Source organism: Lactuca sativa, chromosome 8 (genome assembly GCF_002870075.4).
Source record: "Lactuca sativa cultivar Salinas chromosome 8, Lsat_Salinas_v11, whole genome shotgun sequence".
NCBI lineage: Eukaryota > Viridiplantae > Streptophyta > Magnoliopsida > Asterales > Asteraceae > Lactuca > Lactuca sativa.
The window spans coordinates 339,373,138-339,445,226 of record NC_056630.2 but is presented as its reverse complement, the minus strand read 5'-3'; the positions used below and the strand labels follow the sequence as shown (position 1 = coordinate 339,445,226).

Sequence of the window (72,089 nt, the reverse complement as noted above, 5' to 3'; positions counted from 1 at the left end):
CTTTTTGTCCTAAACCCTAGCCCTAGAGTGTATTATGCTTCGATCTCCTTAGATTCACGTAAAGTTTGCCACTTTACATGATGGATGGCTTGTATAAGAGTAGATCTGTGGATTGGAGATCCTGCATGGCTTGGAAATCATTTGTATGGGTTAAGAGCTAGTGGTACTCGGCGAGTCACATGGGTGTACTCAGCGAGTTGCATGAAGATAGGCAGCAACTCGACGAGTTGGAAGAACAACTCGGCGAGTTGGTTGAAGATAGCCTTGGACTCGGCGAGTCTATTCTTGGACTCGGCGAGTCTATTCTTGGACTCGGCGATTCTGGTCGTGAGGTCCTAACCTTTCCTGGTTGAGCTGTGAATCGGTGAGTCAAGGGATGACTCAGTGAGTTGAGTGCGATTAGACTCAGAGTTGTGGGACTCGGCAAGTCTTGGGGCGACTCGGCGAGTTGAGTCGTGTTATGGGAGTTTCAGAGCATAGGGACTCGACGAGTCAGCGAGGTGACTCGGCGAGTAGGGATAGTCTTGTGTTGACCATTTGTCTTCCAGGGGTATTTTGGTATTTATTGAGTTCAATGTTTTGGTTATTGATCAGTGGTGAAGTTCGTGTCAGAGGTTAGAGCAGCGTGATGTTATCTCTTCAGTCGGCAGTTGCGAGGTGAGTTATCTTCACTATATCGACAGTGTCTAAGGCACCAAGGCCGGCCCTTTATCGGATTGTAATCCGGGTATCGTTGTTATGTTATTGCTTTGCTATGTTTTCATCCTGGTAGTTAGGATGGTATATGCTAGTGACCGGTTAGGTCGGTATCCTGGTTAGAATGATGTTATGTTATGTGATCTGCTAGATCGGTTGATTGGTGATTAATTTGTAACATCCTGAGTTTAGGAGTGAAAGTTCAGGGTTCAAAGTGAAAATGTGGTTGGTCAACTCGGCGAGTCCATGGGTAGACTCGACGAGTAGGGTCGCGATTATGGTCGCGTGTTAAGTGGCCAACTCGGCGAGTCGGTGGCTAGACTCGGCGAGTTGGTGCTGTATGGAGAAAACCCTAATCCCGAGGGTTGAGACCTATATAAGGATCATAATACCCTCTCCCTAGCCTCTTTGCTCTCCCTTGAAGTCCAGAAACCCTAATATTCGTTTGTGAGAGAATTAGAGAGCATTTGGATCTTGAAGGAGTGTTTGTTGAGGAGATCTTTGAAGATTAAGAGGCTTGGAGCAAGGGGCTTTACAAGGTTTTGGCTTATTCTTCTGTTGGAGTCTTCTTTTGAGGTAATGATTCATTGCTTGAGCTGTTATCCATCTAGATCTATCATTTGTGGGATTTTTGGGAGTATATCTAGTGCTATCTTGAGTTTGGAGGTTGGATCTGAGGTTGCTACCTCAGATCTAGAGTAGTGATGATCCAAAAGAGCATAAAGTTCCTGTCTTTGAATTGTTGGTGAAGCCTTCTTGTCCCAAGCCCTAGCTCAAGAGTGTTTTATGCTTAGATCTCTTTGGATTCATGTAAAGTTTGCAACTTTACGTGAGGAATGGCTTGTATAAGAGTAGATATGTGGATTGGAGACCCTGCATGGCTTGGAAAGCCTCTGTATGGGTTCAGAGCTAGTGGTACTCGGTGAGTCACATGGGTGCACTCGGCGAGTTGCATGAAGATAGGCAGAAACTCGACGAGTTGGAAGAACAATGTCACACCCCCGAACCAGACGGCGGAAACGTCCGGGGGCTGTCGTGACTCAATTGAATACCATAACATTGAATATATATGAAACAAACAACATTCGTCACCATTCATCAACATAATACAACCAGTAGTGTTTACATGTCATACATTGTTTTAACATTACATTTCCAAAAATTAATATTGTTTGGTTCATTCAAAAATAAACTGCAACCGTCACTGAGCATGATTTCCCTTGATTCACTGGTTTCCTGAGAATACAAGTATTTTGAAAAACGTCAACATATGAAATGTTGGTGAGTTCATAAGTAGTGTTTGAAATCGAATGTTTATATTGTTTGAAAAACCACCAGAAAATCCGATATTTTCTGAAAAGAAAAGCTTTCAAAAACGTTTGTGAAGATCCATAGGTATGCTTGTTTGTTTCTATACTTGCAAAATAAGTTGTTCATTTAAGATGTATGCGTTTAAAATCTGTATGTGATAAAAACCCTAGGGAAACCCGATGTTCCCCTAGTTCTTTTGAAATCCATTGAGTTGCGTTGAAACCATTACAAAAATAGTAGTATCGGTCCCAAGCGACGTTGGAAGGTTCTCGAGCATTGATTATTTACTACAAACCCGCATTACACAAATGCCCGGTTTATAGATATACCAACGATTCCCGAAGGCGTCGTCAGTACTAATCACGTTATCCAATCGCCCGGACTATGAGTGGTCCCACATCCGAAGAGAAAGAGGTCACGAAGACCCCGGTAACTCTATTAACCGGCTGGGGAAAAATGTGTGCGAGGGGTCCCCGACCCGCCTCGTAAAATGTGTAGACTTTTCTAGCAATACCATGGCCCTTGGGGTCCAATGGTACAAGCCATTGAAAGTCACCCTACGTTGTGCCAAGTCGGTAAAACTCAACACTTCGTAGTAAAAAAAATGTCTTCGGGCCTTAAGATCAGGTCATTGGGCTAGCTAGGCCCAGCAAACAAGATTTTACACTTTTGGGGCCCGAAGATGGTGCGTAGACGTCTGTGCACACTCGTGTGTATATGTATTACCAATCGTTATTTGTATGTATCAAAGAGTTAGTAGTTGTAGATTTCCATTGGCTCGAGACCGAGCCAATTCGTTTAGCAACGACTTGTGGTATTGTAATGAGTTGTATTTCGTTGGTAGTCGAGGTATTGTTATTTGAACAAATTGTACATAGTGTATCAGCCTTGAAATATTTTTGTTTTCAGCCCCTCATTATTTGTAAAATTTACATTTTCAACCCTTTTATTTGAATATTTCCCGGTTTGGTCCTTAAACTATTTTTCTTGACATTTTAACACCAAAAATTATTGAAATTGATATTTTCCAGCATATTTTTCAAAGAAAACAGTTTAAGTCCCTGAAAATGTAGTTTTTCTCGGTTTTAGCCCATCTTTTCGCAATTTTGACAATTTTGGCCCAAAATGGAAAATTTTTGCACTTTGGTCCTTTTTAAATTTAAAAAGCATTTTAAACCTTTGAAAAGGGTTTGGGACACTTATAGTCCACTGTTTTACAGAATTTCACAGATTTGGCCCTTCAAAACAGAAAAGTTCGCATAATGGGCCTTATTGGGCCGAAATTTACATTTTTAGCCCAATAGGCTTCAAATTTATGTTTTTAATCCTCTAAATGAATAAAATTCCAGAAATAGCTTTATTGAAACTGTTTTGTCACATTTCAACCATCAGAATCTGTAAAATGTCATTTTGGGCCCTTAATTTTGTATTTTTCACATTTTTGGCCCCAAAATGTGTGTTTTTAGCTTAAAGGAAATTGTTGCTAACCACTTAGCTATTTTTCTGGTATCACTTATTATGTAGGAACATATTTGAAGCTAATATCATAAAACATGAGTTATATCTCGGTTTTGATGAGTTTTAAGGCTAGATCCAACAAAAAAACACATATAAGCATACATATAAGCATGGAAATCATACAAGGCATACAAATACATATAGATCTACACTTTCACTTGTATTCCCCCCCTACAAAAACTCTTAAAAACAGAAAATAGGGGTATGAATCTCACCTTAGGGGGTAGTTTCGGTTCTTGAAGGAAATATGGAAGAAATGAAGTGATTTTTGGCCTTTGCACTCCTTGATGAACTTTTCGAGATTATGGGGGTTTCTAGAGTGCAAGATCACGGTTTTTACATGGATTAGGAAGAGATTTTGATAACAAAAGAATTTAAACCATGGATCTATGAATAATCTTACCTTAGATGATGAATTTTGTGGAAGAACCTTCTTGAATGCTTCCAAATTTTCGAGATTTTGGAGAGGGGAGGGAAGGAGAGTTCTTTGAGTGTTCTAGAGAAAATTGAGATATTTGGTGTGTGTGATGATGCTTGGCCGAGAGCAAGAAGGGAGGAGAGAAAGAAATGACTCTTGAAGTGATACTTGCATGGGTGTATGTGATTTGTGCCTAGAAATCCATTAGGTAATAGTGAGGTGGCAACCAAAGTCAACCTCCCCTTGGATTTGGGCCTTGGGCCGAGAATATGAAGGGGAAAGAGGAAAAATTTGGGCTTTTGCCCCCAAGCCCAACATTAGAGGTAATTAGGGTGTGTTTTGAGTCTAAGGAGTGTGGTAGGATTTTTATGTTTTTCTTGAACTAGTTTTAGGTTATTCATGTATCAAGGCTTTTAATTTATTTAATTCTAGGCCCAACATGACCTAAAATGTTAAAATAAATAAGTGTGGGTCCAATTAGAGCCCAATTAGGGTTCTAAGCCCATAATAGTCTAATTGGAAGCTTATTGGCCCATTTGGATCCAATAAGGAAGTTCTAGCCTAAATTAGACTTAATAAGAACTTCTAGGGTCTCCAATTGTTTGATGACTATTTGTACTCCTAGTATGTTGTATTTGGTTAAAGTTTTTGATTCACATTAACTTGAATGTGTAGATTACATAGCTTAAAATTTACAGTTGTGACATCATCCCCCCGTTAGAGGGAATTTCGTCCCGAAATTCTGTTTGAAAGCTAGATTTGAGAAAACTAGAATAGGTGAGGGTACTTCTGCTTCATTTGGTCTTCGCGTTCCCACGTGAATTCTGGCCCACGCTTTGCGTTCCACCGTACCTTCACGATCGGGATGCGACTCTGCTTAGTACGCTTCACCTCCCTGTCCATGATTTCGATTGGTTCTTCGACGAACAGGAGATTCTCATTGATTTCGATTTCGTCAAGAGGAATGATAAGAGTTTCATCTGATAGGCACTTTTTCAGGTTAGAAACATGAAACACGGGGTGTACACCGTTTAGCTCCGGGGGTAGTTGTAGTCTGTAGGCTACCGGACCTATTCGGGCGACGATTTCGAAAGGTCCAATGTACCGTGGGTTTAGCTTTCCTCGTTTTCCGAAACGTATAACCCCTTTCCAGGGTGAGACCTTCAACAATACTCGATCACCGACCTGGAACTCTAAGGGCTTTCGCCGTTTATCAGCGTAGCTCTTCTGCCGGTCACGCGATGCCTGTAATCGAGCTTTGATCTGGACAATCTTTTCTGTGGTCTCGCGAATGATTTCCGGTCCTGTCATTGTCCTATCCGACGTATGTGTTCCTGCTAGCTGGGTGTCACCTACTTCAGCCCAACATAACGGTGATCTACATTTACGCCCGTACAGTGCTTCGAAAGGGGCCACCTTAATGCTCGAATGATAACTATTGTTATATGAAAACTCGATCAACGGTAGGTGGGTATCCCAAGACTTTCCGAAGTCTATCACACATGCACGAAGCATGTCTTCAAGCGTCTGAATGGTTCGTTCGCTTTGACCGTCCGTTTGTGGGTGATACGCGGTGCTCATATCAAGATGAGTTCCCATGGCCTTGTGGAGCGACTGCCAAAAGCGTGACGTGAACCTACTGTCCCTATCCGAGATGATGGATTTTGGCACTCCATGAAGTCTTACAATCTCTCGTAGGTATAAACGCGTCAGCCTCTCCATCTTGTAGGACTCTTTGATTGGCAGGAAATGGGCAGATTTCGTCAGTCGGTCGATTATTACCCATATGGTGTCCAATCCGTCCGATGTCTTGGGCAGCTTGGTCACGAAGTCCATAGAAATCCCCTCCCATTTCCACTCAGGGATTGCCGGTTGCTGTAGCAATCCGGAAGGTTTCTGGTATTCTACTTTCACTTTGGCACACGTAAGGCACTTACTAACATAAGTTGCGATTTCCGCCTTCATGTTAGGCCACCAATAGTGCTGCTTAATGTCCAAATACATCTTGTCCGAACCAGGATGAATGGAGTATCGTGTCTTGTGGGCTTCCTTCATGACGGTCTCTCTGAATCCTCCGATTTTTGGAACCCAAATACGGTTCATGAAGTAGTATACCCCATTCTCTTTGACTTCCAGGTTCTTCTCCATTCCGCGTAATGCCTCGCTAGTTTTGTTTTCTGTTTTCATAGCCTCTGCCTGGGCTGATGCAATTTGAGTGGTCAAATGAGACTGAATGGTTATCGAGTGCGCTTTCGTACGGCGGTTTGAGTATTCCTTTCGACTTAATGCGTCAGCTACCACGTTGGCCTTGCCTGGGTGGTACTTGATCTCGCATTCGTAGTCGTTTAACAATTCCACCCATCTTCGTTGTCTCATATTCAGCTCCTTCTGATTCAAGATGTGCTGGAGGCTCTTGTGGTCCGTAAAGATGGTGCACTTTGTACCGTACAGGTAGTGCCTCCAAATTTTTAGGGCGAAGACCACAGCTCCCAGTTCTAGGTCATGGGTTGTGTAATTTACTTCGTGCGCCTTTAGTTGACGGGACGCATACGCTATCACTCTTCCACGTTGCATGAGAACGCAACCTAAGCCTTGATTTGACGCGTCACAGTAAACTACAAAATCTTCCGTTCCTTCAGGTAGAGATAGTACAGGAGCGCTGCAAAGGGCTTGCTTCAAGGTTCGAAACGCAATCTCTTGTTGGTCTGTCCACTTGAACGGCACACTCTTTTGCGTAAGCAAGGTAAGTGGCTTGGCGATTTTTGAGAAGTTTTGGATGAATCTTCTATAGTAGCCTGCTAGGCCTAAGAACTGACGAATTTCTGTGGGAGTAGTCGGAGTTGTCCATCCTCCCACAGCTTTGACCTTAGAGGGATCCACGTGAATTCCATCTTGGCTAACTACGTGGCCTAAGAAATTCACACTCCGAAGCCAGAACTCGCACTTGGAGAGTTTGGCGTAAAGCTTTTCCGATCGCAGCGTTTCTAGGACTTGTCGGAGATGTTGGCCATGCTCCTCTTTGCTTCGAGAATAGACGAGGATGTCATCGATAAACACAATGACGAAGTTGTCCAAGAACGGTCGGCAGATTCGGTTCATCAGGTCCATAAATGCGGCAGGTGCATTTGTTAGACCGAAGGGCATTACGACGAATTCATAATGTCCATAGCGGGTTCGAAAAGCGGTTTTTGGAATATCCTCTTCTCGGACTTTGAGTTGATGGTATCCGGACCGTAGATCTATTTTAGAAAAATAGCTAGCTCCTTGGAGCTGGTCGAATAAATCATCGATTCGCGGGAGTGGGTAGCGGTTTTTGACAGTGAGTTTATTCAACTCTCTGTAATCGATGCACATTCTGAAGGATCCGTCCTTCTTTTTGACAAAGAGCACCGGAGCTCCCCATGGCGAGTAACTAGGTCGGATAAATCCCTTGTCCAGAAGCTCACTGAGTTGGCTGGATAATTCCTGCATTTCAGCAGGTGCCAACCGATATGGTGATTTAGCGAGAGGAGTTGCTCCTGGAACGAGGTCGATTCGGAATTCAACCTGTCTCTCTGGGGGTACTCCTGGAAGATCTTCGGGAAACACGTCCGGAAATTCACACGCTACCGGAATGTCTTGGATGTTAGCTTCTTCTTTGGTCTTGTCCACTATGTGGGCCAAGAATGCCAAATTGTTCTTTCGCAAGTGCTTTTGTGCTTTGATGCACGAGATAAGGCGGAGATTCGTACTGGGTTTGTCTCCGTAAATTACTAGGGTTTCGTGATTTGGGAGACGAAGGCGAACGGCCTTCTCGTGGCACAAAATCTCAGCATGGTGGGGGCTTAATCAATCCATGCCGATAATCACATCGAAACTCCTAATTGATACTGGCATTAGATCTATTCGAAAGACGTGCTGGTTAAGGGTTAAGGTACATCCGATGTAAATTTCCCTAGTGGATTCGGTTTTCCCATTGGCCATTTCCACCGTATAGGTTTCATTTAGCTTTTGGGGTTGATGTTTTAATAGATGTTTAAACTTCTCGCTTACGAAACTTCGCTCCGCTCCGGTATCAAATAAGATGCATGCATAAGTGTGGTTTAGGAGAAACGTACCGGTCACAACTGCGGGATCTTGGACTGCATCACTCTGACCCATAGTCAGCATTCTTCCTGTTCCTCTGTTTCCGGAGTTGTTGTTGTTGTTAGGGCAATCTCGACGGAAATGTCCCGTCCTTCCACACCCGAAACAGGTGTGGCTAGGCCCTGTGTTGTTGCCGCCGGCATTGGTGTTGTTGGTGTTGCGGTGATTGTTGTTGTTGTTCTGGTTGTTTCCCTGACTCTGGTTCTGAGAAGGATAAGTCCTGCAGAACTTTGCAGTGTGTCCCCTTCGGTTGCAACTGGTGCAATGGAACTCCCTACACTCTCCTTGGTGATGGAAACCGCACTTGTTGCATTTGGGATGAGTGCCGGAATAGGGTCTTGAAGTATTTGAAGTAGCTGAGGCTGGAGCATGTGATGTGACTGGTACCGGCGCAGTGACAGCGTGAACTGCCACCGTTTGCTGCTTTTTAGAGGTCTCGGGACCTTGACGCCCCTTCCTCTTGTTGTTCCATCCCTTCTTACCATCGCTCTCCTTCTTCTTCTCAGTCTCTACCGGTTTCTCGCCCTTTTTGTGGTTATGATCATAGAGCCTCTTTGCCAATCTCTTCGCGCTGTCAAACGTTTCAGGGTTAGCAGCTATCACGTTCCCTTGAATGGGGGGTGTCAATCCCCAAATGAATCGTTCAATCTTCTTCCCCTCTGATGTGATCATACCCGGGCACAACAGAGATAGTTCGCTGAATCTTGATATGTAAGCATCGATGTTCCCATTCTGCACCGTGAGATTCCATAGTTCCTGCTCCATCTTCTGTATTTCACCTCGGGGGCAGTACTCAGCCGTCAACATCTCTTTCATCTCTGCCCAGGGAATAGAGTTGGCGACAGGAAGTGTCATAGCTTCCACATGACCATTCCACCAAGTGAGCGCTTGGTCCACAAAAGTGCAGGCCGCGAACTTCACTTTCATCTGCTCGGGGCACTCGCATATCTCGAATACCGACTCTACTTTCTCGATCCATCGCTTTAGGGCGATCACTCCTCCGGTACCGTTGAAAGTTCGGGGTTTAGCGTTCGCAAAATCCTTGTAGGTGCACGTTTTAGTGAGTCCTTGGTTCGTCCCGTTGTTCGAACTTCCGGATCCTTGCCCGTTACCTCCTCCGTTGTTCCCTCGGTGAAGTTGTGCCATAGCTGCCGTGACCGCAGCAGACACGGCTGCCTGGAAAGCAGTGGAGTCGACTTCCGGCGGGGTTGGTTCGGGATTTCCGCGAGTAGCTGGGCGAGGCATCTTTCTGTCATGAAACGGAAAGATGTTGAGTGTACGTGGTTTTGGTGAGGTTATGATCCTACTAACTAGGTGTAGGGTACGAACCTAAGCATTACTATCATCAAGCATATAATCATAACAACTCAACACATAACAACTGAGAATATCATAGCAAACACACAAAAGTTCATTAATATTATCCGTGTTTAGTACCAGAAAATTTGCTCGTAGGAGCATACATAAGTAATACTAATCCGACAGCATAACGGCTCCATGAGTAGTGTAGTCACTTAAACATAGAGCCGGAGTACATAACATAGTTACTAATATTCTACTACGATAGGTCTATCCCTAACCGCGATGAGCTGCGTCAGGAGGTGGTGCCGAAGTCATATGCCAAAATGTTGCGCCAGTAGCTGCGCCATCTCTGCCATGTCTCCTATAACTTCATCCCTCTCGTGCTCTGCTCTCACTGCCCGAGCTTCCATAGCATACAGCTGTTGTCGCAGTGCGGCGATCTCAGCTTCGAGGGAACGGTTCTCCCTCGGGGGGTTCACTGGTGGAGCGGGGTGATCTGGTTGGGCCTCGTCCTCGCATGGCGGGATGGGGTCCTGGCCCCCGACCTGACCCTCCTCGTCGTCATCGTCGACCTCTCCAAATTCGTAGTCAGTGTCTATATATTCGTCGGGTTCGACGTCGTGTGCTTCTCCCGGATGCTCTTCCGGCTCATCCACCAGCATCCCGTGAGCTACTAAGGCCTGATGAAACTGGATGCCCTGCTGCTCCTCCTCGGGCTCCTCCTCCTCCTCTAGCCACCCGTTGTTTCCCTGATTAGGGAAGTAGGGGTCTCCAGGGTGATGAAAACCAGCCATGCTGTCTGCGCGAGTACGTAATTATGCTACATTATTCCTAGGGTACTATGACTATTACACAGACTGAGCAGATATTCTCTTTTTGGGTGATATAGGGTACAATTTTTAGGTTCCCTGGCTATTCCGATCTCATCAAGACATGTGTTAGTTTTACCTTGGAGAGAATGTAGTTGATCAGGCTACATTCGCCCCTTGGCATCACTAAGAACAGTCCCGAGTTGACCGAGATACCAGCATTATGGTGTTTGATTCAGCGTTAGGTCCTTACTCCTAATGCAGGCAAGTGTGTTTTATTTATTTGTTTTGTTCAGAGTTATGTTAGTCCCTCTTTTTGGTTTATAGTTGCATATCAATGTATGGCTCGACATGCTAGTTCACTATAAACAAAGCTCTGATACCAACCTGTCACACCCCCGAACCAGACGGCGGAAACGTCCGGGGGCTGTCGTGACTCAATTGAATACCATAACATTGAATATATATGAAACAAACAACATTCGTCACCATTCATCAACATAATACAACCAGTAGTGTTTACATGTCATACATTGTTTTAACATTACATTTCCAAAAATTAATATTGTTTGGTTCATTCAAAAATAAACTGCAACCGTCACTGAGCATGATTTCCCTTGATTCACTGGTTTCCTGAGAATACAAGTATTTTGAAAAACGTCAACATATGAAATGTTGGTGAGTTCATAAGTAGTGTTTGAAATCGAATGTTTATATTGTTTGAAAAACCACCAGAAAATCCGATATTTTCTGAAAAGAAAAGCTTTCAAAAACGTTTGTGAAGATCCATAGGTATGCTTGTTTGTTTCTATACTTGCAAAATAAGTTGTTCATTTAAGATGTATGCGTTTAAAATCTGTATGTGATAAAAACCCTAGGGAAACCCGATGTTCCCCTAGTTCTTTTGAAATCCATTGAGTTGCGTTGAAACCATTACAAAAATAGTAGTATCGGTCCCAAGCGACGTTGGAAGGTTCTCGAGCATTGATTATTTACTACAAACCCGCATTACACAAATGCCCGGTTTATAGATATACCAACGATTCCCGAAGGCGTCGTCAGTACTAATCACGTTATCCAATCGCCCGGACTATGAGTGGTCCCACATCCGAAGAGAAAGAGGTCACGAAGACCCCGGTAACTCTATTAACCGGCTGGGGAAAAATGTGTGCGAGGGGTCCCCGACCCGCCTCGTAAAATGTGTAGACTTTTCTAGCAATACCATGGCCCTTGGGGTCCAATGGTACAAGCCATTGAAAGTCACCCTACGTTGTGCCAAGTCGGTAAAACTCAACACTTCGTAGTAAAAAAAATGTCTTCGGGCCTTAAGATCAGGTCATTGGGCTAGCTAGGCCCAGCAAACAAGATTTTACACTTTTGGGGCCCGAAGATGGTGCGTAGACGTCTGTGCACACTCGTGTGTATATGTATTACCAATCGTTATTTGTATGTATCAAAGAGTTAGTAGTTGTAGATTTCCATTGGCTCGAGACCGAGCCAATTCGTTTAGCAACGACTTGTGGTATTGTAATGAGTTGTATTTCGTTGGTAGTCGAGGTATTGTTATTTGAACAAATTGTACATAGTGTATCAGCCTTGAAATATTTTTGTTTTCAGCCCCTCATTATTTGTAAAATTTACATTTTCAACCCTTTTATTTGAATATTTCCCGGTTTGGTCCTTAAACTATTTTTCTTGACATTTTAACACCAAAAATTATTGAAATTGATATTTTCCAGCATATTTTTCAAAGAAAACAGTTTAAGTCCCTGAAAATGTAGTTTTTCTCGGTTTTAGCCCATCTTTTCGCAATTTTGACAATTTTGGCCCAAAATGGAAAATTTTTGCACTTTGGTCCTTTTTAAATTTAAAAAGCATTTTAAACCTTTGAAAAGGGTTTGGGACACTTATAGTCCACTGTTTTACAGAATTTCACAGATTTGGCCCTTCAAAACAGAAAAGTTCGCATAATGGGCCTTATTGGGCCGAAATTTACATTTTTAGCCCAATAGGCTTCAAATTTATGTTTTTAATCCTCTAAATGAATAAAATTCCAGAAATAGCTTTATTGAAACTGTTTTGTCACATTTCAACCATCAGAATCTGTAAAATGTCATTTTGGGCCCTTAATTTTGTATTTTTCACATTTTTGGCCCCAAAATGTGTGTTTTTAGCTTAAAGGAAATTGTTGCTAACCACTTAGCTATTTTTCTGGTATCACTTATTATGTAGGAACATATTTGAAGCTAATATCATAAAACATGAGTTATATCTCGGTTTTGATGAGTTTTAAGGCTAGATCCAACAAAAAACACATATAAGCATACATATAAGCATGGAAATCATACAAGGCATACAAATACATATAGATCTACACTTTCACTTGTATTCCCCCCCCACAAAAACTCTTAAAAACAGAAAATAGGGGTATGAATCTCACCTTAGGGGGTAGTTTCGGTTCTTGAAGGAAATATGGAAGAAATGAAGTGATTTTTGGCCTTTGCACTCCTTGATGAACTTTTCGAGATTATGGGGGTTTCTAGAGTGCAAGATCACGGTTTTTACATGGATTAGGAAGAGATTTTGATAACAAAAGAATTTAAACCATGGATCTATGAATAATCTTACCTTAGATGATGAATTTTGTGGAAGAACCTTCTTGAATGCTTCCAAATTTTCGAGATTTTGGAGAGGGGAGGGAAGGAGAGTTCTTTGAGTGTTCTAGAGAAAATTGAGATATTTGGTGTGTGTGATGATGCTTGGCCGAGAGCAAGAAGGGAGGAGAGAAAGAAATGACTCTTGAAGTGATACTTGCATGGGTGTATGTGATTTGTGCCTAGAAATCCATTAGGTAATAGTGAGGTGGCAACCAAAGTCAACCTCCCCTTGGATTTGGGCCTTGGGCCGAGAATATGAAGGAGAAAGAGGAAAAATTTGGGCTTTTGCCCCCAAGCCCAACATTAGAGGTAATTAGGGTGTGTTTTGAGTCTAAGGAGTGTGGTAGGATTTTTATGTTTTTCTTGAACTAGTTTTAGGTTATTCATGTATCAAGGCTTTTAATTTATTTAATTCTAGGCCCAACATGACCTAAAATGTTAAAATAAATAAGTGTGGGTCCAATTAGAGCCCAATTAGGGTTCTAAGCCCATAATAGTCTAATTGGAAGCTTATTGGCCCATTTGGATCCAATAAGGAAGTTCTAGCCTAAATTAGACTTAATAAGAACTTCTAGGGTCTCCAATTGTTTGATGACTATTTGTACTCCTAGTATGTTGTATTTGGTTAAAGTTTTTGATTCACATTAACTTGAATGTGTAGATTACATAGCTTAAAATTTACAGTTGTGACAAACAACTCGGCGAGTTGGTTGAAGATAGCCTTGGACTCGGCGAGTCTGGTCGTGAGGTCCTAACCTTTCCTGGTTAAGCTGTGAATCGGTGAGTCAAGGGATAACTCAGTGAGTTGAGTGCGATTAGACTCAGAGTTGTGGGACTCGGCGAGTCTTAGGGCGACTCGGCGAGTTCAGTCGTGCTATGGGAGTTTCAGAGCATAGGGACTCGACGAGTCAGCGGGGTGACTCGGCAAGTAGAGATAGTCTTGGGTTGACCAGTTGTCTTCCAGGGGTGTTTTGGTATTTATTGAGTTCAGTGTTTTGGTTATTGATCAATGGTGAAGTTCGTGTTAGAGGTTGGAGCAGCATGATCTTATCTTTTCAGTCAGCAGTTGCGAGGTGAGTTATCCTCACTATATCAACAGGGTCTAAGGCACCAAGGCCGGCCCTTTATCGGATTGTAATCCGGTATCGTTGTTATGTTATCGCTTTGCTATGTTTGCATCCTGGTAGTTAGGATGGTATATGTTAGAGACATGGTTAAGGTCGGTATCCTAGTATATAGGATGATGCTATGCTAGTGACCGATTAGGTCGGTATCCTGGTTAGGATGATGTTATGTTATGTGATATGCTAGATCGATTTGATTGGATGCGTATTGTTGTATGATTGTATGTTTATGTGCACATGGTTGACGGATTGGGCTAGGGTTGAGGCGGGTCCTGCTTTGTGTTGTAGGCCAACATACCCAGGGCGGACCGGTTATCCCGAAGGCCCAGCGAGCCGTCCGGATAGGCTGTAGGCACCATGAGGGCGGACTAGACGTACCGAGGCTCGGAGAGTGGACCAGGCCAACTGAAGGCCCGATGCGGGCGGACCAATCATACTGTAGACTCAGAGAGTGGACCAGGTAGGTTGAAGGCCCGGTGCGGGCAGACCAACCACACTGCAGACTCGATGTATATGGCTAGACTCGGAGGGTGGACTAGGTAGACTGAAGGCTCGGTACGGAGGACCAGTCACACAGTAGACCCGAAGTGCATGGTTTTTCTGTGTTTTGTCATGATACGGCATGTTATGTGTATGATTTTTGTGGTTGGTATTTGGGGGGTATCTCAGTAAGCTTTCGGGCTTACAGTTGTGGTTTAAATGTTTCAGGTACTTCAGGAGACCGTGGCAAGGCAAAGGCATGATCGTACCGCTCCTCATGTTTATGTTTTATGATATGGTTATGGGAAGACTCTGATAATAATTGTATTGAAACCCGTTTTGTAATAACTTAACGAAACTGGGTTGTTTTTGAATAGTTTAAATTGGCTTGAAATTTTTGGATGTTACAAGTTGGTATCAGAGCCTTGGTTTGAGTGAATTGGAGGAACATTCTTGTGAATCCAGTCTCAAATCAAGGAGATTTTTCAAAAGAGAATTTAAAATGGTTTTCAAAATGAGTAAAGGAGGACATGGAGGTACGATCAGCCGGAGCCAGTAAGTTACCCCAAAATTACCACACAAGTTATTTGTTTATGAGGTATGATAGAACAACATGCTAGTACTAGGCTAGGGATCTTCAGGAATTGCATGATAGAGTTGCTTGATTACGATGCCTGCTAGCCTAGGGTTTCTTTATGTATGAGATTTCCAGTGTTCCTCTAGGAGTGAGGGTTGAGTGCTTGTTATTCCAGTTCTTCACTAGGGTGTTGTGGTGATACTTGATATAAATATGGGTAGGTGTGGAAGGTAGTATGGGCTCGTACTACTGACAGCACAGGACCCATACGCGTATCAAGGAAGTCACAACCCCTAGGGCTCGGTTGAGAATCGGTTCTTGGGTTAGTGAGAAGCGTCTGATGTTTTGCGGTATTTTCAGTATGGTGGTTACGAGGCATGTTGGGAACGGATCCGGATCAGGATCGGGAGCAGGAGAGGGCGGCCAGGGTGAGTCAGTACCGCCCGAGGTTATCGGTCAAATGAGCACAGACGAGTTGGATGCTAGGATTCGTGAGATCCTGCATGATGAGGTTGCTGCTATGTTCTAGGCCGAGTTGCCGAAACTGTTTGGGTTGATCAAGACCGCCATGGTCGAGTATTTCGATGAGCGTTATGCAGCTCTTACAAAGACGGTTGCCGCGGCGGCTACGGCGGCTGTAGCAGCGGTAGGGGGAGGAGCCAGTAGAGGTTTTTAGTATCGGGAATTCGATAATACGAAGCACCCTACCTTCGATGGATTTCAGGACCCGATTGTTGCTATGAGATGGTTATCATACGTGGAGGGGTGTTTCTTCACGTGTTCATGCCCTGCTGGTCAGAAAGTGAGGTGTGCTCTGAACCTGTTGAGGCTCGGGACGAAATATTGGTGGAGATTGACCACGGGGTCATATTCGGATGCGCAGAGGGCTGCGGTTTCTTGGGATCAGTTCCGGGAGATGTTTAGCACCCGTTATGTTCCACGGGTTGAGAGGGAGAGGTTGGCTCAGGAGTTCTTGGAACTAAAGCAGGATTCAGAGTCGGTGACGGAGATCACCAGGATGTTCACGGAGAGGGCAATGTTTTGCCCTGAGTTTGCTTCAAAGCAGGCTCAGATGTCCTGATATCTTGGTATGCTCAAGAGGGATATCAGGAAGTTCGTGTCTACGCAGAGGTGCGAGACCTTACTAGAGTTGCAGGAGGCCACTCGACGGCATGAGTTGGAGATTGAGTTGCAGTTGCGAGAGCAGAGGCAGGCCCCGGTGCAGTCGCAGCCGACACCAAAACGATCCAAGATCGTTGATTCTAGGGATGGAGATCAGAGCAGCCGCACTTGTGGGAAGTGTGGGAAGGGTCACATCGGAGTTCGTAGGTCTGGTGGTGCGTGCCGCAAGTGTGGGAGAGAGGGGAACTAAGCGAAGGATTGCCGTCAGTCAGCCCCAGTGCAGGATATGAAGATTTGTTATCAGTGCCATCAGGTTGGTCACATGAGGGCCAACTGTCCACAACTTGCTTCAGGACCGGTGCAGTCTCCAGCACCGGCCACTTTGAGGATTACGGGTGGCAGTCAGGGTGGAGCAGAGCCCCCGAGGGGTCAGGGTCGTGCTTTACAGCTTACAGCAGAAGAGGTCAGGGCAGTGTCGGATGCAGCTGCGGGTATGTTTCCTTCTTGATATTTTGTTATCTTGTGATTATTATGGAGTATTGTTTATCTGCTAGTCTCGTTGTGTGATTTTTGGTATTGTATTTGTTCGTTCCTTGAGAGTTATGGTATGGTTAAGGGTTTTGGTATTGGGAGTTTCATTGGTTATCATCCATAGGGATTATTAGTGGGAAATCAGGCTTTTGGTCTGAATTTCGGGTAGCATCTGCAGTCTGAGGAGTGGTTAGCTGAAGGTCGGGATTCTTTTAGGTCCGAGATGATCAGTGTTGATATGTGGTTTGTGAAGGTTACTCGTTCTAGTGGGAATCAGTTCGCGTGTAAGGGTATGTGTGGTGAAGGGTTGTTAAGGGAGGTCGGTTATGGCAACCGGTGGTTGATAGTTAGTGCTCTAAGTGGGGAGAATTGGAAAATTCTCCAGAAGATCGATAAGCATGAGCGGTTGATTAGCTGTTTGGGATTCAGCAGCGGTTCTGTCAGCCAAGAGCGTAGGTTGGTATGAGCAAGTGACAGGAAAACGGGGCGGGATATAAACCAAGGGTTTCGTAAAAAGGGCGATTCATTGTGGAAGGCCTAGGATCAGGCCAGGATTGAGTATGTAGGAAGGAGTTAGAGTTCGGAACCCCTAGAGGGCTAGAACCGTATGCGTGGGAGAGTTTTCCAGGAGGGATAATTCGGGATGATGATTGCTAGTTGAGCGGTCTGGATAGACTGAAGGCCAGTGGGCGTACCAGTCAGGCCGAAGGCTCGGAGGACAGTCCAGACAGTCTGAAGGCCCTGGAGGTCGGTCCAGACATGCTGAGGGTTCTGAGAGTGGTCCAGATTAGATGAAGGCCTGGTAAGGTGGTCCAGTCATGCTGAAGACTCTGCATGTGTTGATAGATCTTTATGAGGAGATGGAATGAGTATGTTGCGATGTGTTAGCATCGGAAGGTCTGGCCCCGGGTATTGATCATGATTAGTGGAAGATAGTGCATGGACTCGAGAGTCCTTATGAGCAAATTTTGAGCCTGTGTGGTGCATGGGATAGAGGTTATGCTATAAGGGAATGGTGTAGCGTTGGACGAGCACCGTGGCACTTATTGTAGTGACAAGGCGGCCAAGTAGATTTCCTTGGATAAGAAAAGGGAAAGGTATGTAGCTCCAAGAAGGAGTGTAAGTTCATGGAAGTGAAAGTAGTAACGCGGAGGTATGATTGAGGTGTTCCAATTATGGTTACTGAGCAGTATGTTTGTGCCGGTGATATGGAATCACATTCGGGTTGGATGTTTGCTGAGGTCACAGAAGGAGTTCCGGGGGTATAGAGCCAAAGAGGCTCGAAAGGGATGCAAAGATGGAGCCTTGGATTCCCAGTTTGGTGTGAACAAGAAATTATGCATATAGTGGTAATTCATCCTGGGGGGATGTTTGGATGGGTCGTCACTATGTCGGGTTTTCCCAACCCGAGGATGCTAGAGCCAGTTCAGCATGTGTATGTGATTGCGGAAGAGAACTCATAGGAGTTGCTCTGAAGCTGAAAGATGTGTCATCCTGTCAGCATGGAAGGGATAGAGTTGGACTCAGAAAGGGTGCAGGTTAAGTCTCAGCGGTGAATTCGGTGAAGGATATGTCTGACGAGGAAAATGATAGCAGTGTGGTACCGGGTCGGGATCCCGGTGGTTCAGGGTTATATCTAGCTTGTAAGAGTCAAGTGATTGTTGTGATATGGAACGAGTGAAGTATCATGGAGTGGTACTCGGTTGATAAGTGTGGTTATCAGAGGATGAAGTCGGTGGCCGGCTTGAGGCGGTGGTCAGGACACCGCAGGGGAAGAGTTGGGTTTCGGGTTTCGGTGGTAGTGTTATGAGGAACCTGGTTTGGTTGATGCCAGGTGGTGCAGTGCGAGAGTAGTTTCTGGAGTTGTGTTGCCGCAGGCTTCGAGGGCGAAGCCTAATTTAAGTGGGGGAGAGTTGTAACATTCCGAGTTCAGGAGTGCAAGTTCAGGGTTCAAAGTGAAAATGTGGATGGTCAACTCGGCGAGTCCATGGGTAGACTCGGCGAGTAAGGTCGCAATTCTGGTCGCATGTTAAGTGGCCAACTCGGCGAGTTGGTGCTGTATGGAGAAAACCCTAATCCTGGGGGTTGAGCCCTATATAAGGAACATAATACCCTCTCCCCAGCCTCTTTGCTCTCCCTTGAATTCCAGAAACCCTAATATTCATTTGTGAGAGAATTAGAGAGCATTTGGATCTTGAAAGAGTGTTTGTTGAGGAGATCTTTGAAGATTAAGAGGCTTGGAGCAAGGGGCTTTACAAGCTTTTGGCTTATTCTTCTGTTGGAGTCTTCTTTTGAGGTAATCATTCGTTGCTTGAGCTGTTATCCATCTAGATCTATCATTTGATTCTTGGGAGTATATCTAGTGCTATCTTGAGTTTGGAGGTTGGATCTGAGGTTGCTACCTCAGATCTAGAGTAATGATGATCCAAAAGAGCATAAAGTTCTTGTCTTTGAATTGTTGGTGAAGCCTTCTTGTCCCAAGCCCTAGCTCAAGAGTGTTTTATGCTTAGATCTCTTTGGATTCACGTAAAGTTTGCAACTTTACGTGAGGAATGGCTTGTATAAGAGTAGATCTATAGATTGGAGACCCTGCATAGCTTGGAAAGCCTCTGTATGGGTTCAGAGCTAGTGGTACTCGGTGAGTCACATGGGTGCACTCGGCGAGTTGCATGAAGATAGGCAGAAACTCGACGAGTTGCAAGAACAACTCGGCGAGTTGGTTGAAGATAGCCTTGGACTCGACGAGTCTGTTCTTGGACTCGGCGAGTCTGGTCGTGAGGTCCTAACCTTTCCTGGTTAAGCTGTGAATCGGTGAGTCAAGGGATGACTCAGTGAGTTGAGTGCGATTAGACTCAAAGTTGTGGGACTCGGCGAGTCTTGGGGCGACTCGGCGAGTTGAGTCGTGCTATGGGAGTTTCAGAGCATAGGGACTCGACGAGTCAGCGGGGTGACTCGGCGAGTAGAGATAGTCTTGGGTTGACCAGTTGTCTTCCAGGGGTGTTTTGGTATTTATTGAGTTCAGTGTTTTGGTTATTGATCAGTGGTGAAGTTCGTGTCAGAGGTTGGAGCAGCATGATCTTATCTTTTCAGTCAGCAGTTGCGATGTGAGTTATCCTCACTATATCAACAGGGTCTAAGGCACCAAGGCCGACCCTTTATCGGATTGTAATCCAGGTATCGTTGTTATGTTATTGCTTTGCTATGTTTGCATCCTGGTAGTTAGGATGGTATATGTTAGAGACCTGGTTAAGGTCGGTATCCTAGTATATAGGATGATGCTATGCTAGTGACCGATTAGGTCGGTATCCTGGTTAGGATGATGTTATGTTATGTGATCTGCTAAATCGGTTTGATTGGATGCGTATTGTTGTATGATTGTATGTTTATGTGCACATGGTTGACGGATTGGGCTAGGGTTGAGGCGGGTTCTGCTTTGTGCTGTAGGCCAACATACCCAGGGCGGACCGGTTATCCCGAAGGCCCAGTGAGCCGTCCGGATAGGCTGTAGGCACCATGAGGGTGGACTAGACGTGCCGAGGCTCGGAGAGTGGACCAGGCCGACTGAAGGCCCGGTGCGGGGGGACCAGTCATACTGTAGACTCAGAGAGTGGACCAGGTAGGTTGAAGGCCCGGTGCGGGCAGACCAACCACACTGCAGACTCGATGTATATGGCTAGACTCGGAGGGTGGACTAGGTAGACTGAAGGCTAGGTACGGCGGACCAGTCACACAGTAGACCCGAAGTGCATGGTTTTTCTGTGTTTTGTCATGATACGACATGTTATGTGTATGGTTTTTGTGGTTGGAATTTTGGGGGTATCTCAGTAAGCTTTCGGGATTACAATTGTGGTTTAAATGTTTCAGGCACTTCAGGAGATCATGGCAAGGCAATGGCGTGATCGTACCGCTCCTCATGTTTATTTTTTATGATATGGTTATGGGAAGATTCTGATAATAATTGTATTGAAAACCTTTTTGTAATAACTTAATGAAACTGAGTTGTTTTTTAATAGTTTAAATTGGCTTGAAATTTTTGGATGTTACATAATTTTTATATGATTATATGTTTATGTGCACATGGTTGGTTGACTGTGGTTGGGTTGAGGCGGGTCTTGCTTTGTGTTGTAGGCCAGCATTCCCAGGGTGGGCCGAATATTCCGAAGGCCCAGCGAGCGGTCCAGATAAGCTGTAGGCCCCACGAGGGCGGACCAGACGTGTCGAGGCTCGGAGAGTGGACCAGGCCGACTGAAGGCCTGGTGCAGGCAGGCCAGTCATACTGTAGACTCAGAGAGTGGACCAGGTGGATTGAAGGCCCAGTGCGGGCAGACCAATCACACTGTAGACTCGATGTATACAGCTAGACTCGAAGGGTGGACCAGGTGGATTAAAGGCCCGGTACGGCGGACTAGTCACACAGTAAACCCAAAGTGCATGGTTGTTCTGTTATGTTATGATATGTTATGTGTATGGTATATGTGGTTGGTATTTTGGGGGTATCTCACTAAGCTTTCGTGCTTACAGTTGTGGTTTAATGTTTTCAGGTACTTCAGGAGACCATGGCAAGGCGAAGGCGTGATCGTACCGCTCCTCATGTTTATGTTTTATGATATGGTTCTGGGAAGACTCTAATAATAATTGTATTGAAAACCTTTTTGCAATGAATTAATGAATATGGGTTGTTTTTGAAAAATTTAAATTGGTCTGAATTTTATGGATGTTACAAGTTGGTATCAGAGCCTTGGTTTGAGTGAATTGGAGGAACATTCGTGTGAATCCAGTCTCAAATCAAGGAGAGTTTTCAAAAGAGAATTTAAAATGGTTTTCAAAATGAGTAAAGGAGGACATGGAGGTACGATCAGCCGGAGCCAGTAAGTAGCCCCAAAATATCATACAAGTTATTTGTTTATGTGATATGATAGAACAACATGCTAGTACTAGGCTAGGGATCTTCAGGAATTGCATGATAGAGTTGCCTGATTTATGATGCCTCCTAGCCTAGGGTTTCTTTCTGTATGAGATTTCCAGTGTTCCTCTAGGAGTGAGGGTTGAGTGCTTGTTATGCATGTTCATCTTTAGGGTGTTGTGGTGATACTTGATGTAAATATGGGTAGGTGTGGAAGGTAGTATGGGCCCGTACTACTAAAAGCACAGGACCCATACGCGCATCAAGGAAGTTGCAACCCCTAGGGTTGGGTTGGGGGTTGGTTCCCGGGTTAGTGGGAAGTATATGATGTCTTGCGGTGTTTTTCAGTATGGTGGTTACGAGGCATGCTGGGAACGGATCCGGATCAGGATCGGGAGCAGGAGAGGGCGGCCAGGGTGAGTCAGTACCACCCGAGGTTATCGGTTAGATGAGCACGGACGATTTGGATGCTAGGATTCGTGAGATCCTGCATGATGAGGTTGCTGCTATGTTCCGGGCCGAGTTGTCGGAACTGTTTGGGTCGATCAAGACCGTTATGGTCGAGTATTTTGATGAGCGCAATGCAGCTCTTACAGAGACGGCTGCCGCGGTGACTACAGCGGCTGTAGCAGCGGCAGGGGGAGGAGCCGGTAGAGGTTTTCAGTATCGGGACTTCGATAATACGAAGCCCCTAACCTTAGATGGAGTTCAGGATCCGATTGTCACTATGAGATGGTTGTTAGACATGGAGGGGTGTTTCTTCACGTGTTCATGCCCTACTGATCAGAGAGCGAGGTGTGCTCTGAATCTACTGAGGCTCGGGGCGAAGGATTGGTGGAGATTGACCACGCGGTCATATTCGGATGTGCAGCGGGCTGCGGTTTCTTGGGATGAGTTTCAGGAGATGTTCAACACTCATTATGTTCCACGAGTTGAGAGAGAGGTTGGCTCAGGAGTTCCTGGAGCTGAAGCAGGATTCAGAGTCGGTGACGGAGATCACCAGGATGTTCACTAAGAGGGCGATGTTTTGCCCGGAGTTTGCTTCGGAGCAGGCTCAGATGTACCGATATCTAAGTATGCTCAAGAGGGATATCAGGCAGTTTGTGTCTACAAAGAGGTGCGAGACCTTGCTGGAGTTGCAGGAGGCCGCTTGGTGGCGCGAGTTGGAGATTGAGTTGCAGTTGCGAGAGCAGAGGTAGGCCCCGGTGCAGTCGCAGCCGGCGCCGAAACAGTCCAAGACCGTTAATTCTAGGTTGGGAGATCAGAGCAGCGCACTTGTGGGAAGTACGGGAAGGGTCACACCGGAGTTTGTAGGTCCGGTGGTGCATGCCGCAAGTGCGGGAGAGAGGGACACTATGTGAGGGATTGCCGTCAGTCAGCCCAGTTCAGGATATGAGGATTTGTTATCAGTGCCATCAGGTTGGTCACATGAGGGCCAACTGTCCACAACTTACTGCAGGACCGATGCAGGCTCCAGCACCGGCCACTTTGAGGATTATGGGTGGAGGTCAGGGTGGAGCGGACCCCCCGAGGGCTCAGGGTTGTGCTTTTCAGCTTACAACGGAAGAGGTCAGGGCAGTGCCGAATGCAGTTGCGGGTATGTTTCCTTCTTGATATTTTGTTATCTTGTGATTATTATAGAGTATTGTTTATCTGCTAGTCTCGTTGTGTGATTTTTGGTATTGTATTTGTTCGTTCCTTGAGAGTTATGGTATGGTTAAGGGTTTTGGTATTGGGAGTTTCGTTGGTTATCATCCATGGGGATTATTAGTGGGAAATCAGGCTTTTGGTCTGAATGTCGGGTAGCATCTGCAGTCTGAGGAATGGTTAGCTGAAGGTCGGGCTTCTTTCAAGTCCGAGATGATCAGTGTTGATATGTGATTTTGTGAAGGTTGCTCGTTCTAGTAGGAATCAGTTCCAGTATAAGAGAATTTGTTGAGTAAGAATGTTTAAGTGATGTCGGTTGGGTCACCGGTGGTTGGTAGCCAGTGCTCTAAGTGGGGAGAATTGGAAAATTCTCCAGAAGATCGACAAGCATGAGAGGTTGATTAGCCATTTGGGATTCAGCAGCGGTTCTGTCAGCCAAGAGCGTAGGCTGGTATGAGCAAGTGACAGGCAAACAGGGCGGGATACAGACCAAGGGTTTCATAAAAAGGGCGATTGATTGTGGAAGGCCTAGGATCAGGCTGGGATTGAGTATGTAGGATGGAGTTAGAGTTCGGAACCCCTAGAGGGCTAGAACATTATGCATGGGAGAGTTTTCCAGGAGGGATAATTCGGGATGATGAATGCTAGTTGAGCGGTCCAAATATACTGAAGGCCGGTGGGCGTACCAGTCAGGCCGAAGGCTCGGAGGACGGTCCAGACAGGCTGAAGGCCCTGGAGGGCGGTCCAGACATGTTGAAGGTTTTGAGAGTGGTCCAGATTAGCTGAAGGCCTGGTAAGACGGTTCAGTCATGCTGAAGACTCTGCATGTGTTGATAGATCTGTATGAGGAGATGGAATGAGTATGTTGCGATGTGATAGCATCAAAAGGTCTGGTCCCGAGTATTGATCATGATTAGTGGAAAGTAGTGCATGTACTCGAGAGTCCTTGCGAGCAGATTCAAAGCATGTGTGGTGCATAGGATAGCAATTATGCTATAAGGGAATGGTGTAGCGTTAGGCGAGCACCGTGGCACTTGTTGTAGTGACAAGGCGACCAAGTAGATTTCCTTGGATAAGGAAAGGGAAAGGTATGTAGCTCTGATAGGGAGTGTAAGTTCATGGAAGTGAAAGCAGTAGCGCGGAGGTATGATTGAGGTGCTCCAATTATGGTTATTGAGCAGTGTGTTTGCGCCGGTGGTATGGAATCACATCCGAGTTGGATGTCTGCTGAGGTCACGGAAGGAGTTCTAAGGGTGTAGAGCTAAAGAGGCTCGGAAGGGATGCAAGGATGGAGCCTTGGATTCCCAGTTTGGTGTGAACAAGAAATTATACATGTAGTGGTAATTCATCCTGGGGGATATTTGGAGGTGTCGTCAGTGTGTCGGGTTTTCCCAACCTGAGGATGCTAGAGCCAGTTCACCATGTATATGTGATTGCAGAGGAGAACTCATGGGAGTTGCTCTGAAGCTGAAGGATGTGTCATCCTTTCAGCATGGAAAGGATAAAGTTGGACTCAGAAAGGGAGCAGGTTAAGTCTCAACAGTGAATTCGGTGAAGGATATGTCTAACAAGGAAAATGATAGCAGTGTGGTACCGAGTCGGGATCCCGGTGGTTCAAGGTTATATCTAGCTTGTAAGAGTCAAGTGATTGTTGTGATCTGGAACGAGTGAAGTATCATGGAGTGGTACTCGGTTGATAAGTGTGGTTATCAGAGGATGAAGCCGGTGGCCGGCTTGAGGCGGTGGTCAGGACAACGCAGGGGAAGAGTTGGGTTTCGGGTTTCGGTGGTAGTGTTCTGAGGAACCTGGTTTGGTTAATGCTAGGTGGTGCATTGCGAGAGTAGTTTCTGGAGTTGTGTTGCCGCAGGCTTCAAGGACGAAGCCTAATTTAAGTGGGGGAGAATTGTAACATCCCGAGTTCAGGAGTGCAAGTTCAAGATTCAAAGTGAAAAAAATATGGATGTCAACTCGGCGAGTCCATGGGTAGACTCGGCAAGTAGGTCGCGATTCTGGTCACGTGTTAAATGGCCAACTCGGCGAGTCGGTGGCTGGACTCGGAGAGTTGGTGTTGTGTGGAGAAAACCCTAATCCCAGGGGTTGAGCCCTATATAAAGAACATAATACCCTCTCCCCATCCTCTTTACTCTTCCTTGAAGTCCAGAAACCCTAATATTCGTTTGTGAGAGAAATAGAGAGCATTTGGATCTTGAAGGAGTGTTTGTTGAAGAGATCTTTGAAGATTAAGAGGCTTGGAGCAAGGGGCTTTACAAGGTTTTGGCTTATTCTTCTGTTGGAGTCTTCTCTTGAGGTAATGATTCATTTCTTGAGCTGTTATCCATCTAGATCTATCATTTGTGGGATTTTTGGGAGTATATCTAGTTCTATCTTGAGTTTGGAGGTTGGATCTAAGGCTGTTACCTCATATCTAGAGTAGTGATGATCCAAAGGAGCATAAAGTCCCTGTTCAAGAGTTGTTGATGAAGCCTTTTTGTCCCAAACCCTAGCCCTAGAGTGTATTATGCTTAGATCTCCTTGGATTCACGTAAAGTTTGCCACTTTACATGATGTATGGCTTGTATAAGAGTAGATCTATGGATTGGAGACCATGCATGGCTTGGAAAGCCTCTGTATGGGTTAAGAGCTAGTGGTACTCGGCTAGTCACATGGGTGTACTCAACGAGTTGCATGAAGATAGGCAGCAACTCGACGAGTTGGAAGAACAACTCGGTGAGTTGGTTGAAGATAGCCTTGGACTCAACGAGTCTGTTCTTGGACTCAGCGAGTCTGGTCGTGAGGTCCTAACCTTTCCTGGTTGAGCTATGAATCAGTGAGTCAAGGGATGACTCAGTGAGTTGAGTGCGATTAGACTCAGAGTTGTGGGACTCAGTGAGTCTTGGGGCGACTCGGCGAGTTGAGCCGTGTTATGGGAGTTTCAGAGCATAGGGACTCGACGAGTCAGCGGGGTGACTCGGCGAGTAGAGATAGTCTTGTGTTGACCATTTGTCTTCCAGGGGTATTTTGGTATTTATTGAGTTCAGTGTTTTGGTTATTGATCAGTGGTGAAGTTCATGTCAGAGGTTGGAGCAGCGTGATCTTATCTCTTCAGTCGGCATTTGTGAGGTGAGTTATCCTCATTATATCGAATGTCTAAGGCACCAAGGTCGGCCCTTTATCGGATTGTAATCCGGGTATCATTGTTATGTTATTGCTTTGCTATGTTTGCATCCTGGTAGTTAGGATGGTATATGCTAGTGACCGGTTAGGTCGATATCCTGGTTAGGATGATGTTATGTTATGTGATCTGCTAGATCAGTTGATTGGTGATTAATTTTTATATGATTATATGTTTATGTGCACATGGTTGGTTGATTGGGGTGTAACGTCCCAAAATTCAAGACTAAAAATTTCTTTTAATAAAATATTACTTAAATTAAAATCGTTGATTCAAAGCATAATCAAATAAGAGTTTTCAATACACATGTTCATTATCAGAGTACTACATTCCCAGGCTGGCTAATCTATGGTGTGTGCCATGCGATAATCCCGAGCTCCATCATCCGCTACCGGAAGTACCTGAAACCAAAACTGAAAACCGTAAGCACGAAGCTTAGTGAGTTCCCCACCCTACCACATACCATGCATAACCACATACTGCACATACTGGGCCACGCCCCCTATCCTGGGCCTCGCCCCCTACCTCGGGCCTCGCCCGCTACAACGGCCCCGCCGCTCCAGTCCCCGCCTGGCTTCGAGCCCCGCTCGGATACAGATCTGTTTCACTTAGGCCTCGCCTGTCACAGGGCCCCGCCCACTAACATATAATAGCACATAAACATATCACATCACATTACATAAGCTAAATACATACTAACGGATCTTGTTCTAAGGCCTCGCCTATCTCTGGGCCCCGCCCGTGTCCTGCTACTGATGAGTCATGGAACCCCGTCCATCCTCCTGCTGATAGTGAGGTACGGGCCCAACCCACCCTCACTCCTTCCCTAACTTGGGCCTCGCCCCTGCTCTGCTGCTACTGAGATGTGGAACACCATCCACACTCTGCTATTGGTGAGATACGGGACCTCGCCCACACTCACCTCCCTACCAGGCACATACAAGTATCACACAAACAACAAGTATAAACTGTCACATAAACCGTTCCTTGGGCACCCGCCCTCTACCATTGGACCTCGTCCCGAATATCATACTAGCATACTGTGCCTAGGGCTAACCCCTGGGTCTTCTACTCATAACTACATGGGCCGACATTGTGACCTTAGACCCATTCACACAAAGGGAAACTCACCTGATACTGCTGAACTGCTGCTGCTAATCCCTTTGACCGCTACCTGACCACTGACTCCGAACTGCTGCTCCACTAGCTCCCCGAGCTACCAATATCAACATAACACTTAGCCTAACTGACCTTTAAAGGTCAACTAAGTCAACTCTTGTCAAAGTCAAAGTCCTGGTCAAAGTCAACCTCCCAGGTCAACCCTACTTGCCGAGTCACCCTATTGACTCGCCGAGTTCATATGTTCAGAGTCCTTCTATTCGCGACTCGACTCGCCGAGTCAGTCCATGACTCGCTGAGTCTACCGATTACCGAGTCCTGACCTGTCCAACTCACCGAGTCTCCATTCGACTCACTGATTCGAGTCTCAACTTGAAGGATTTGGGGTTTCGCGACCTGACTCGCCGAGTCCAAGAACAGACTCGCCGGGTTCAAGACAATCTTCATCCAACTCGCCGAGTTGTTCTTCCAACTCGCTGAGTTCATGCCCAACTTCATCCGACTCGACGAGCTGTTCATCCCACTCGTCGAGTTCCTCCTCATCTTCAAGCTACTCGCCGAGTCCACTCAAAGGACTCGCTGAGTCCATCCGGTCCTTCATACATGCAGAGGACTTTTGAGTCATGTAGGGACTCAAATCTGTAGATCTACCTTCCCAAGCCTATTCCTCACGTAAAGTTGCAAACTTTACGTGTAGAGAAGGAGATCTAAGCAAAATACACCATAAACTAGGGTTTAAGGCAAGGAGGCTCCATAATCAACTCAAGGGCTGCTACTTTATGCTTCTCAAGACCATAATATGCTTAGATCTGAAGTAGCAACTTCAGATATGGCTTCTAACTCAAAATAATAACATTATGGCTAAAAAGCCCCAACAACCACACATAGATCTAGGTGCAAAAAGGGTCTAGGAACTAGTTTATTACCTACAAATGCTCAGAATGAACTCACAATCCCAGATCTATAGTCCCTTCTTGCTCCTCCAAGTTCCTTCTTCCTTCTCCAAGCTTTAATGCACCTTCCAAGGCAACAAATGGCTCAATCAAAGGATATGACGGCTAGGGTTTGGTATCCAGGGCTAAAGAGGCAGTAAGGAACCCTAGGAAGAAGATTAAGACGTTTATATAGGCTCCAAGTCCCGAATTTAGGGTTTTCCACGCACAGACCAGACTCGCCGAGTCACCTTGGCCGACTCGCCGAGTTCCTCCTTGGACTCGCCGAGTCGCCCCTTAAAATTAAGGTTTTCTTTCCTTTCTTGGCCTTCAAAACTTTGGGTGTTACATGGGGTTGGGTTGAGTCGGGTCCTGCTTTGTGCTGTAGGCCAACATACCCAGGGCGGATCGGATACTCCGAAGGCCCAACTAGCGGTTCGGATAGGCTGTAGGCCCCACGAGGGCGGACCAGACGTGCTGAGGCTCGGAGAGTGGACCAGGCCGACTGAAGGCCCGGTGTGGGCGTACCAGTCATACTGTAGACTCAGAGAGTGGACCAGGTGGATTGAAGGCCCGGTGCGGGCGGACCAATCACACTGTAGACTCGATGTATATGGCTAGACTCGGAGGGTGGACCAGGTGGACTGAAGGCCCGGTTCGATGGACCAGTCACACAGTAGACCCGAAGTGCATGGCTGTTCTGTTCTGTTCTGTTATGATATGTTATGTGTATGGTATATGTGGTTGGTATTTTGGGGGTATCTCACTAAGCTTTCGGGCTTACAGTTGTGGGTTAATGTTTTCAGGTACTTCAGGAGACCGTGGCAAGGCGAAGGCGTGATCGTACCGCTCCTCATGTTTATGTTTTATGATATGGTTCTGGGAAGACTCTAATAATTATTGTATTGAAAACCTTTTTGCAATGAATTAATGAATATGGGTTGTTTTTGAAAAATTTAAATTGGTCTGAAATTTATGGATTTTACAGAAGATAAACTTAATCATGGGGAACAGAAGATCGTCACCTGTCACCAAGATTGGAGTTTACTCTTTAGTGCTTAGTAATGGATTAGGACTAGATTTAAGTAATTGTTGCTATTCGTCAGATATGACAGGAAACATCATTTCTTTTCATGGTTTGTATAGACAAGGATTTAGATATTCATTTGATAATGAAAAAGGGTTCTATTAATGCTTATCTTAATGGTGTTTTATATTTTGAAGCATTGCCTTGTAATGGAATATATGAAACTGTGATGGTTGTAGATAATTTAGGACATGATGTGTTGTGTATCGATTCTTCCAATAGTTTGGATAAAGCATGCTTGTGGCATTGTTTTCTTGGACATGTCAACAAGAAACGCATAGCCCAACTCCAAAAGGATGGAGTATTGGAGTCATTCGACCTTAAGGACGATGGCGTGTGCGAATCTTGTTTACTTGGAAAGATGACCAAGTCACCCTTCACTGTCACTTGTGAAAGGGGTGAGGGTTTATTGGATCTCATACACGCTGATGTGTGTGGGCCCTTTAGATCCACCATAAGGGATGCAAACGCTTCTATGTGACTTTCACCGATGATTATAGCATATATATATATATATATATATATATATATATATATATATATATATATCTACTTAATCAAGCACAAGTCGGAAACCTTTGAAAAGTTCAAAGAGTTTAAGCAGGAAGTGGAGAATCAGTTGGGCAGGAAAATCAAGATGCTTCGATCCGATCGAGGTGGAGAGTACCTAAGTCTTGAATTCCATGACTACCTCAAGGAATGGTGAATCGTTTCGCAATTAACGCCACCTAGGACACCATGGTGTGGCTGAGAGGCGTAATCGAACCTTGCTAGACATGGTTCGTTCCATGATGAGTCGTGCTTCACTACCTATCTCATTCTAGGGGTATGCCTTAGATACTGCCGCCCATATCCTTAACTTAGTCCCTACCAAGAAGGTTGCCAAAACACCTCACGAGATGTGGACATGGAAAGCTCCGTCGTTGGTACATATCAAGGTTTGGGGTTGCGAGACTTTCGTAAGACGAGAGACTCACGACAAGCTCGAACCTCGTAGTGAGCGGTGTATTTTCATTGGCTACCCGCAGAAGTCCTTTGGATATCTCTTCTATAGACTGAGTGACAATGTTGTCTTCGTTGCGAGGAGAGGGGTTTTCCGAGAACGAGAACTCATAAGCCAAGGGGATAGTGGGAGACAAATTGATCTTGAAGAGCTTCAAGAGTCGAGCGATGAAGGAACCTCTAACGCTGATGCTCAACCCGATGAGGAAACTCCGGTTGAACCAATTGACGAATCCTTACCTCTAAGACGTTCCAGTAGAGTTAGTGTTCCGCCTGTGTTGTATGGGTTTCATATAACAAGTAAGGGTGATACGTTTATTAGTGATAGTACACTAATAAATTTGGATGAACCTAATAGCTACAAGGAAGCCATGGCAGGGCTGAAGTCTGCAAAATGGAAAGAGGCTATGGACAGCAAGATTCAGTCCATGTATGACAACCAAGTCTGGAATATGGTTGACAATGTGCCAGGTCGTAAGACGGTCGGATGCAAGTGGATCTTTAAGATAAAGACCGACATGGATGAGAAGGTACACACTTACAAGGCACGATTGGTTGCGAAGGGCTTTACTCAAACTCCCGGAGTTGACTATGATGAAACCTTCTCATTGGTTGAGAAGATAAAGTCTATTAGGGTGATGCTAGCCATTGCTGCATTTCATGACTATGAGATATGGCGGATGAATGTCAAAACCGCTTTCCTTAACAGAAAGTTGGCTGAGAATGTTTACATGAATCAGCAGAGGGTTTTGTCCATGCGAAGCACCCCAATAGAGTGTGTAAGCTTGAGAAGTCCATTTATGGACTGAAACAAGCATCTCGCAGATGGAATCTTTGTTTCGATGAGAAAGTCCAAAAGTTTGGTTTTCTGCGAAGCAAGGATGAAAGTTGGCTGAGGATGAATCAGGCGAAACACCCCAATAGAGTGTGTAAATTTGTTTACATTTAGTCATTGAACTTTTTGAGAGGGAAACGAACTTTTGATTTTGTTCATATTTAGTCATTAATTTTTTTTTTCATTATCTATTTGCCACTGAACTATTGAAACTATTCACATTTTACCTTTATGACCGGTCATAAAGGTAAAATATGAACAATTTCAAAAGTTCAGTGACAAATAAATAATGAAAAAAAAGTTTTGTCACTAAATATGAACAAAATCAAAAATCTATTACCCTTTCAATTCATTATTCCTAGAGTTCACGAGTTGTCCACTTTGTAATAATCTTTTTTTGAAAAAGAAAACGTTATTGTCCATCATTTCTACAGAAATGAAACCATTTATCATTTATATATAATAATAAAATCTATTTTGAGACAGAAACCATGATTTCAAAACCGAAAAAGGTTTGATTTTTGTAAATAAGGCAGCAGTAAAAGGTTCTTTCTCCTCCTCTGTTTCAGATTCCAAAACAAAGAAATATAAATAAAAAATAAATAAATAAAAAGATGCTAGGGTTTTTGAAAATTGAATTTGGGATGAAGAAATGCCCTAAACATCACCCATGGATCAGCGTCACCCTCACTACTTCCTAACTAAAGGCTCTCAGGTTGAAGTTAGCTCCGACGAAGACGGTTTTAACGGTGCTTGGTTCGTTGCCACCGTTATCCACCCTCCTCCTTCCATTTCCACCACTAAAAAGACCAAGTCCCTGAATCATCATACCAACAACAACTTGGTCTATGTCGAATACCATAATCTTATATCCGAGGACGGTTCTTCCAGACGCTTGAGAGAGTACGCCAACGTTTCTTACGTCAGACCTTCACCTAATCCCGATCCTAACGCTGCTGCTCCCCATTTCCAACTCAACGATCTCGTCGACGCCTTCTACCGTGACGGCTGGTGGACCGGCGTCATCACAACAGTCGTAGATAGCTCCAACTTCGTTGTCGCCTTCCAAAACCCTCCCGACCAAATTCAGTTTAATTCCTCTGATTTACGGGTCCATAGAAGATGGGACGGTGGCAGATGGGTCCAACCCGAGATACAGGTTTCCCGCTTTACCGTTTCTAGTTACCGTTCCTAATTCATACTACAAATAGTCTCCGGAGTACTACATGATATATATATGCGTTCTGTAGCTATGCTAGGGTTTTGTTTTCTCTTTAATTTCGTTTCTATTTTTGGGGTTTGTGTTTCTCCACCAAAATGTAACTTGCTACGATGAACGAAAGCGCAAATATATGGTGCTATTTTTTCTTTTTATAAATAAAAACTCTTGGAGCTGTCTGGGCGTTTCAAAGTTTAAAGCATGCTGAGCTGCTTCTAGTATTCCCATTTAGCCTAGGATTTATTGTCTTATCAGTTGTCCTTGTCAAACTTTTGCAAGCTCCCGGATTTTTCCATCTCATTTTATTAATGCATGCCCTTGGTACAAGGATCTTTTAACCATTGAGTTTTATTCATTGTACTTTTGGTGATGTGAATTTTTTGATCCATGACTCTGATTTTGTTTTTCCCTTAAAAAACTCTCGAAAGAGAACAGCAGGGTTGATGTTCACTGTAGGCAAAAAAGTGGAAGTGTGTTTTGAGGGAGAAAATTTGCGTGATGTTTGGTTCCCTGCAACTGTTGTAGAAAACTCGGGCAACAATTCTTTTCTGGTTGAGTATCAGCAGCCAGGAATTGGTGATGAGGCAACTGTTCATAAAGTTACTGTAGATTACTTACACATCCGACCCTCACCACCTCATCTCAGGGATAAGAATTTTGTTTTGCTTGAAAAGGTTGATGCTTACTCTGATTTTGGCTGGTGGAGTGGAGTAGTTACCAAAGAACTTGCTGGTAATAGGTACAACGTGTTCTTTAAACACACAAAAAAAGAGAGAGAATTTGATTGCTCAAGAGTAAGGCCACATATGGATTGGAAAGGCGGGAAATGGTTCACCACTTCTCAGGTATTCATATCATCATTTACATGGTTAACTTCTCTGCTTTCTTTTCAATTGAATGAGTCATCAGTGAGGTCTATGATTGGCCTCCATAGACTATTGTTTAAAATGCTTTTTTTTCCTTTATCGAAATAAAATTTTATCGTATGTTGTCTTTTCATTCATCCTCTTCTATCAAAGCCTTCATAAAGAATTTTTTGTTTTGTTTTGTTTGCCTAATATAAATGTTGAGAACAATTCCTTCCGAATACATGGGTAAAAGATGCAACAAAAGGAATGCTAGCTTCACCACATGCAACAATATTATGAATGAGTGTGATTCAATGGCACCTGAAGCTAGTAAGCTACTTGCCTCTATTCCATCTTGGGTTGTATATGGAAAGGGAACTTGTATATTCTAGTTGTTCGCCATATTTCCTAACTTGCATATTGTACAATTGAAGTTCATGAAATGATGAAGTTTGAATGTTTTTTTTGTTTCTGAAATTTTCAACAATCGAGTGGAGAGGTACGTATGATAACTTTAGTTGATGAACTACATATCCTATCTCATTACTCAATCTTCCATTTGGTTCCAATCTGTCTATCTAAGAATTGAATGAACCAAGTTGCACAACTCAAGGGTGATGGAGAAAAACTAGCAAAAAACTTCCTACCTATGACATCTTCCTGGTAGTTCAAATTCTTCAACTTCTACATAGTAATTTCAACATGAAAGGTTTCATGGAGCTTAAGCATAGGCAAGTCAAGAAGTTGACTGAACGAGCCCTATTTCTATAAGGAGCGAGTGAGCGACCAATGAGGACACATGATCACTTCAATTTCTTGAGTGCCATGTTTTGAAACTATTACTAGTTAATTTCATGTTGACTTAAGCTATTAGCTCACACTTGTTCAAACAATCAAATTGTGAGATCTGTATTGATCAATCAAGTAGACAAAGGTTGCGAAGTCTTAGATTCTTCCTACCAAAAATTTATGGAATAGTCTTAAATTCTTCTTGGTTCATTAATGAAAGGCATGCCCTTTTCATGTTGGGCCTTTCTTGCATTCCTCACAATTCTCTCGTTCGTCAATTGATAATTTGACATGCATCCGCTGAAAAAAGCTTTAGTCTTGGTTGATTCTTCAAAGAATTTTTCTTTGCTTTTTCCCCTCTGCATACTCATCTTTTGAATGGTAAACCACTAGCCTAGTCGCTTAAGAAAGTAACAATACTAATAGCATCAATATTAATAGTAACAATATTGTTTGAATATGCTCCCCCCTTCTTCTTCCCAGCATATGTAGCAACAGTTATCATAGAAGAGAAGGCAACTTTCTTTCTGTTCCTTATTTTTTTTATTAGAAATAACTAGCCACTTCACTACCAATGCAGTCACAGTCAAGATAGGAAGTACATCGGTAGCATATAGGTAGCTTGTCGCTATTTACTAATCACTCCAAGCAGATTGAGCAAACAACACCTAAACAATCTATCGTTGAAACATCAATAGCAAAGAGAACAAAGCAGACTGATCTTGACAGCAATGATAAGAATTCATTGCCTTTCAGGAGATTGGAAAATGAAATTAGGTCTGATTATCCAAGTTTATCAAGTAAAAAAACAAATGGCTCGCCTGTTGGTCAATCTGAGGGCTTGGATACTGAAGTAAGTATAATAAATGACCAAGCCTTTGGTAAAACTGAGAATCTTTCTCATGGAAAGAAAGTGGTGAGTTGAATATCTTATCATCTTCTATGCATTTAGTGTGGTTGACTATATGAATGAATTTCTTATCTAGACAATCATCCAGGTATGATACAAATCAGAATATGATATACCTAATGTTTTTCTTCGGCTCAGTCTGAAAAAACTTTGAAACAAGTGAAAATAGACAGCATTGTATTACCTTGAAAATTTTGGAATTTTTAGGTCTTTGTTAGATGGTAATCCAAGTGATTCGTTTAAAGATTCTTTTTTTGGGCCAAAAAGTCTAGATAGTAAATTAGTCATATAGATTACAATATTCGAAAGGTCGAGAGCATACAAGGAATGGGTTTATAAGATAATTGGTTGCGAGCTTACAATATACAATTAGCGAGCATTTTTGGTTATGCAACTGATGTGAAGTTACACCAACCAAACTAATCAATAATTTTCCTTCATCCAGTGTTGAAAACCAAGCTTGACTTTTGACTTGTTGCAGCGTAGTAAACGAGGAAAAGGTGTTGAACTGAAAACTCCAACGACGGATTCTTCAAGAAAGAAGGGGAGATTGGAAACCGAGCTTATAGCAGAAGGTGTGTGATTAGTTGAACCTTAGCTTCCTTTGTCTTTTTGTTTGTTTTTTTAGAATCTTGTATAAGAGGTGAAGGAGTAAACAAAGATTTTTCAGGAGCTAAAGAAGATCCGGTTCCAGTCAAAACAAGCAGCCAAGAAAATGTGGAAAAAGATGTTACTAAAGACTTAACCGAATGTAATGGTAATGGGATGACAGTATCAGAAGAGAAGAAACTTGAGGTGTTGAATGTTGCAGAAGGTGAGAGAAAAGAAGCATCTCCATGTGTTGGGTTGGCACCATTGACAGTGGTTGATAAGGTGAGAGACTTATTTTATACTTGGATTGGATGTTGAATGAAAGTGATGTATAAATTAAATGGCATTTGTGCAGAAGAAAAGCGTATCATCTAGTGTGGATGGATCTGTAACGGTAAGTATTTGATGGTTTGGAGGTTTGAAAAGCATTTTGTAGGTCATGTGTATGGTACTTGTTAAATAGTTAGTTTAATCTTTAATCTTTAATGTATGTGAATCAGGAGGGAAAGGAAGGGGAAGCTGAAACTGTTGCTCCGACTCCAACTCCAAAAAGGAAGAGGGGCAGACCACCTAAGTTACAAGCCACAAGTCTTGAGACTCCAGTTGCAGCAGCAGGTATCAGTTGATACTCGACAGTTGGTTGATGATGGCATATTGGTGTTGCTTTTATGTATTAATATTTTATAGTTGCAGTGGCAGTTAATGATGAGATTGAGAAAGAAGGTGTTGGTGTTGGTCCGCCTGAGATGGAAAGTGGTCAAAGGTCTGCAAGTTCAGTAACCAAACCATTGGAGAAGCTTCCTGCAGAAGACAATAATGATGTCCAAAACCTGGAAAACACATCAAGTAACAACAAGCAGCAGCTGCCAAATGAAAATGTTCAAGTACAGCCACAACCACAGCCGCAGCTGCAGGAGGGGAAAAAGTATTCATCCATGAAAGGGAAACGAGGAAAGCGACGGACAATCAGTATAAACTCTGAGTCTCCTCCAACTGAAGGTGCGCAAATTGCTTATAATTTTGTCTGTATGTGTGTTGATTTGTGTGCGTGTGTCTATATATATGTATAAGAATTTTTGATTTTTGGGTGGGGTGCAGATTGTAGAGAAAAAAAAGCAGATAAGGTGAAGGATGATATTTTAAATTCCCCAACCCCAACAAGAAATGTTGAAGCTGCCTCTGTTGGGAAATCGGTGTCTGACGATCAACCTCTTTCGAGGTGGTTAGTGCAGTCTCCAAGTGTTGATGGTCATGGGACAGGTCGTTATTTCTTGTTTTGTCTACATACATATGGATGATAGTACTAATACTAATACTAACATGTGATATGTTGATGTTCATATCAGAGGGAACTGGAAGCGTGGAGCAACCAAGGGAAAGGGAAAGGGATATGGAGTCGGAAATGATGATAGTGACGTCTCCTGCTGCTGCTGCTTCAGGTTTAGGTTTTTGTGATGGTTTGCCGTTTATGATAAGCAGTCCTACACTGTGGAAGACAATAGAATCGATGGACGCGTTGCGTAAGATTCCACAGAAACCACATTTCCGTCCATTGGAAGGCATGAAGGAGAGCGGGCGGGAAGGACTGGCCATCGGGAGCATGGTGACCTTTTCGACGGTGGTCGACAGGACTTGTGCACTGCGGTTTGAGGACCCGAGAAGCGCGATAGAGGAGTGCTTGGAAACGCTGGCGGAACTGGAACCTCATGGCTTTCAGGTGGACCTCATAAGAGACCGCTTGACACAGCTGCTTCTCATAAAGGACAAGCAGGAGGACCTCCAACAACAATTATTATCCCAACAAAATTTGGAGGAGGCACACATGGAACAAATCAAACTGGATGCAGAGATTGATGAAATCGACACCGAGATAACACAGCTGGAGGAGAGACGCAGGCAGCTGCTGTCCACCAAGGAAAAACACGACTCCCACATGGCTCTTACCAAGGCTGCAGGGGACCGCCTTCACCAACAGCTCGGGGTAGTTGGAACCGAATTTCATCTCCTGGCAGCTGCCTCTTTCTTCTGATTCCAATGTCATTGTCATTGTCAATGTTGTATGCTTCCTTGTATCTCCTCTTCTTTTACAATACCATATCATCCCCAAACCCCTACTCACAGTGTTGCTTAATTTTGAACTAAATTTCAGTTTTTCAGTTTATGATTGTTGCAGATTAATATTTTCAAAAACCACAGTTAGACTCGGTCGGTTCTGGCCTGGTCTTCAACACCTGCATCAGATTAATATTTTCTTTAAACTTATTATAACTTGTTACAAAAATATTATTAATACCAAGGAAACCCATTACATTAATGATTTTTTCGTATATCGGGGATAATGTTTTCTAGACGGATGGGATGGCCAATTAGGCTGTCGGGAGTGGTCACACTCAACCCATCGAAAAAGTGCTGCCACCTGTGCGCTATGTCAGTTTCACCACTAACCCATTAAACATTGGAAATGGTTACCATTCAATAAATTCCTTTTTTTTTATTTTTTTTTATTTTAACATTATATTAAATAAAAAACAAAATACAAACCATATTTTAAAATAAAACCATAATTTATATAAGACACATTAAAATTAAAAACACATTATATTAAATAAAAACACACTTACTAAACATAAATAAATATTTTAATTATAAAAGATACATTTAATTAAATAAAAACATAATTTTAAAATTCAATAAATATTAAAGCTATATTAGAAATTGAAAAAAGATAATTGAAAGGGTATGATATGTAATTTTCGAAAATCATTATTTAAGCATAAAAAAAAAAAATTTGATTTAGGGTGGAAGGTGTAATCAGCCAAGACTTCACGGACCAAAGCGGTCAAGTCTTTCATTTTGCTGTCTTTTTCCTCCTTACGCATCGTCTAACTCTTTTCTCCATTTTTACTCTGCAACTTCAGATTTAAAGCATCTGATACACTCTTCAAAAAGAAAAAAAACTCCATCGTTCGTAAAGAAAGAACAGTCAAAAAGAGCATTAACCAATCAACTCCGTCGTCTTCTCCCGTGGCCGAAGTCACGCCACAACACACCCACTCTCCATTGGGGCGGTGTTCACGCGTGGGTAGAGGTGCCACATCAGCCTTCACACGTGATTTTTTCTCCCATACCGGATAGCCTAATGAGTTTTTCACAACGTTCTTTCTTGTTCTAAAATCTAGATGGTTTGGTTGTGTTGACATGATGATTTTTTTGGGAATCAGTCACTATATTTCTTACCCCTTACGATTTTGTTTTTCGAGATTTTTACAAGACATCATTGTGATTTGTGAGAATCTAAAGATATGATGAGTGTTAGAAATTTTATGGGAAATCCCAAATTTCTCATAAAATTTTCCATAATGACTCCCTTCAACCAAACTTAGGCCCACACTAAACCGATGAGATTTAACCATCCCTTTCATGCCTTTGGGTTGTGACTCGGACCCCCCAAGTTCTGATCAAACAAGAACAAGAACAGACAAGGAGATCCTCATCGCAACCCTTGACTTGAGCTCTTGACACCCTAGGACCCTTAAGTACGATGGCGCCCTACGGAATACTAACACAAATTGCATTTAAGATGATCTGATAGGAATTTCACCAACTGGCAACGACCCCAACGCGAAACCATGGAGATTAAGCATGCGCGTGGAAGTCTTTAACTTGAGCAATTATGGCTGAAGACTGCATCATGGTACGAATTCTCCTGCTAAGAAATCTCCACTCTCCCCTACTTATAATGTAGAAATTATTTGAACGCAACCAATATGAAACTCAAGCTCCCAATCGAACTAACTGGAGGACTACCCATTACTGCCCCTAAGAAACAGCCAACAGTGGAGTAAGATAGTCCTTCTAACCATTCAACTCAACCCAAAACTTTCATCAAACAAGAATATGTAGAGATGTCAATTTAAAAGTTCTGAGTCTGTCACCCCAAAACTGCAGCTTACCAAGAACCTAGAATCACGTCAATGAAAATGCATACACACGAAAACAATCAACCCAAAGGAGATCTTCCAGAAGCAAACCCCAATACATAAATGCAAATTAAATAATTGGAAACATACCCGCAATCGACATAGTTGCCAATCTTGGATCCTCTGCAACAACCGGATAAGAACTTCAGCCCTTGGCACCTCAGTTCTCCCCTGACATCCATATGGCATATACCACGCTAAAGGTGTAGGATTCTGCACTTCACCAAAAACAAGAAGGGGGAAATGGGCCCTGATGCGGACCACCTGGTCGCAATGAAAACAAACCCACACATTAAGCCTGCAATCCCTGCCGAAATGCCCCTTCTTACCACATTTGCGACAAGCAAAAGATCGACACACTCCATCATGAAACTTGTCACACCCCCGGTTGGCGTTGAAAATGCCAAGCTTTGTGACGTTTACGGATGTTGGATCTAAAGATAAGCATATTGAACATTACATGGAAATATAACACAAATACTTCTTTTATTCGTTATTGAAAAGGGTTACATTATTCGATTCCCAAACACTCCCTAAACATAAACTAAACAACAAGAAAACAAAATAACACTTCCATCGGCCAGGTGACGACTTCCTTCGACACTTTACTTCCACTGCTACTCATTTCCTGAGAATACATGACTTTTAAAAATGTCAACATAATGTTGGTGAGTTCACATGTTTTTATGGTTTTATACTTTTTTAATAGTCTTATAACTCTTTAAAAGGGTTTATATTATTTGTATTTTGTTTTCCTAGGATAAACTATTGTTTTTGCATTTATCCTATGGCTTTCTCTTTTATAGATTTATATTTCTTTTTTTTTCTTATCTTTTCATACTTTAATTACTTCGTAGGCATTCTCCTCTAGGTAGTTTAATTTATTAAGGTCGACGAGCAATGTTACAATGAGTCCCTATAACCGAGCTATATGACTTGAGATTTTCCCGCCACGATGCTTCATCGGACATCGTGAAAAGACTATAAAGTTATGCCTGCCGAGGTTGTAGCTAGAAACCACATGTGAGAGTGTTAATCCAGTATAGATCTACACATACCTTCAATGCTTACTTAAGATTAATGATTATAGGTCCGGGGTAGCTGATTATCAATCAACTATGGATAAATAATACGTCTCATTTGACACTTACTTTGACAAACCTTTTAAGTATGATTATTTATCTTTGTTATTCTTTCTTTAGGTTTTCCTTTAATATACTTTCCTTACATATTTATATATATATATATATATATATATATATATATATATATACACACACACACACACACACTTAACCTTATATACATAATAATTATCTTTGCTTTGATATCTTTGATAGGATATTAAGACATCGTACAGTTAAGTACATCGTCTACTCTTAACTTTTTTTTGGTATAATTTATTCCATAATTATTCTGATACGTATATATATATATATATATATATATATATATATATATATATATATATATATATATATATATATATAAAATACCATATCCATAAAATAATTATTAGGTTATTGATATTTATAGGATATTAGGGCAAAGTAACAACTAAACTACACACATCAGACCGAAATCCAGAACATATAGATAGAGGGGTCTGCTGACCTCATCTGCACACCAATTTAAACCAAGTTCTCTCTCTTTGATCAAAGCCATCCCATCCTAAACTACATCGAGACCACCTGACAAATGGACCGAAATCCGGAACATATAAACTACATCGAGCTAACCCCGACATCAGATCTAAATCCGGTATACACTAACATGCATAAACTGGCTGACATTGGTGCCTTAGACGCGTTCCTACTGGAGAAAACTCACCTCGCAAAGCTGATTGTAGAATCCTGTGAATACCCCTCGCTGCTAGCTGGTAGATCCCTGAACTGTTGATCTCTCGACTCCCCGAGCTATCAATACCAAAATATCACTTAGTCCTAAACAATTATCCTCCTCAAGGTAAAATGACCATTTTACCCCTAGTCTAACTTGGTCCATATCTAAAGCTCAAAATCATAATATAAACAGCCCAACACTGGATGGGCTTCCCAGGTCCACTAGTGGCCCACTAATGGCCCAATTTGCAAAATTGGGCCCAATTACTCTAATGGGCCTAACCCTAAGCCCAAACATCTTCTTGTCTCACATTATTTGACTCCCGATGGCCCACAAAAGCCCAAATGTCACACCCCCGAACCAGACGGCGGAAACGTCCGGGGGCTGTCGTGACTCAATTGTATACCATAACATTGAATATATATGAAACATAACAACATTCGTCACCATGCATTAATATAGTACAACCAGTAGCGTTTACATGAAATACACTGTTTAAATATTACATTCCCAAAAATAAATTGTTCGATTCGTACATAAATAAACTGCAAGCAATCACATAATATGATTTCCTTTGATTCACTGGTTCCCTAAGAATACAAGTATTTTGAAAAACGTCAACATATGAAATGTTGGTGAGTTCATAAGTTGTATTTGAAAAAAAACAATGTTTCGTATCGTTTGAAAACCACCAGAAAATCCGATATTTTCTGAAAAGAGAAGCTTTTGAAAACGGTTGTGAAGATCCATAAGTATGCTTGTTTGTTTTCTATACTTGTAAAAAATTGTTTATTGGAATTGTATGTATTTCGAATCTGTATGTATTGAAAAACCCTAGGAAAACCCGATGTTTTCCTAATTCTTTGAATTCCATGAATTTATTTTGAAACCACTGCAACGCATGAAGATATCATTACCAGACGACATTGGATTATTTTGAGCATGATTATCTGCTACAAACACGCGTTACACAAACGACTCGTCTATAGCAATACTAACGATCCCGTAGGCGTCGTCCGTACTAATCACGTTATCCAACCGTCCTGACTACGTGTAGTCCCACATCCGAAGAGAAAGAGGACACGAAGGCCTCGATGACTCCCTTAGCCGGTTGGGGATAAAAGGTACGAGGGGTCCCAGACCCGCCTCGCAAAAAGGCAGACTTTACTAGCGACACTAAAGGACCCTTGGGGACCAGTAGTCTACAAGCCATTGAAAGTCCGGTTACGTCGTGTCGGATCGGTAAAACCCAACACTTCGTAAGATTGAAGTCTTTGGGCCTTAAGATCAGGTCGTCGGGCTAGCTAGGCTCAACGGACAAGATTTTACACTTGTGGGGCCCAAAGATAGTGCGTAGACGTCTGTGCACATTCGCATGTATAATGAATTCCCAATCGTTATTTGTATGAATCGTAGTGTTGTAGTATCATAGTGTCGTCGTGTTAGTAGTTTCGGATTTTTATTGGTTCGAGACCGAACCAATTCGTTTAACAACGACTTTTGGTGTTGTAATGTATTGTATTTTGTCGGTAGTCGTGGTGCCATTATTTGGTCAAATTTCATGTATTGAATTAGTCTTGAAAATTTTCTGTTTTCAGCCCCTCCTTGTTTGCAAAATTTACTTTTTCAACCCTTTATTTAAATACTTTCCGGTTTGGTCCTTAAATCAATTTTCTTGACATTTTAACACCAAAAATTATTGAAATAAATATTTTTCAGCATATTTTTCATAGAAAACAGCTTAAGTCCCTGAAATTTCAGTTTTCTCGGTTATAACCTTTCTTTTCGCAATTTTGACAATTTTGGCCCAAATTGTAAAATTTTTGCAACTTTGGTCCTTTTTAAATTTAAAAAGCATTTTAAACCTTTGAAAAGGACTTGGATCACTTATGGTCCACTGTTTTACAGAAAATCACAGTTTTGGCCCTCCAAAACAGAAAAATTCGCATAATGGGCCTCATTGGGCCGAAATTGTCATTTTTAGCCCATTAAGCTTGAAATTTATGTTTTTAATCCTCTAAATGAGTATATTTCCAGAAATTGTTTTACTGAAACTGTTTTGACACACTTCATCCATCAGAATTCGTGATATGTCAATTTGGACCCTTAATTTTGTACTTTTCACATTTTAGGCCCAAAATTTGTGTTTTTAGCCCAAAGAAAATTGTTACTAAGCTACTTAGCCATTTTTCTTGAAACACTTTGTATGTAGAAACATATTTGATGCAAAAATCATTTAACACAAGATATATCTCGGTTTTGAGGGGTTTTATGGCTAGATCCAACATTTTAGCACACAAAAGCATACATGTAAGCATGGAAATCATACTAGGCATACAAAACACATATAGATCTACACTTTCACTTGTATTCCCCCCCCCACAAAACTCATAAAAACAGAAAATAGGGGGTATGAAGCTCACCTTGTTTGAAGCTTTCGGTTTTTGAGGAAAAGGTGGAAGAAAGATGAAGTGATTTTTGGCCTTAGCACCCTTTGATGAAGATCTCGAGTTTGAGATGGTTCTAGGATGCAAGATCACGATTTTTGCATAGATTAGGAAAGGATGTTGATAAACAAAGAATTTAATTCATAGATCCAAGCATAATCTTACCTTAAATGAAGAATTAACTTGCAAGGTCCTCTTGAAAGCCCCTAATTTTCGAGATTTTTGGAGAGGGGAGGAAGGAGTGTTCTTGAGTGATCTAGAGAGAGTTTGAGAGATTTTTGTGGTGTGTGTGTATGCTTGTGGCCGAGAGTGAGAGAGATAGGAAGAAGAGATGTGATCTTTGAAGTGATATGCATGGAAGAATGAGAAATAATGCATGGATGTCCAATGGATAAAAATGAGGTGGCAATGGTAAAGTCAACTCTCCTCTTGGGCTTGATTTGGGCCGAAAATGTTGGAGGAAAAGAGAATGTTTGGGCCTTAAATACTTAAGCCCAATTTTCATGGTTAAGTTGAGTGATTTTTGATCCAAATAAATTTAAAGGAAATTTTTATGACTTGTTAGGGTCAAATTAGGTTAATTATGGTTCATAGTCATTAATTTATTTCATTCTAGGCCCAATGTGGCCCAAAATGTTGAAATAAATTAGTGTGGGTCCAATTAGAGCCCAATTAGGGTTCTAAGCCCATGATAGTCTAATTGGAAGCTTATTGGTCCCTTTGGATCCAATAAGGAAGTCCTAGTCCAAAATGGACTTAAACATGAACTTCTAGGGTCTCAAATTGTTTGATGACTATTTGTAGTACTTGTATGATGTATTTACTTGAAGTTTTTGAAGTTATAATCATAGGTGTTACACATGTTCTTAAGCTTTTGATTCACATTAGCTTGAGTGTATAGATTACATGACACAAAATTTCCAGTTGTGACATCATCCCCCCGTTAGAGGGAATTTCGTCCCGAAATTCTGTTTGAAAGCTAGATTTGAGAATGCTAGAATAGGTGAGGGTACTTTTGCTTCATTTGATCTTCGCGTTCCCACGTGAATTCTGGCCCACGCTTTGCGTTCCACCGCACCTTCACGATCGGGATGCGACTTTGCTTAGTACGCTTCACCTCCCTGTCCATGATCTCGATTGGTTCTTCGACGAACAGGAGATTCTCATTGATTTCGATTTCGTCAAGAGGAATGACAAGGGTTTCATCTGATAGGCACTTTTTCAGATTAGAGACATGAAACACGGGGTGTACACCGTTTAGCTCCGCGGGTAGTTGTAGTCTGTAGGCTACCGAACCTATTCGGGCGACGATTTCGAAAGGTCCAATGTATCGCGGGTTCAGCTTTCCCCGTTTTCCGAAACGTATAACCCCTTTCCAGGGTGAGACTTTCAACAGTACTCGATCACCGACCTGGAATTCTAAGGGCTTTCGCCGTTTATCGGCGTAGCTCTTTTGTCGGTCACGCGATGCTTGTAATCGGGCTCTGATCTGAACGATCTTTTCTGTGGTTTCGCGAATAATCTCCGGTCCTGTTAGTGCCCTGTCCGACGTATGCGTTTTTGCTAGCTGGGTGTCACCTACTTCCGCCCAACATAACGGCGATCTACATTTACGCGCGTACAGATCTTCGAAAGGAGCCACCTTGATGCTCGAATGGTAACTATTGTTATATGAGAACTCGATCAACGGTAGGTGGGTGTCCCAAGACTTTCCAAAGTCTATCACACAAGCACGAAGCATGTCTTCAAGCGTTTGAATGGTTCGTTCACTTTGACCGTCCGTTTGTGGGTGATATGCGGTACTCATATCGAGATGAGTTCCCATTGCCTTGTGGAGTGATTGCCAAAAGCGCGATGTGAACCTACTGTCCCTATCCGAGATGATAGATTTTGGCACTCCATGGAGTCTTACGATTTCTCGTAGGTACAACCGCGTCAGTCTCTCCATCTTGTAGGATTCTTTGATTGGCAGGAAATGGGCAGATTTCGTCAGTCGGTCGATTATTACCCATATGGTGTCCAGTCCGTCCGGCGTCTTGGGCAGCTTGGTCACGAAATCCATAGAAATCCCCTCCCATTTCCACTCAGGGATTGCCGGTTGCTGTAACAATCCGGAAGGTTTCTGGTATTCCACCTTTACTTTGGCGCACGTAAGGCACTTACTAACATAGGTTGCGATTTCCGCCTTCATGTTAGGCCACCAATAGTGTTGTTTAATGTCCAAATACATCTTGTCCGAACCGGGATGAATGGAGTATCGTGTCTTGTGAGCTTCCTTCATAACGGTCTCCCTAAATCCTCCGATTTTTGGGACCCAAATACGGTTCATGAAGTAGTGTACCCCATTCTCTTTGGCTTCTAGGTTCTTCTCCATCCCGCGTAATGCCTCACTAGTTCTATTTTCCGCTTTCATAGCCTCTGCCTGGGCTAATGCAATTTGAGTGGCCAGATGAGACTGAATAGTTATCGAGTGTGTTTTCGTACGGCGATTAGAGTACTCTGTGACATCCCCAAAATCACGGCCAGAAAAGACCGATTTTTGTTTATGCTTTATAAAAATCAGAGTACTTCATTTTATAAAAATGTTGCGGAATTTGTTCCCAGAAAAACACGATAAATACGTTATTAAAACATTTTCGAAGAAACGTATTTATTTCATTTTAAAACGTTTGGGATGTCATTGTTAATACAGAAACATAAGCATAAACATAACTTACAATTATTTACACTAGTGATCTACATCTCTTTAAATCTCTCAGTGTAATGTCACTTCATATCGTCACCTGTGATGTAAATAAATTGAGTGGGTCAGGTTGGGAAACCTGGTGAGTACATAGGGTTTTCAACCCACAATAATATAGTTATTATGTTTAAACAATCAAACAATCAACCCAATTACCCATCCCCGTTATCTTCTTTTAGTCTTCCCTAAAGATATTATCTCAAGGGTCATCTCTTATATCATATTTACTTTTCATCTCCTTACATCGTATTTCCTTATATGATTGTTCTTACGAACTTTACCTAAGGATAATCGCCTACATTGCATAGACAATACTAATCCGGGGATTACTCCCTCAATATGTGTCTAGCAAGATTTAGGGTATCATCGCATGATTACACAGCCACAACATCGCCTGGACTTGTAAATCATGATAAGGGTTAGTCTATCATAGCATGAATACGTAGCCACAACATCGCCTGGACTCGTACTTCATAATAAGGGTTAGACTATCATCGCATGAATACGTAGTTACAACATCGCCTGAACTCGTAATTCATCACCTACAGGTTGCTAGCCTGCTGGTGTTTCCACGGGGTTGTCTATAATAGTCCGTGGTCGCCATCTATACTCTGGTAGATGACTACATCTCCAAATTGTCGGACAAGGTTGTAGTATCCTACATCACCAATTCATAGTCACCTATCTATCATCACCTATCTCTCATTATTTTATTTCATCACTCACCAACTATTTCATCTAGCCATGTTTTATCCCAACATATTTGTAGATATAAAATAAATATACAGTTTAAATCATTTAAAACATGTATAAATCATTCATCCAGTATAGACAACAAGTATTCAAACAATATGCACACATAGCACGTAATTTATATTAAAATACTACATATCTATGTGTAAGATGAAAGTAACTATGCACTCACCTGATTAGGTGGTGATTCCGAACTCAGACAGCACTTCGTTATCTCAAAACAATTTTCCTCGACAAAACCTAGTATCAATACCACTAGGGTTTAGCTTTTAACGTTAACCACGACTAATTAATAGTCTAGCTATTATTACTATTATATAAGCGTTAAATAACACTCAATATAACTCATAATAATAGCCCAAATAATTATTTTAAGGTCCTAATACTGTTACTATAATTAAATAAAATCTATATTAAATATAGTATAGGCGTAGCTCACTTACATCGAGTTTTTATTAAAAACCGGGCTTCGCTGGAGCAGCGTTTCCAAGCCGAAAGCTTTTCTTCTCGGAGCCGTCGGGCGCTCCGGGGCTTTCTTCTCGTGCTAGGGAGGTTCCCTAGACTTGGGAGGGGTTTAGGGAGGCTAGAGAGAAGTTAGAGAGAGAAAGAAAGGCTTATGGTGTGAAGAAAATATGAGTTCACCCTTGTATTTATAGGAAGTGTATAGTAAAGTAGTCTCCAAGCTTCGTCCGTAACTTTTGCATACGAGCTCCGTTTTTGTCTGTCTTTTTACTGTTGAGTTCCTATTAATGAGATCTTCAACTTTCATTTAGACCTCGTTAGCTAATTCTCATTCTATCTCGGATTTACAAAACTGTATCAAATTCGCCGCGCTTGAAAAGTAGGGACTAAGCTTCGTCCATAACTTTCGCATACGAGCTCCATTTTTGTCTGTCTTTTTACCGTTGAGTTCCTATTAATGAGATCTTCAACTCTCATTTAGACCTCGTTGGCTAATTCTCATTCTATCTCGGATTTTCAAAACTGTATCAAATTCGCCGCGCTCGAAAAGTAGGGACTAAGCTTCGTCCATAACTTTCGCATACGAGCTCCATTTTTGTCTGTCTTTTTACTGTTGAGTTCCTATTAATGAGATCTTCAACTCTCATTTAGACCTCGTTGGCTAATTCTCATTCTATCTCGTATTTACAAAACTGTATCGAATTCGCCGCGCTCGAAAAGTAGGGACTAAGCTTTGTCCATAACTTTTGCATACGAGCTCTATTATCGACGTTCTTTATATCCACGCGTTGGTATTTACGAGTACTATAACTTTCATTTAGATCCCGTCGGCTAAAAATCGACCGATCTAAAATTCAGATTTCGGGCTGTGCACTGCTATGCTAAATCTTAGAAAAATCATAACTTCCTCATACGAAGTCAGATTTGGGCGTTCTTTTTATCGATTTTCTTAGTTTAACATATTCTACGACTTTCGTTTAGATCGCTAAGGCTAAATCTCGCTCTATCGTAAATTCACTATTTACGCTTCCCGGTATCGTGCCGGTTCCGTCGCGAAACTTCAACGGGTCATAACTTCTTCGTTATAACTCGGTTTTCGGCGTTCTTTATATGTACGAAAACCTTGTAACATACTATACAACTTGGTTAAGATTATTTATTCTAAATAATCTTTTGTCGAAAAGTCATTTTCGACCCCTATTGCCTCTAAATTGACTAGCCCAGATTTGCGGGCGTTACATACTCCTTCCGACTTAATGCATCAGCTACCACGTTGGCCTTGCCTGGATGGTACTTGATCTCGCATTCGTAGTCGTTTAGCAATTCCACCCATCTTCGTTGTCTCATGTTCAGCTCTTTCTGATTCAAGATGTGCTGGAGGCTCTTGTGGTCCGTGAAGATGGTGCACTTTGTACCGTACAGGTAGTGCCTCCAAATTTTCAGAGCGAAGACCACGGCTCCCAGTTATAGGTCATGGGTAGTGTAATTCACTTCGTGTGTCTTTAGCTGGTGGGACGCATATGCTATCACTCTTCCACGTTGCATGAGAATGCAACCTAAGCCTTGATTCGACGCGTCACAGTAGACTACAAAATCTTCCGTTCCTTCGGGTAGAGATAGCACAGGAGCGCTACAGAGAGCTTGCTTCAAGGTTCGAAATGCAATTTCTTGTTGGTCTGTCCATTTGAATGGCACGCCCTTTTGCGTAAGCAAGGTAAGCGGCTTGGCGATCTTTGAGAAGTTTTGGATGAATCTCCTATAGTAGCCTGCTAGGCCTAAGAACTGACGAATATCTGTGGGCGTAGTCGGAGTTGCCCATCCTTCCACGGCTTTGACCTTAGAGGGATCCACATGAATTCCGTCTTGGCTAACTACGTGGCCTAGAAAATTCACGCTCCGTAGCCAGAACTCACACTTAGAGAGTTTGGCGTAAAGCTTTTCCGATCGCAGCGTCTCTAGGACTTGTCGGAGATGTTGGCCATGCTCCTCTTTGCTTCGAGAATAGACGAGGATGTCATCGATAAACACAATGAAGAAGTTGTCAAGGAACGGTCGACAGATTTGATTCATTAGGTCCATGAATGCGGCAGGTGCATTTGTTAGACCGAAGGGCATTACGACGAATTCATAATGTCCGTAGCGGGTTCGGAAAGCGGTTTTAGGAATATCCTCTTCTCGGACTTTGAGTTGGTGGTATCCGGACCGTAGATCTATTTTAGAAAAATAGCTAGCTCCTTGGAGCTGGTCGAATAGATCATCGATTCGCGGGAGTGGGTAGCGGTTTTTAACAGTGAGCTTATTCAACTCTCCGTAGTCGATGCACATTCTGAAAGATCCGTCCTTCTTTTTGACAAAGAGCACCGGAGCTCCCCATGGCGAGTAGCTAGGTCGTATAAATCCCTTATCCAGAAGCTCACTGAGTTGGCTGGACAATTCCTGCATTTCAGCAGGAGCCAATCGATATGGTGATTTAGCGAGAGGAGTCGCTCCTGGAACGAGGTCGATTCGGAACTCAACCTGTCTCTCTGGGGGTACTCCTGGAAGATCTTCAGGAAACACGTCCGGAAATTCACACGCTACCGGAATATCTTGGATGTTAGTTTCTTCTTTGGTCTTGTCCACTATGTGAGCCAAGAACGCCAAATTGTTCTTTCGCAGATGTTTTTGTGCTTTGATGCACGAGATAAGACGAAGATTCGTGCTAGGTTTGTCTCCGTAAATTACTAGGGTTTTGTGATTCGGGAGACGAAGGCGAACGGCCTTCTCGTGGCACATAATCTCAGCATGGTGGGGGCTTAACCAATCCATGCGGATAATCACGTCGAAACTCCTAATTGATACTGGCATTAGGTTTATTCGAAAAACGTGTTGGTTGAGGGTTAGGGTACATCCGATGTAGATTTCCCCAGTGGATTCGGTTTTCCCATTGGACATTTCCACCGTATAGGTTTCATTTAGCTTCTGGGGTTGTTGTTTTAATAAATGTTTAAACTTCTCGCTTACGAAACTTCGCTCCGCTCCGGTATCAAATAAGATGCATGCATAAGTGTGGTTTAGGGGAAACGTACCGGTCACAACTGCGGGGTCCTGAACTGCATCACTCTGACCCATAGTCAGCATTCTTCCTGCTCCCCTGTTTCCTGAGTTGTTGTTAGGGAAATCTCGGCGGAAATGCCCCGTCCTTCCACACCCGAAGCAGGTCTGGCTAGGCCCTGCATTATTGCCGCCGGCATTGGTGTTGTTGTTATTGCGGTAGTTGTTGTTGTTGTTGTTGTTCTGGTTGTTTCCCTGACTCTGGTTCCTAGGAGGGTACATCCTGCAGAACCTTGCAGTGTGTCCCCTTCAGTTGCAACTGGTGCAATGGAGTTCCTTGCATTCGCCGTGATGGTGGAGGCCGCACTTATTGCAACTGGGAAGATTACCGGAGTAGGGTCTTGAAGCATTTGAAGCAGCTGAGGCTGGAGCATGTGGTGTGGCTGGAACCGGTGCGGTGACAGCGTTAACTGCCACTGTCTGCTGCTTTTTAGAGGTCTCGGGGCCCTGACGCCCCTTTCTCTTGTTGTTCCATCCTTTCTTACCATCACTCTCCTTCTTCTTCTCAGTCTCCACTGGTTTCTCGCCCTTCTTGTTGTTATGATCATATAGCCTCTTTGCCAATCTCTTCGCACTGTCAAACGTTTCGGGGTTTGCAGCTATCACATTCCCCTGAATGGGAGGTGTCAGTCCCCAGATGAATCGTTCGATCTTCTTTCCTTCTGATGTGATCATACCCAGGCACAACAGAGATAGTTCGCTAAACCTCGATATGTAGGCATCGATGTTCACATTCTACACAGTGAGGTTCCATAATTCCTGCTCCATCTTTTGTATTTCGCCTCGGGGGCAGTACTCAGCCATTAACATTTCTTTCATTTCTGTCCAGGGGATAGAGTTGGCGACAGGGAGCGTCATAGCTTCCACGTGTCCGTTCCACCAAGTGAGTGCTTGGTCCACAAAAGTGCAGGCCGCGAACTTCACCTTCATCTGCTCGGGGCACTCGCATATCTCGAATACCGACTCTACCTTCTCAATCCATCGCTTCAGGGTAATCACTCCTCCAGTGCCGTTGAAAGCTCGTGGTTTAGCGTTGGTGAAGTCCTTGTAGGTGCACGTTTTAGTGGGTCCTTGGTTCGTCCCGTTGTTCGAACTTCCGGATCCTTGCCCGTTACCTCCTCTGTTGTTCCCTCGGTGAAGTTGTGCCATAGCTGCTGTGACCGCAGCAGACACGGCTGCCTGGAAAGCAGTGGTGTCAACTTCGGGCGGGGTTGGTCCAGGGTTTCCGCGAGTAGGTCGGCGAGGCATCTTCTTGTCACGAAACGGAAAGATGTTGAGTGTACGTGGTTTCCGTGGGGTCGTGGTCCTACTGACTAGGTGTATGGCACGAACTTAAGTACTTCTATCATTTAACATACAATCATAGATTCGCAACACATAGCAAAACACGTAAAAGTTCACTAATATTATCCTATGCCTCATCCACTATTGCAGACTAAACAGACGTTCTCTTTTTGGTGATAAAGGGTATAGTTTTAGGTTCCCTAGCTATCCCGATCTCCTCAAGACGTGTGTTAGTTTTACTTTGGAGGGAATGTAGTTGATCAGGCTACATTCACTCCTTGGTATTACTAAGAACAGTCCCAATTTAACCGAGACACTAGTATTATTTTTGTTTGGTTCGACGTTATGTTCTTGTTCCTAATGCAAGCAAGCGTGTTTTATTTACTTGTTTTGTTCAGAGTTATGTTAGTCCCTCTTTTGGTTTATAGTTGCATATCAATGTGTGGCTCGACATGCTAGTTCACTATAAACAAAGCTCTGATACCAACCTGTCACACCCCCGAACCAGACGGCGGAAACGTCCGGGGGCTGTCGTGACTCAATTGTATACCATAACATTGAATATATATGAAACATAACAACATTCGTCACCATGCATTAATATAGTACAACCAGTAGCGTTTACATGAAATACACTGTTTAAATATTACATTCCCAAAAATAAATTGTTCGATTCGTACATAAATAAACTGCAAGCCATCACTGAATATGATTTCCTTTGATTCACTGGTTCCCTGAGAATACAAGCATTTTGAAAAACGTCAACATATGGAATGTTGGTGAGTTCATAAGTTGTATTTGAAAAAAAAACAATGTTTCGTATCGTTTGAAAACCACCAGAAAATCCGATATTTTCTGAAAAGAGAAGCTTTTGAAAACGGTTGTGAAGATCCATAAGTATGCTTGTTTGTTTTCTATACTTGTAAAAAATTGTTTATTGGAATTGTATGTATTTCGAATCTGTATGTATTGAAAAACCCTAGGAAAACCCGATGTTTTCCTAATTCTTTGAATTCCATGAATTTATTTTGAAACCATTGCAATGCATGAAGATATCATTACCAGACGACATTGGATTATTTTGAGCATGATTATTTGCTACAAACACGCGTTACACAAACGACTCGTCTATAGCAATACTAACGATCCCGTAGGCGTCGTCCGTACTAATCACGTTATCCAACCGTCCTGACTACGTGTAGTTCCACATCCGAAGAGAAAGAGGTCACGAAGGCCTCGATGACTCCCTTAGCCGGTTGGGGATAAAAGGTACGAGGGGTCCTAGACCCGCCTCGCAAAAAGGCAGACTTTACTAGCAACACTAAAGGACCCTTGGGGAACAGTAGTCTACAAGCCATTGAAAGTCCGGTTACGTCGTGTCGGATCGGTAAAACCCAACACTTCGTAAGATTGAAGTCTTTGGGCCTTAAGATCAGGTCGTCGGGCTAGCTAGGCTCAACGGACAAGATTTTACACTTGTTGGGCCCAAAGATAGTGCGTAGACGTCTGTGCACATTCGCATGTATAATGAATTCCCAATCGTTATTTGTATGAATCGTAGTGTTGTAGTATCATAGTGTCGTCGTGTTAGTAGTTTCGGATTTTTATTGGTTCGAGACCGAACCAATTCGTTTAACAACGACTTTTGGTGTTGTAATGTATTGTATTTTGTCGGTAGTCGTGGTGCCATTATTTGGTCAAATTTCATGTATTGAATTAGTCTTGAAAATTTTCTGTTTTCAGCCCCTCCTTGTTTGCAAAATTTACTTTTTCAACCCTTTATTTAAATACTTTCCGGTTTGGTCCTTAAATCAATTTTCTTGACATTTTAACACCAAAAATTATTGAAATAAATATTTTTCAGCATATTTTTCATAGAAAACAGCTTAAGTCCCTGAATTTCAGTTTTCTCGGTTATAACCTTTCTTTTCGCAATTTTGACAATTTTGGCCCAAATTGTAAAATTTTTGCAACTTTGGTCCTTTTTAAATTTAAAAAGCATTTTAAACCTTTGAAAAGGACTTGGATCACTTATGGTCCACTGTTTTACAGAAAATCACAGTTTTGGCCCTCCAAAACAGAAAAATTCGCATAATGGGCCTCATTGGGCCGAAATTGTCATTTTTAGCCCATTAAGCTTGAAATTTATGTTTTTAATCCTCTAAATGAGTATATTTCCAGAAATTGTTTTACTGAAACTGTTTTAACACACTTCATCCATCAGAATTCATGATATGTCAATTTGGACCCTTAATTTTGTATTTTTCACATTTTAGGTCCAAAATTTGTGTTTTTAGCCCAAAGAAAATTGTTACTAAGCTACTTAGCCATTTTTCTTGAAACACTTTGTATGTAGAAACATATTTGATGCAAAAATCATTTAACACAAGATATATCTCGGTTTTGAGGGGTTTTATGGCTAGATCCAACATTTTAGCACACAAAAGCATACATGTAAGCATGGAAATCATACTAGGCATACAAAACACATATAGATCTACACTTTCACTTGTATTCCCCCCCCCACAAAACTCATAAAAACAGAAAATAGGGGGTATGAAGCTCACCTTGTTTGAAGCTTTCGGTTTTTGAGGAAAAGGTGGAAGAAAGATGAAGTGATTTTTGGCCTTAGCACCCTTTGATGAAGATCTCGAGTTTGAGATGGTTCTAGGATGCAAGATCACGATTTTTGCATAGATTAGGAAAGGATGTTGATAAACAAAGAATTTAATTCATAGATCCAAGCATAATCTTACCTTAAATGAAGAATTAACTTGCAAGGTCCTCTTGAAAGCCCCTAATTTTCGAGATTTTTGGAGAGGGGAGGAAGGAGTGTTCTTGAGTGATCTAGAGAGAGTTTGAGAGATTTTTGTGGTGTGTGTGTATGCTTGTGGCCGAGAGTGAGAGAGATAGGAAGAAGAGATGTGATCTTTGAAGTGATATGCATGGAAGAATGAGAAATAATGCATGGATGTCCAATGGATAAAAATGAGGTGGCAATGGTAAAGTCAACTCTCCTCTTGGGCTTGATTTGGGCCGAAAATGTTGGAGGAAAAGAGAATGTTTGGGCCTTAAATACTTAAGCCCAATTTTCATGGTTAAGTTGAGTGATTTTTGATCCAAATAAATTTAAAGGAAATTTTTATGACTTGTTAGGGTCAAATTAGGTTAATTATGGTTCATAGTCATTAATTTATTTCATTCTAGGCCCAATGTGGCCCAAAATGTTGAAATAAATTAGTGTGGGTCCAATTAGAGCCCAATTAGGGTTCTAAGCCCATGATAGTCTAATTGGAAGCTTATTGGTCCCTTTGGATCCAATAAGGAAGTCCTAGTCCAAAATGGACTTAAACATGAACTTCTAGGGTCTCAAATTGTTTGATGACTATTTGTAGTACTTGTATGATGTATTTACTTGAAGTTTTTGAAGTTATAATCATAGGTGTTACACATGTTCTTAAGCTTTTGATTCACATTAGCTTGAGTGTATAGATTACATGACACAAAATTTCCAGTTGTGACACCAAAGGACCAAAATCCCCTTGCATGGCCCAAACCGAGGCCCAAAATCCATAAGGCCGATATCTGATGAGTACACTGGGCATACTCCTATGTACGCTAAGCGAACTAGCCAAATGGTACGTACGTTGGGCGTACCTGCATGTACACTCAACGTACTCCCCTGTTAAGTCCTTTTTCCATCAAGTGCTTAATACTCTGATCCAGAAGCTACAAACACAGATCAAAGCCCTTTTCAACGTCTTAACCCATAAAGTCACTGACTTGGTGAGTTTGCATGCCCCAAACAAGTCCAAACTCCAAAAATGATAATCTACTTCCATGAAAGTGGTCTTATCTCTTACATGAACCCATTAAGACCACCAAGATGACAACTTTCTGTCCTAAGGAGTCGTTTAGCACCAAGGGTGGCAACCCTTAGCCTAGAAATCAGATTTGGACTAAAAAGCTTCAACCTTTGGACCAAAAATGACTTCAAAACTAAACCACTAGATCTAAGCACTCTTCGGTAAAGTTTATAGCTTTATACCTCCAAGTGATCTGAAATGGAACCTCAAACTTGGGTCTACTGCTTCCCCTTTGATCCACCACCTTGCTATACTCTTCATTTGCTTGGAAATGGCTTCACAATCATAAAATGCTCTCTAATGACCTACAAAGCTCCAAGAACACTCAAGGGAGGGTTAGGGTTTCGTGGTGGCTGTATAAAGATGAAAGGGAGGCTATCATCTAGGGCATCATGTTCTTTATATAGTGACATGCCCTAAAAATTAGGGTTTAGGGTCTTTGAGAGTACGATGGGCTTACCTCTCGTACACTGGGCGTACTCCCCCACACTCGCGATCATTTACTCCACTACATTGGGAGTACACCAACTTACGCTGGGCGTACCCAGCCGGGTACGTGCATGCTTCCCTTGCATGCATGGGACTTCCTTGCTAAATATTTCCATTAGGGACCATTTATGCCAATAACTTCAAAGTGCTATAACTTCTTCGTTCTAAGTCCGTTTCTGACAAACCTTATATCCACGAAAAGGTGGCGAGAAGCCCTACACTCCTGTCTACACGCCCAAGCCTTAAACCTTCCGAATAAATCCCGGAACCCTAAAAGACCGAAACGCTTATACACTGGGACTTCGAAACCGCCACCAAGTGCTTTTTAAATCGGGGGTTACAAATCTCCCCCACTTAAATTAGACTTCGTCCTCGAAGTCTGCTACGGTCAACTACCCCGCAACCTCTCACGCTGTTCCGATACTATGCATACTCTGTCTGCCCGACCCAATCCTCGAAGAACCGCTTCTATTTGTCTTCCGTTCAATATTTCTAAGCAGCATGCTGACCCTAGAGGGTATCCTCTGGAGAACCATCCAATCGCTATAAACCTTTAGTGCATCGCTCTTACCCAATCGATACTCCTTCCGGTACTCCCTGGCTACTCATGCTGAACATCCTAGGGGTTCACCCTTTCTTTTCCTGTGCATTAACTGGCTTTCCCCAGGCAACTTTCCATAAACTACAACCTTCTCGATCTCTGTGTGGGACAGCCCTACGTTGTACCAAATCTACAGTTACCCCCAGTGCTGTCTCTTCGCTGCTATCCACTGGATGCTTCCTCTTATCGCGTCTCGGTGCTGAACACCCAACTTAGCAGATGGATAAGATAATCATTCGAGTAAAAGATTCATCCCTGCAACGGTTAGACTCAAGTGAGAGCTGCGCAGCAGGATCAACTCCTTCCCTATGAGATTATGTGATCCAGCAGTGAGGGGAGTAGCACCACTCGGCCAACTGGCTGCTTTACGCAAGGATTCTCCCATCCTTGCTCCTTTCCGGAGGTCCTGCTGCCTCTTATCCGCTTTCCGGATGATCCGAGACCACCCTGGTCCCAACCAATCTGCCATCATCTTGGTTACCGGACTCCCACGGGTTATTGTACTCAACTCCATCTCTTAGTCGCTCCCAACGACTTCTGAAGGAAGCTTCGACTGTCTAAAACTGCTCTATCTACCTTGCCACTCTGGTTTTATAAATCCTGGAATCCTTGATCCCCTACCTTGACCCTACGGTCTTTACCAAGTATCACCTGGGTCTCACCCAAACTATTTTTCGGAGCGGCCTCTCCCGCAAGTTGCACCTATCTAGGGCTATGTAGGCCCAGTCCTCCACGAATCTCAACTTGCTATCTTTTCCTGATTCCTATCATATTAACTAGGAGATACGGGCCCCCGCCCACACTCCTCTAACTAGGAGATACGGGCCCACACCCACCCTTCTATAACTAGGCTGCTAATGAATGCTACGGCTTACTCGCATTCTTACAACACGTCTCACACTGTCTAACTGTTGATGAATGCTACGACTATCCCATAGTCTTACATCCTGACTAAACTCGCATTGTCACCGAGAGGATCTCTAACCTGGTTCCCAACCAGTTATCAACAGAAGTGAATACATGAACTCAATGTTGGGAAGTTTTCCCAACTCTAAACTCGCGCGCTCCTCTATCCAAATAGCCACTTGAGCTGCTTTCCTTCCCAACAAAGTCGCGAACGCATCCCAGTTTTGCACTTACCTCTGCTCCTGACCATTGGGATAGTTCTCCGCCACTTCGATTCAACTAGATCCCTATAACTCCCAACTCAGAAAGGATTCTCAATCCTTCTCTCCTTCCAAGGTTCGATCTGCTGACAACCAATACTTACTATTGCTAGTGCTCCAGAACTAACCAATACCAAATCTAAACCACTCTGGAAGACTAACAGAACACCTCTCGATCCCCACTCACACTTGCTGCAGTGACCACATCCTGAGAACCTGCCCTAAGGGAAACATATTCGAACTACTACTCTAACATCCATGGTATGCAGATGGCATATAACTTTATCATAAGCATATAATATAATATTTTGAAATACACTTACTATTATCGATGAAGTACCATAACAATAAATCATAAATAAAAGCTGATAGGAAAGGGAAAGATACGCACCTGCAACATTGGGAGCTGCCTGCGCCTCCTCTGTGACTAGCTGGAAAGCCCTACTCCTCACCGTAGGCGCCTCTGCCCGACCCTGACGGCCATCAGTAATCCTCAACATCGCAGGGGCAGGTGTTATCACTTGTCCCATAGTAACCAAACTCGGACATTGGGCCTTCTTATGGCCCCGCTGACTGCAATGGAAACAAATCAGGTCTGATCCCTGGGTGGTGGTAGCAATACAATCCCTGCTATAATGACCGATTTGACTGCACCTAAAACAGCCAGAGTCACTGCCACTGCCACTCCTACATTCCCCCTCGTGTGTCCTGCCACACTTCCCACAACGGCTGCGGTCCTGATGACCTCTCGATCTAGAATTTGATGTCTTGGGCCTCTTACCTGATCCCGCGGATGTCTGCACCTTGACTGGTTTCCTCTTCATGTTTGCCTCTAAGTCAATCTCCCTCTCCCTGGATCAAGCAATCATATCCTCCAGTGTCTTGCATCTGGATCGGCTCACAAACTGCATGATTTCGCTCCTCATTATCTCGTGGTATCGAACCTTCTTCATCTCCTCATCTGCCACATACTACGGAACCAGGAGGGCTCTCTCTCTGAACTTGGCTGTGATCTCCACCACTGTCTCCGTAGTCTGCTGGAGGTCCTGGAACTCCCGTGCTAACTGCTGAACCTCAATAACTAGTGTAAACTCGACCCTGAACCTATCCGAGAAACCAGTCCATGTCATCGCTTCCAACGCGACATCATCTCTAATAGCATTCCAACCTCCTCCCACCAATTACGCACTCTGTCTTTCAAGAGACAGGAGGCGAGTCAGACCTTGTACCCCTCGGGACACCGTCTAGTGTGAAAAGCGTTGGGGACATCTGCCAACCATCTACTGCTAGCAATGGGGTCCCTGGCCCCATGGTAATCTGGAGCTCCACAAGCTCTGAACTCTCGAAATGTCAGTGTGTGCGCCCCCATCATAGCCATCATCTCAGTACAGAAGGCTCCCAGCCTCTCATCCAAAATCTCCAATATACCCTCCTTGACCATACCAAAGATCACACGGGTCTGGTCTAGAATACTGTGCGTACTCTCAGCTGATAAGAACTCTCTCATCTGCTCCCCGAGCTTCTCAGCTCCTGAACCCGAGCCTGATCCCTCGCCGACGCCTGAACCTCCCACTGGTCTCTCACGTAACGTCACAATTCTGCAACATAACATAACTATCATCAGAATACTCATCACTACTGAGGGATCACACACATACTACAAGTTCCCCGGTGTTATCTTATCCCTTCTCAAATCGAGTGCGAATCCTATGTCTTCAGTAGTATGGGCCCATACTACCTTCCACATCTATCCGTACTTTCCTCGAGAATTGACTCGACTCCACCAAGTCCCTTTCACTACTACTATTGCTCCCATCACTACTCTCATCCTAGGCTTGCCCTAGGGTATCCTCCAACCTGAACCTAGTCCTCATCTATTGAAGGTATCTTCATAATGCCAATTAGCCACTACCTGAATACCATCACATGTGACAAAGCTCAGATAATCCTTCGAGTAAAGGACTCGTCCCTACAACAGTTAAACTCAAACAAGAGCTGTGCAATAGGGCCAAATACATCACTTTGAGATTATTCAACCCTGATCACATGCGACTTGGTGTATTCACCTAATGGCTAACTCCCATCACTTAGAGTCCCACAAAGCACAAAGCAAGTAGCATTTAGACAAAAGGAAAATCTAACCAGAACATAATCTAGCTATTCTATCCACATATCAGGAATTTGTACTAGCATGCAACTTATAAAGCTCATACACATAACAGGCACATAAGGCATCCTCCTAGATCCTTATTCCTAATCTAACATGCAGTTTTCATAAGCATATCTCATCTTAACAAACATGTATGTGTAATCTGGGAGAACTTACTTGAGCTAGGCTGATTGCATGCATCACACCCTTTTTCTCTTTTCAAGGTTCTTTTATAAAAATTATTCTCCTTTGAAAAAATTTCATACCAAGTCCTCAGTTTGAGTTCAGACACACCTGAAAGTGTGCCCGAATCCCTCAAACCAAGGCTCTGATACCAACTTGAAACATCCCAACTCTACTGTCCAAATATTTCATTTTAAATCATTAATAAAAACCATAATTATCAACCATTTCATTCATAAACAGAAATCGTTATATCAAATCAGAGTGTCATCTTAAAACATGTTCTTTTTATCAGAGTAAACATCCCAGGCTAAAACTTCTTGGTGTGTGCCATGCAGTCATCCCAAGCTCTTGAAGTACTTAAAAAGAAAACTGAAAACTGTAAGCACGAAGCTTAGTGAGCTCCCTAATCTACCACATACCATACACATAATCACATACTGCAAACATTGGGCCTAGCCTGTTACATCGGGCCCCGCCCGACATCGCATGAATTCAGCATCAGGCCCCGCCTGTGTAACATCCCAAGTTCAGGAGTGCAAGTTCAGGGTTCAAAGTGTAAATAAGGATGGTCAACTCGGCGAGTCCATGGGTGGACTCGGCGAGTAGGGTTGTGATTCTGGTCGCGTGTAAAGTGGCCAACTCGGCAGCTGGACTCGGCGAGTTGGTGCTGAAAAGAGAAAAACCCTAATCTTCGGGGTTGCCCCCTATTTAAAGGACTTAATGCCCTCCCCTCAGTCCCCTTAGCCCCTTTTGAAGTCCAGAAACCCTAAATCCGTTTGAGAGAGCATTGGAGAGCATTTGGAACCTTGATAAGTGCTTGGTGAAGAGATCTTTGAAGATTAAGAAGGTTGGAGCAAGGGGCTTTGCAGAGATTTGGTTCATTCTTCAGTTGGAGCTTCCTTTTGAGGTAATAATTCGTTGCTGGAGCTTTTGAGCTTCTAGATCTATCATTGTGGAGTTTTTGGGAGCTTATTTAGAGTTATTTCGGGTTGGAGGTTGGATCTGAGGTTGCTACCTAAGATCTGGAATAGAGATGATCCAGAAGTGCATAAAGCCCCTGTCCTTGAGTTGCTAGTGAAGCCTTCTTGTCCCAAACCCTATCCCAAGAGTGTTTTATGCTTAGATCTCTTTGGATTCACATAAAGTTTGCCACTTTATGTGATGGATGGGTTGTAGGAGAGTAGATCTATGGTTGGGAGTCCCTGCATGGCTTAGAAAGCCACTGTATGGATTAAGAACTAGAGGTACTCAGCGAGTCACATGGGTGTACTCGGCGAGTTGGATGAAGATAGGCAGGAAATCGACAAGTTGGAAGAACAACTTGGTGAGTCTGTTGAAGATTGCCTTGGACTCGGCGAGTCTGGTCGTAAGGTCCTAACCTTTTTGGTTGAGCGGTGAATTGGTGAGTCGAGGGACAACTCGGTGAGTTGAGCAGGAAGTGAATCAGAGTTGGTTGGACTCAGCGAGTCTTGGGGCAACTCGGCGAGTTGAGTCGTGGATTTGGAGATTCTGAGTATAGGGAATCGATGAGTCACCGGGTTGACTCGGCGAGTAGAGTCGGTTAGGAAGGTTGACTTTGACTGAGGACTTTGACTCTGACCAAGAGTTGGCCAGTTGACTTCCAAGGGTATTTTGGTATATATTGGTATTTATTGAGTTTAGCCTTTTGGTATTATCAGTGGTGGAGTTCGTGTCGGAGGTTGGAGCAGCGTGATCTTATCTTTTCAGTCAGAAGTTGCAAGGTGAGTAATCCTCACTATATCGACAGGGTCTACGGCACCAAGGCCGACCCTTATCGGATGGAAATCCGGGTAGTTGTTGTTATGTGATTGCTTTGCTATGTTTGCATCCTGGTAGTTAGGATGGTATGTGTTAGAGACCTGGTTAAGGTCGGTACCCAGGATATAGAGTAATGTTATGCTAGTGACCGGTTAGATCGGAATCCTGGTTAGGATATTTATATGCTATGTGCACATGTTTGTTGGTTTGAGGAAAGGGTTGAGGCAGGTCCTGCTGTGTGCAGTAGGCCACGACACCCTGGGTGGACCGGGTAGACTGCAGGCCCGGGCCAGGCAAATCTAGTTAGGCCAAAGGACCAACGAGCGGTCCGGATAGGCTAAAGGCCCTGAGGAGGGCGGTCCAGACGTGCCGAGGGCTCAGAGAGCGGTCCAGATAGACTGAGGACCGGGATTCGGTCCAGTCAGACTGATGGCTCATTACACATGCTATATTGTTTGCTACTATGTTTATATGATATAATACCGTTATATCCGTATGACGTTGGTATTTTGGGGGTAATTCACTAAGCTCTCGGGCTTACAGTTTCAGTTTATTGTTTCAGGTACCTCAGGTGATCGCGGCAAGGCGAAAGCATGATCGTACCGCTCCTCCGACTATGTTTATGTTTCTGGGAATACTCTGATAAAAATATATTTTGAAAACAAGGTTGTAATGTTTTGATGAACTTGACATGTTTTGAAAGTTTAAAATTTGTTCGAAATTTTTGGGTGTTACAAGTTGGTATCAGAGCCTTGGTTTTAGTGACTTGGAGGAATACTCGTGTGAATCCAGTCTCAAATCAAGGAAATATTTTCAAAATAATTTTAATAGTTTTCAAGATAAATAAAGGAGGATGCAGGGCATACAATCAGCCAGAGCCAGTAAGTAGACCCCAAAATACCATACGAGGTATCTGATTATGTGATATGATAGAACAACATGCTAGTACTAGGCCAGGGATCTTCAGGAATTGCATGATAGAATTGCCTGATTATATGATGCCTTATAGCCTAGGGTTTTCCTTATATGAAATTAACATCATTACTGTAGTTGCTTAGTGTATGCATCACGACAGTACATAATTAAGATCTTATAGCCTGAGAATGTTTGGTGGGCTTTATTTCTTGTTCCTTGTCTGGTTGTGGGCTTAGAGTAGGACCGAGTATTCGAAAGTCTAGAGGGTCCAGCATTATGTATGGTTAGCATACACAAGGGCTGTAGGGTTGGTGGAAGTTTCATGGATGGATAGGTTGTTTGAGATGAGTCTGCCGACTATGAGATGTTTAGCCTTCCTCTAGGAGTGAGGCCTGAGTGCTCGCTATGATTATGTATATTGTTGGGGCGTTGAGATGATACTTGGGATAAATATGGGTAGGTGTGGAAGGTAGTATGAGCCCGTACTACTGAAAGCACAGGACCCATACGCGTAGCAAGTGAGTCACAATCCCTAGGGTTAGTAGGGAGTTGGATCCCAGTTATGTATATGGATTATTTGATACCTTTGTGTTATGTTTCAGAATGGTGATGACCAGGAGCTTTGTGATTGGATCCAGTTCGGGATCAGGATCAGGAGAGGGAGAGGGTGGACAGGGGGTGCCAACAGCGCCCGAGACTATCGGTCAGATGAGCACAGACGAATTGGATGCTAGGATTCGTGAGATCCTGCATGATGAGGTTGCTGCTATGTTCCAGGCTGAGTTGCCGGAACTGTTTGGGTCGATCAAGACCGCCATGGTCGAGTATTTTGATGAGCGCTATGCAGCTCTTATAGAGACGGCTGCCGCAGCCGTAGCAGTGGCAGGGGGAGGAGCCGGTAGAGGTTTTCAGTATCGGGACTTCGATAATACAAAGCCCCTACTTTTGATGGAGTTCAGGATCCGATTGTTGCTATGCGATGTTTGTCAGATGTGGAGGGATGTTTCTTCACATGTTCATGCCCTGCTGATCAGAGGGTGAGGTGTGCTCTGAACCTGTTGAGGCTCGGGGCGAAGGATTGGTGGAGGTTGACTACGAGGTCATATTCGGATGCGCAAAGGGCTGCGGTTTCTTGGGACCAGTTTCGGGAAATGTTCAGCACTCGTTATGTTCCACGGGTTAAGAGAGAAAGGTTGGCTCAGGAGTTCTTAGAACTGAAGCAAGATTCAGAGTCGGTGACGGAGATCACCATGATGTTCACTGAGAGGGCGATGTTTTGCCCGAAGTTTGCATTGGAGCAGGCTCAGATGTCCCGATATCTGAGTATGCTCAAGAGGGACATCAGGCAGTTTGTGTCTACGCAGAGGTGCGAGACCTTGCTGGAGTTGCAGGAGGCCGCTCAGCGGCGTGATTTGGAGATTGAGTTGCAGTTGCGAGAGCAGAGGCAGGCCCCAGTGCAGTCGCAGCCGGCGCCGAAATGGTCCAAGACCGTTGATTCTAGTTTGGGAGATCAGAGCAGCCGCACTTGTGGGAAGTGCGGGAAGGGTCACACCGGAGTTTGTAGGTCCGGTGGTGCGTGCCGCAAGTGCGGGAGAGAGGGGCACTATGCGAGGGATTGCCGTCAGTCAGCTCCAGTGTAGGATATGAGGATTTGTTATCAGTGCCATCAGGTTGGTCACATGAGGGCCAACTGTCCACAACTTACTGCTGGACCGGTGCAGGCTCCAGCACCGGCCACTTTGAGGATTACGGGTGGAGGTCAGGGTGGAGCAGAGCCCTCGAGGGCTCAAGGGCATGCTTTTCAGCTTATAGCAGAGGAGGTCAGAGCAGAGCCGGATGTAGCTGCGGGTATGTTTCCTTCATGATATCTTGTTATCTTGTGGTTGTTATGGAGTATTATATCTTCTAGTCTTGTTTGCATAATTCATGGTATTGTATTCTTTCGATCTTTCGGGTTTATGGTATTATTGTGGGGTCGATAGTTAAGGGTTGAAATCGGTTAGCATCCAAGGAATTGATGGTCAGATTTTGATTGTATGGTCTTGTTGTCGGGTATAACAATTGTGTTTTGAGAAGTGTTCGGCGGGGAGTCAAACTCCCTTAGAGTTCGAGATACGCGATGCCGGTTGGGTCACCGGTGGTTGGTAGTCAGTGCTTTAAGTGGGGAGAATTGGAAAATTCTCAGGAGGATCTACAAGTATTTGAGGTTGATTAGCTGCTTGGGAGTCAACAATGTTTCAGTCAGCCAAGAGTGTGGGCTGGTATGAGTAAGTGGCAGACTAGTGGGGGCAGGGAGCAGACCATGGATTCAGGAAAGATAGTGTTTGATGTTAGGCCTGGGTTTAGGCCATAGGAAGGATTCCGGGATCGAACGAGAGTTCGGAACCCCTAAGAGGCTAGAACAGTATGAACGAGAAGGATTCCATGGAAGTGTAGTTGGAATGATGTATGATAGTTGAGCAGACTGGGAAGACTGAAGGCCGGAAGGCGTACCAATCAGGTCAAAGGTTCTGAGAACGGTCCAGACAGGCTGAAGGCCTAGGAGGGCGGTCCAGACATGCTGAAGGTTCCGAGAGTGGTCCAGATAGGCTGAAGGCCTGGTAAGGTGGTCCTGTCATGCTAAAGACTCTGTAAGTGTTAGTGGATCAGGTATGAGGAAATTGAGGAAATGCGTCGCCAAGGGTGATAATTGATATGGTCTGGCCCCAAGTACTGATCATGTTAGTGGAAAGCAGTGCATGGAACCGAGAGTCCTTGTGAGCAGATTCATAATATATGGAAATTTGAGGATAGCGGTTGCTCTACATGGATAATGTAGAGTGAAGTGTAGCTTAGTGGCACGTGCTGGTGCGGTAAGGGTGGATGAGTGGATTTCCTGGAAAGGAAGGGCATGTAGCTCCGGAAGGAGCGTGGGTACTTCAAAAGAGGAGGAAGTGGAATAAGTGGATTATTGTCGGTGCATCTGCTATTGGTAGTAAGTACTGAAATGGTACCAGGGGTATGGAAACACATCCAGACTGGGTGTCTGTTGAGGTTGCGGATGGATTTCCGGTAATGTAGAACTAAAGGAGTTCATAAGGGATGCAAGGAGGGAGCCTTGGATTTTCGGTATGGTTGTGATCAGGAGGTTATGTATGTAGCGATAATTCATCATGGGGATGTCTGGAGGTATTGTCAGTGTGCCGGGTTTTCCATCCCGAGGATGTTGGATCAGGTACAACATGTGTACGTGATTGCATAGGGGAGCTCATGGGAGTGCTCACGAGTTGAAGGATGTGTCATCCTGTCAGCTTGGGATGAAACGAGTTGGATTTGGAAAAGGAAGTTGGATGAGTCCCAACAATTGGTACCGGGTCAGACCCCGATGGATCAGGGTGATATCTAGCTTGTAAGAGCCAAGTGATTGTGGCGAATTGGATTGATTGAAGTATCATTGGGTGGTACTGGGTTGATAATTGATATTATCTGAGGAAGAAGCCAGTGGCCGGCTTAAGGGAGATGTCAGGATACGGCAACGGAGGAGTTGGGTTTGTAGGGTTTCGGTTGTAGTGATTGGAGAAACCTGGATCGGTAAATGCCAGGAGGTGCATTGCAAGAGTAGTTTCTGGAATTGTGTTGCCGCAGGCTTCGAGGACGAAGCCTAATTTAAGTGGGGGAGAATGGTAACATCCCGAGTTCAAGAGTGCAAGTTCAGGGTTTAAAGTGTAAATAAGGATGGTCAACTCGGCGAGTCCATGGGTGGACTCGATGAGTAGAGTTGCGATTCTGGTCGCGTGTAAAGTGGCCAACTCGGCGAGTCGGCAGCTAGACTCGGCGAGTTGGTGCTGAAAAGAGAAAAACCCTAATATTCGGGGTTGCACCCTATTTAAAGGACTTAATGCCCTCCCCTCAGTCCCCTTAGCCCCTTTTGAAGTCCAGAAACCCTAAAGCCGTTTGAGAGAGCATTGGAGAGCATTTGGAACCTTGATAAGTGCTTGGTGAAGAGATCTTTGAAGATTAAGAAGGTTGGAGCAAGGGGCTTTGCAGAGATTTGGTTCATTTTTCAGTTGGAGCTTCCTTTTGAGGTAATAATTCGTTGCTGGAGCTTTTGAGCTTCTAGATCTATCATTGTGGAGTTTTTGGGAGCTTATTTAGAGTTATTTCGGGTTGGAGGTTGGATCTGAGGTTGCTACCTCAGATCTGGAATAGAGATGATCCAGAAGTGCATAAAGCCCCTGTCCTTGAGTTGCTAATGAAGCCTTCTTGTCTCAAACCCTATCCCAAGAGTGTTTTATGCTTAGATCTCATTGGATTCACGTAAAGTTTGCCACTTTATGTGATGGATGGGTTGTAGGAGAGTAGATCTATGGTTGGGAGTCTCTGCATGGCTTAGAAAGACACTGTATGGATTAAGAACTAGAGGTACTCGGCGAGTCACATGGGTGTACTCGGCGAGTTGGATGAAGATAGGCAGGAACTCGATGAGTTGGAAGAACAACTCGGCGAGTCTGTTGAAAATTGCCTTGGACTCGGCGAGTCTGGTCGTAAGGTCCTAACCTTTTTGGGTGAGCGGTGAACTGGTGAGTCGAGGGACGACTCGGTGAGTTGAGCAGGAAGTGACTCAGAGTTGGTTGGACTCGGCAAGTTGAGTCATGGATTGGGAGATTCTGAGTATAGGGACTCGATGAGTCACCGGGTTGACTCGGCAAGTAGAGTCGGTTAGGAAGGTTGACTTTGACTGAGGACTTTGACTCTGACCAAGAGTTGGCCAGTTGACTTACAGGGGTATTTTGGTAATTATTGGTATTTATTGAGTTCAGTCTTTTGGTATTATCAGTGGTGGAGTTCGTGTTAGAGGTTGGAGCAGCGTGATCTTATCTTTTCAGTCAGAAGTTGCAAGGTGAGTAATCCTCACTATATCGACAGGGTCTACGGCACCAAGGCCGACCCTTATCGGATGGAAATCTGGGTAGTTGTTGTTATGTGATTGCTTTGCTATGTTTGCATCCTGGTAGTTAGGATGGTATGTGTTAGAGACCTGGTTAAGGTCGGTACCCGGGATATAGAGTAATGTTATGCTAGTGACCGGTTAGATCGGAATCCTGGTTAGGATATTTATATGCTATGTGCACATGTTTGTTGGTTTGGGGAAAGGGTTGAGGCAGGTCCTGCTATGTGCAGTAGGCCAAGACACCCTGGGCGGACCGGGTAGACTGCAGGCCCGGGCCAGGCAAATCTAGTTAGGCCGAAGGACCAACGAGCGGTCCGGATAGGCTAAAGGCCCTGAGGAGGGCGGTCCAGACGTGCCGAGGGCTCAGAGAGCGGTCCAGATAGACTGAGGACCGGGATTCGGTCCAGTCAGACTGATGGCTCATTACACATGCTATATTGTTTGCTACTATGTTTATATGATATAATACCGTTATATCCGTATGGCGTTGGTATTTTGGGGGTAATTCACTAAGCTCTCGGGCTTACAGTTTCAGTTTATTGTTTCAGGTACCTCAGGTGATCGCGGCAAGGCGAAGGATGATCTTACCGCTCCTCCGACTATGTTTATGTTTCTGGGAATACTCTGATAAAAATATATTTTGAAAACAAGGTTGTAATGTTTTAATGAACTTGACATGTTTTGAAAGTTTAAAATTTGTTCAAAACTTTTAGGTGTTACAGCCTGCCTCTGGGCCCCATCCACTATACACATACAAACAATAACATATAACCATGCTAATACATAACAAACAGTCTCTATACTATAACTGCTAGTCTCAAGGCCACGCCTATCTTGGGCCCTGCCCCTACTCTGCTACTAATGAGATATGGAACCCCATCCACACACAGCTAGTGATGAGATACGGGCCCCCGCCCACACGCATCTCCTTACCAGGCACATACAAGTATCACAAAGACACAAGTATAAACATACATACACTACTGCCTCGTGTACCATCCGACATCGGACCGAAATCCAGAACATATAAACTACATCGGGCTAACCCCGACATCAGATCTAAATCTGGTATACACTAACATGCATAAATGGGCTGGCATTGGTGCCTTAGACCCGTTCCTACTAGAGAAAACTCACCTCGCAAAGCTGACTGTAGAATCCTATGAATACCCCTTGTTGCTGGCTGACAGATCCCTGAACTGCTGATCTCTCAATTCCCCGAGCTATAAATACCAAAATATCACTTAGTCCAAATGAATAATCCTCCTCAAGGTAAAATGAACATTTACCCCTAGTCTAACTTGGTCCATATCTAATGCGCTGAATCATAATACAAAAAGCCCAGCACTGGATGGGCTTCCCAAGCCCACTTATAGCCCACTAATGGCCTAATTTGCTAAATTAGGCCCAATTACTCTAATGGGCCTAACCCAAACATCTTTTTGGCCCACACTATATGACTCCTGATGGCCCACAAAATCCCAAAGGACCAAAATCCCCTTGCATAGCCCAAACCAAGGCTGAAAGTCCATAAGTCCCATATCTGATGAGTACGTTGGGCGTATTCCTATGTATGCTGAGCGTACTAGCCAAATGGTGTGTACGCTGGGCGTACCTGCATGTACGCTCAACCTACTCCCCTGTTAAGTCCTTTTTCCATTAAGTTCTTAATAATCAGATCCAGAAGCTACAAACACAAATCCAAAGCCCTTTTCAATGCTTAATCCATAAAGTCACTGACTTGGTGACTTTGCATGCCCCAAACAAGTCCAAACTCCAAAAATGATAATCTACTTCCATGAAATTGGTCTTATCTCTCGCATGAACGCATTAAGACCACCATGATGACAACTTTCTGTCTGAAGGAGTCATTTAGCACCAAGGGTGGAAACCCTTAGCTTAGAAATCAGATTTGGACTAAAAAGCTTCAATCTTTGGACCAAAAATGACTTCAAAACTTAACTACATGAGATCTAAGTCTAGAAATCTGATTTGGACTAAAAAGCTTCAACCTTTCCACCACCTTGCTATACTCTTCACTTGCTTGGAAATGGCTTCACAATCACAAAATGCTCTCTAATGACCTCCAAAGTTCCAAGAACACTCAAGGGAGGGATAGGGTTTCGTTGTGGCTGTATAAAGATGAAAGGGAGGCTATCATCCAGGGCTTCATGTTCTTTATATAGTGACATGCCCTAAAAATAAGGGTTTAGGGTCTCTGAGAGTACGTTGGGCGTACCTCTCGTACGCTGGGCGTACTCCCCCCACACCCACGATCATTTAACCCACTACGCTGCACGTACCCATCCAGACACGTACATGCTTCCCTCGCATGCATGGGACTTGCTTTCTAAATATTTCCATTAGGGACCATTTATGCCAATACCGTTAAAGTACTATAACTTCTTCGTTCTAAGTCCGTGACGAACCTTATATCTACGAAAAGGTGGCGAGAATCCCTACTCTCCTGTCTACACGCCCAAGCCTTAAACCTTCTGAATAAATCCCGAGACCCTAAAAGACTGAAAGGCTCATACCTTGGGCCTCCGAAACCGCCACCAAGTGCTTTTCAAAACGGGGTGTTACAGAAAATCATAACTCCTTCAATTGAAGTTAGATTTAATGAGGCTTATATCCTTGGAATCACATTATCTTGTACTTTCCGAATATTTTAACCAACTTAGGAGATGTTACAAATTTTGGACATTCATTTTTTAGCCTATAGTATCCTTATATGTAAGAGTATACTCAATCAGATTTATGTATAAAAAATGAAATATTACATTGATACTCTATTAAATTTATTTATCTAAGCTAATTTCTAATGGTGGTCAGTCATGAACTTTTCCTAGTTGTCACATCCCCCCCTGTTGAAGGAATTTTGTCCTGATATTCAACTTTTAGTAGGAATTCCCTCGAAAAAATGAGGTTACTTACTCTTCATTTGATCTTCCCGTTCATAAGTGTACTATGGTCCTCACTTAGAGTTCCATCGTACCTTTACTATGGGGATGCGACTTTTCTTAAGACTTTCACTTCTCGATCCATAATCTCTATCGGTTCCTTGACAAAGGTTATCTTGGTATTGACTTGAATATCCTCAAGTCGAATGATAAGTGCATCATCATAGAGACACTTCTTGATATTTGACACATGGAAGACATTGTGCACACCGCTGAGTTCTTGTGGTAACTTGAGCTGGTAAGCTACTGGACCAATCCTTTCAAGGATCTCGAATGATCCTATGTATGTTGGATTTAGATTTCCTAGCTTTTCGAATCTTATGACTCCTTTCCAAGGATAGAACTTTAAAATAACCTTGTCTCCAAATTAGAGTTCAAGGGGTTTGCGTCTGATATCAATGTAGCTCTCTTGACAATTACGGGCGGTCTTCAAATGCTCTCATATTTACTTGATATTTTTAGTGGTATCATGGATGATTTATGGGCCTGTTAACAAGGTATCCCCTGCAAATTCCTTTACTACTTGCGTATCTCCTACTTCTGCCCAACATATTGGTGGGCGACACTTATGACCGCAAAGAGCTTCACATGGGCAACCTTGATGCTGGTTTGATATATATATATATATATATATATATATATATATATATATATATATATATATATATATATATATATATATATTATATGAGAACTCGATCAAGGGTACATGAGTGT

General features: G+C 43.4%; 1 protein-coding gene across 4 annotated transcripts; it reads left to right on the top strand.

Moving 5' to 3' along the window:
- Window positions 1-31,964: 31,964 nt before the first annotated feature.
- On the top strand, window positions 31,965-37,885 carry LOC111887331 (DUF724 domain-containing protein 3). 4 transcript variants are annotated; one of them, XM_023883487.3, is made up of 9 exons: window positions 31,965-32,526; window positions 33,015-33,431; window positions 35,615-35,708; window positions 35,795-36,006; window positions 36,080-36,118; window positions 36,225-36,339; window positions 36,412-36,723; window positions 36,823-36,984; window positions 37,071-37,885. In XM_023883487.3, the coding sequence occupies exons 1-9, from the start codon at window positions 32,038-32,040 to the stop codon at window positions 37,751-37,753; spliced, it is 2,523 nt and encodes an 840-aa protein (XP_023739255.1). In that variant the 5' UTR covers window positions 31,965-32,037; the 3' UTR covers window positions 37,754-37,885. The 4 variants fall into 4 exon arrangements, with proteins under 4 accessions (XP_023739255.1, XP_023739257.1, XP_023739256.1 ...); XM_023883489.3 differs by having other exon boundaries at window positions 31,966-32,526; window positions 35,804-36,006; XM_023883488.3 differs by having other exon boundaries at window positions 31,967-32,526; window positions 36,418-36,723.
- Window positions 37,886-72,089: the final 34,204 nt, after the last annotated feature.

Excerpts from the sequence above, each read along its gene's own strand:
- LOC111887331 (XM_023883487.3), top strand. The coding sequence starts at position 32,038 with ATGGATCAGCGTCACCCTCACTACTTCCTAACTAAAGGCTCTCAGGTT. Across the intron at positions 32,527-33,014 it reads GGGTCCAACCCGAGATACAG|AGAACAGCAGGGTTGATGTT; the intron begins GTTTCCCGCTTT and ends AACTCTCGAAAG. Across the intron at positions 36,985-37,070 it reads TGTTGATGGTCATGGGACAG|AGGGAACTGGAAGCGTGGAG; the intron begins GTCGTTATTTCT and ends TGTTCATATCAG.